This window comes from Mauremys reevesii, linkage group 3, assembly GCF_016161935.1.
Source record: "Mauremys reevesii isolate NIE-2019 linkage group 3, ASM1616193v1, whole genome shotgun sequence".
Lineage (NCBI taxonomy): Eukaryota > Metazoa > Chordata > Testudines > Geoemydidae > Mauremys > Mauremys reevesii.
Window position 1 is genome coordinate 6,840,560 of NC_052625.1, and position 71,015 is coordinate 6,911,574.

General features: G+C 44.8%; 2 protein-coding genes across 6 annotated transcripts; one reads left to right on the forward strand and one right to left on the reverse strand.

Moving 5' to 3' along the window:
• Positions 1–5,893: 5,893 nt before the first annotated feature.
• MGME1 (mitochondrial genome maintenance exonuclease 1) lies at positions 5,894–17,447 on the reverse strand. 4 transcript variants are annotated; one of them, XM_039530925.1, is made up of 5 exons: positions 17,291–17,447; positions 12,548–13,155; positions 9,318–9,540; positions 8,571–8,703; positions 5,894–7,234 (listed from the first exon to the last, which is right to left on the reverse strand). In XM_039530925.1, exons 2-5 carry the CDS (start codon positions 13,086–13,088, stop codon positions 7,073–7,075), a joined length of 1,059 nt encoding a protein of 352 aa, XP_039386859.1. In that variant the 5' UTR covers positions 13,089–13,155; positions 17,291–17,447; the 3' UTR covers positions 5,894–7,072. The 4 variants fall into 4 exon arrangements, with proteins under 4 accessions (XP_039386859.1, XP_039386862.1, XP_039386860.1 ...); XM_039530928.1 differs by lacking the exon at positions 17,291–17,447 and adding an exon at positions 17,244–17,265; XM_039530926.1 differs by lacking the exon at positions 17,291–17,447 and adding an exon at positions 16,535–17,209.
• Positions 17,448–17,519: 72 nt separating this feature from the next.
• Positions 17,520–54,645, forward strand: SNX5 (sorting nexin 5). Of its 2 annotated transcripts, none has more exons than XM_039530924.1 (13): positions 17,520–17,634; positions 37,696–37,800; positions 40,361–40,471; positions 41,116–41,237; positions 41,768–41,891; positions 43,841–43,936; positions 45,907–46,012; positions 46,099–46,174; positions 48,060–48,099; positions 48,182–48,268; positions 50,059–50,218; positions 52,675–52,760; positions 53,869–54,645. In XM_039530924.1, exons 1-13 carry the CDS (start codon positions 17,617–17,619, stop codon positions 53,917–53,919), a joined length of 1,182 nt encoding a protein of 393 aa, XP_039386858.1. In that variant the 5' UTR covers positions 17,520–17,616; the 3' UTR covers positions 53,920–54,645. The 2 variants fall into 2 exon arrangements, with proteins under 2 accessions (XP_039386858.1, XP_039386856.1); XM_039530922.1 differs by lacking the exon at positions 17,520–17,634 and adding an exon at positions 17,717–17,865.
• The last annotated feature ends 16,370 nt before the right edge of the window (positions 54,646–71,015 follow it).

Below are 71,015 nucleotides of genomic sequence, written 5' to 3' on the forward strand. Positions count from 1 at the left end.
ACTTATCTAGTTATTTTTTGAACTCTGTTATAGTCTTGGCCTTCACAACATCCTCTGGCAAGAAATTCCACAGGTTGGCTGTGCATTGTGTGAAAAAAATACTTCCTTTTGTTTTAAATCTGGTGCCTATTAATTTCATTTGGTGGCCCCTGGTTCTTGTTATGAGGAGTAAATAACACTTTATTTATTTTTTATAGACCTCTATCATATTTTTATAGACCTCTATCATATTCCCCTCTTTTCCAATCATATTTTTATAGACCTCTATCATATTCCCCTCTTTTCCAAGCTGAAAAGTCCCAGTCTTATTAATCTCTCCTTGTATGGCAACCATTCCATCCCCCTAATCATTTTTGTTGCCTTTTTCTGAACCTTTTCAATTCCAATATATCTTTTTTGAGATGGGGTGACCACATCTTCACACAGTATTCAAGATGTGGGCATACCCTGGATTTATATAGCGGTAATATGATATTTTCTGTCTTATTCTCTATCCCTTTCTTAATGATTCCCAACATTCTGTTTGTTTTTTTTGACTGTCGCTGTACATTGAGTGGATGTTTTCAGAGAACTGTCCACAAGGACTCCAAGATCTCTGTCTTGGCTGGTAACAGCTACTTTAGACCCCATCATTTTATATGTATCATTGGGATTACGTTTCCAATGTGCATCACTTTGCATTTTTCAACATTGAATTTCATCTGCCATTTTGTTGCCCAGTCACCCAATTTTGTGAGATCCTTTTCTAGCTCTTCGCAGTCTGCCTGGGACTTCACTATCTTGAGTAGTTTTGTATCATCTGCAATTTTTTCCACCTCACGATTTACCCCTTTTTCCAGATCATTTATGAATATGTTGAATAGGACTGGTCCCAGTACAGACCCCTGAGGGACACCACTATTTACCTCGCTCCTTTCTGAAAACTGACCATTTATTCCTACCCTTTGTTTCCTGTCATTTAACCAGTTACCAATCCATGCGAGAACCTTCCCTCTTATCCCATGACAGCTTACTTTGCTTAAGAGCCTTTGGTGAGGGACCTTGTCAAAGGCTTTCTGAAAATCTAAGTACACTATATCCACTGGATCCCCCTTGTCCACATGCTTGTTGACCCCCTCAAAGACTTCTAGTAGATTGGTGAGGCATGATTTCCCTTTGCAAAAACCATGTTGACTATTGCCCAACAAATTATGTTCATCTACGTGTCTGACAATTTTGTTCTTTACTATACTTTCCGTCAGTTTGCTTGGTACTGAAGTCAGGCTTACTGGCCTGTAATTGCCAGGATCAACCTCTGGAGCCCTTTTTAAAAATTGGCATCACATTAGCTGTCCTCTAGTTATTTGGTACAGATGCTGATTTAAATGTTAGGTTACAGACTACAGTTAGTAGTCCTGCAATTTCACATTTGAATTCCTTCAGAACTCTTGGGTGAATCCCATCTGGTCCTGGTGACTTGTTACTGTTGTTTATCAACTAAGAGGCAGAATCACCTCTCCTCTTTAAATAGAAGGTGTTTTAGTAAATAAAATCAACGGCAGCCAGATGCAAACAGCCCCCTGGACCAGCTTTGCCTCCTTTGGGCCACCTCTAGAGTAGAACTCCATACTGCATGCAGACATCTAGCGGCTGTGTCATATCCTATATTAAACAATTTCAGCGTTCTAATATTGTGCATCTGTTTTTGGAACTCTCGGTGCTCTCTTTCCTATTAGCCATTCTCCTGACTTTTACTGCATCTGTAACATAGATGATCCAACCTGACCGCAGCTTAGCGCCTGCGGCTGTCTCTCATTTCCTTGTTTAGCTGTTCTTCTGTTGTGCCATCCCTTTGCTATATACAGGTTCACCCTTCCACAAAATATTGCCTATCAAGTAATGCACTTGAAACCACCCACCTGAACACGGCAATTCTGAGTTGTGGAACATCCCTCCATAACAGGTAGAATTACTGTGGCAGTCCTGACTCGGCATCTGCTCAGCCATCTAAATAGAGCTTTTGGGCCTGGCCTAAATGTTAATGGCACATTCTGCAGTGCAGTCCAGAGGGGTTGTATCATTGCCTGTCCTGTAACCCTACGTGCCTCAAAAGGCTCTGCTGCTGTGGTGCTTGTCTAGACACTCCCAGCCAGCACACAAGTCTGGTCTGAGTGTCTGGGTTAGCTCTAATTCAGCATTTCTGATTCCAGCTTGTTAGCCCTGGCCCCACTCTGGTTACACCTGGTAAGATGACCCCCAACACGCTGCCAGACCTGAATTTCCTGCAGAGTCGCTGCCCTCCCGTAGAACACTCAGAGAACCAGTAACATTGGTCTGCCCTTTTAAAGAGACATTACAGCTTACTAGCAGGGGCAAATGCTCCCTTCCCTTCAAGCACAGCTCGGCGTTGGTGTATTGTAAAAATAAAACAAAAAACAACACAATGACACAGGTTGTGACACCAAGTAGAAGGTTGAAAGTTAGAAAGGGTCGCAAACAAAAGTAAAAATCCACATTCTAATGGCTAAGACCTAACTTAACAAGCTACAGTCTTTGTTCAACGTTCTTCCCCGACTTCCAGTCCCAGAGACTGTGACTCCCTTGGTCGAAGGAACTCCTCTTTCTTCACTTGCCAGAGCTCTGTTCCCTTGTCTGCCCTCTGATGGGTGCCAACATGGCTTCTCCGTACCTCTTCCCAAACGTACTGTTTTGTCCCCTGGCTCAGGCTGACTCAGGGAGTTCTTCCCTTCCTGTGGGCTTCCCATCCCCCTGCTGATTTGTATGTAAAAAGGACCTCTATTGTTTGTGGACAGATCTTGCTTAGCAGATACTTTTATAATATGGTAATATTGTATACAGACAGTTGTCTGAATTACTTATCATTTGAGGTTTAGATCCTGTGTTTATAGTCCAGATAAGGTCTCTTTCTTGCTGGAATGCAGATGTCAAGTTGTCTTCTCCCCCTCTTGACAGCTTTGTTACCTTTTATGTAATTAGACCTTTGTTGTCTCTGCCTGACAAGCAAATACAAAGTCCTTTGTCCAGGCCAGACTGGGCTTATGCACTGCTTGCCCAACACATTTTAAGAAAATAATTCTAGCACATTCATAATTCTTTGTACACACCCCGTACATGCATCATGTAAGAACATTAACTATCGGTGAGTTATTGGTTTACTAATATCTTATGAGACACCATTTAGGTCAAGCTCATGACAAGTGGTAGGTGCAGTGAGTACGTCAGGCCTGAGAAGGGCTGCTGACACAAAGTAGTGAACTACAAATGCGCATCTGGATCACAGTTGTCCTTTTAGTTATGAAGCTAATTCGTGTTTACTACACACACAATTTACAGGCAAGCTGTGAACAAGGAAGTGCCATAATAGCTGATTTGGAGTTTCACTGCATTGTTTTCCACACTGCTGTGTGCTCTGCAGGAACTGCAAATTCAAGTCTGGCTTTCTACAGCTAGAAGCTTATCCAACTTGCTTGAATAAACAATCTCTGTGGATAGAAAGTCCATGCTTCAATAAGAAGAATATAGCACTATGAATATGCTGCTGACCCATTTCAGCAGAATGGCAATAGTGAAATGCTGAAGGCGATTCGAGAAGCTACACAAACAGAAAACCCAGCAATAAAGGGGTATTTCAACTATCCCCCTATTGACGGATACATGTCACCTCAGGAGAGGAAGCAGAGATAAAATTTCTATGCACCATTTAAATGACTGCTTCTTGGAGCAGCTAGTTATGGAACTCATCAAGGGAGAGGCAATTCCTAATCTAGTTCTAAGTGGAGCACAGGATCTGTAGTGCCCCGCAAATACGTGGCTATCCGCACACCATGTTTGCGGACCGCGGATGGATGCGGATCCAAATTTTATATCTAGAGCCCTGCAAATCTGCGGCTATCTGCTTTATATCCATGGGCCACATACACAGATCACATGCAGAGACAAATTTTGTATCCGCACAGGGCTCTAAGGATCGGGTCCAAGAGGTGAATAGAGCTGACCCACTTGGTGATAGCACCCATAATGCAATTAAATTTAATATCCTTGTAAGGCGGGGAGGGAATACCAAAGAAACGCGCCACCGTAGCATTTAACTTCAAAAAGGGGAATTACACAAAAATGAGGAAGCTAATTAAGCAGAATTTAAAAGGAACAGTGACAAGTGTGAAATGCTTGTATGGAAACATCATAATAGAGGCCCAAATATATCCTCCCCCCCCCAAAAAAGAAAACAAAAAACCCCCAAAACCAACCAACCAAACAGTAAGAGGTCCAAAAATATGCCACCATGGCTATACAGGAGAGTAAAAGAGGTGATTAGAGGCAAAAATGCATCCTTTACAAATTGGAAGTGAAGTCCTATTGAGGAAACTAGAAAAACAAAACACTCTGGCAAGTCAATTGTAAAAGTCAGGACAAAAAAGAATCGTGTAACTAGCAAGACATAAAAACAGCAATTTTTTTTAAAAAGTACATCAGAAGCAAGAAGCCTGCCCAACAGTCAGTGGGGCTACTGGACAATCAAAGTGCTAAAGGAGCACTCAAGGCAGACAATGCTGTTGCACAGCACCTAAATGAGTTCTTTGTATCGGTCTTCACCGCAGAGGATGTGAGGGAAATTCCCACACTTGATCCATTCTTTTTAGGTGATAAATCTGAGGAACAGTCCCAGGGCGCTGGAACAATTTTTATAGTGGGGGTGCTGAGAGCCACTGAATCAAACTGTAAACCCTGCATATGATGGAAACCACTTCAAACCAGAGGGGTGCAGCAACACCTGTAGTTCCAGCACCTATGAACTATCCCAGATTGAGGTGTCAGTAGAGGTGGTTTTGGAACAAACTGATAAACCAGGACCAGATGGGATTCACCCAAAAGTTCTGAAATATGAAACTGCAAAACTACTAGCTGTGGTATGTAATCCTTTGTTTAAATCAGCCTCTATACCAGATGCCTGGAGGACAGGTAATGTAAAACTGATTATTAAAAAAAGACGCTAGAGGTGATCTTGGCACTTATTGAAGTTAGTCTTAACAGCCTGTACTAGGCACAGTGGTTGAAACTATAGTAAAGAACAGAATTATCATACACTTATATGAACAGGGCTTTTGTAAAGGAAAATCATGCCTCATCAATCTATTAGAATTCTTTAATGGCATCAACAAGAGTGATCTAGTTGACATTGTATACTAGGACTTTCAGGACAGCTTTGACAAGATCCCACACCAAAATCTCTTAAGCAAAGTAAGCAGTCATGGGATAAGGAAGATCATCTCATGGATCAGTAACGGGTAACAAGATAAGGGGATGGCTCACTTGATAATTGTCCTGTTCATTTGCTCTGAAGTGTCTGGCATTGGTCAGTGTTGGAAGACAGGATATTAGGCTACAATTCAGGGGTTCTCAAACTTCACTGTACTGCAACCCCCTTCTGACAACAAAAATTACTACAAGACCCCAGAAGGGGGGACTGAAGCCTAAGCCCACCTAAGCCCCACTGGCCCGGGTGGGGGGGGGAGAGGGGGAGGAGGAGGGGGAGGCCCACCGCAGAATCCCAAGGGCTTCAGTCTCAAGCAGGGGGCCTATAACCTGAAGCCCTCGGGCTTTGGCCCTGGGCGTTGGGTTTCAGCTTCAGCCTGAACAGGGTCGTGACCCATTTTGGGGTCCTGACCCACAGTTGAGAACCATTGAGCTATGAGTCAGACCCAGCATGGCCCTTCTTCTGTTCAAAAGCAAACCTGTTCAGTCCTTTTCAGGTACTGTCTGGTTGGTAGTCTTTAAATTATAGATCAGCTGTACTTAAATACATAATCCTGAGTGATGACAAGAAAAGCTCAAGTGTATGATTCAAAGGAATGAAACAAATAAGAAAAGTTGACACACACAAAGCCACACCACCTAAGAAACGCTCAGTGTTTATTCAACATTTACAATGCTATCTTGTTACCGTCTCTTCTTACAACCTCGTTTTTATGAAATGAGTCTCAAATGCGACTGCTGTATTTTAGGACTAATTATTAATTGGAAAACTTGTTGTTTAGTCAACTTAACATACTCAACAGAAAGCAAGATACCTTTGTAGTCCGTGAAGGATATGGTTGCCGTTTTTACTTGTTTATTTAAGAACTGGCATCAACGTTCAGTTCTTAAATTTCAAAATCACAACATAAGGCTTCTGAAAAATATACTGTCATCAATATACATCCCAAGGTTCTGATCCTGCAGTTAGTTCTGCATGGGTGGGCCTCCTTAATCTATGCTACACCCCAGTGAAATCAGTGGAGCTGTGTTGGCACAAGAGTCTTTGCATGGGACTTATTGCCCAACTGGGGCCTAAGGTACAAAGCCTCAGTGTCATTCTTACTTTGCTTTATGGGAGAGACCCAGCTTTGTACTAAGGCAGAGAAACCTGCATGAGAGAGAGTCCACTCTTGGCTTAGGGGCTCTTACGGGTAGTCTTCAGCTATGCCAATGACATTTCTGCTCCTCTTCTGGGGGCCACTTCTGCTAAAGCAACCAATTTGTCTTAACATCCTGAGTGATTGCTTAATGCAGGTTTAGTTAGAATTCTTAGCACTTGCAGTTTTTCCGGCTTCAAAGGGACACTGTCAACATAAAAATCACATCTTGTAAACAGATGAGAGATTAACAAGAGCTGAAATGTTTAAAATCCAGTCTACTTGTCCCTACTTATGCTCTCTATTGTTTGCATTTCACTCAGCTCTGACAATGCAAGTTTTGCTTTCATTCAGAGTCAATTTCACTTTCTTGTTGTCAGTTCAGCAAGAGTGCGATACTTTAGTTACATAAACTTTTAACTGGATTTTTTCTTTAATTGTGGGAACACTTCTATTGATTTCAGGTTTTATAAAAGCTTGCTGTAAAATGTAAATATCAGCCCAATGTAAGTTGGCCCATTAAATCCTCTTTGCACCTCTGTAAGGTAGGCAACTATTAGATCCAATTGGGACACTGAGGCAGAGATATTAAGTGATTTGTCCAAGGTCAAAGAGGGTCAGTATCGGAGACTAGATTAAAATTCAGGACTTCCTGCTTCGTTTCTGTGGACCACACCCCTCTAACTTGTCTCAATTGCATTATTGTTTTTTTCCTTCTCTGTGTATTCTTCAAGGCGCAGGAGCCATTTGTTCCAATACTGAGAGCACAGATCCGAGTCCATGAAATGTGGATGTGCAGGGGAGCCATCTTTATAAGAAACCACAATGAGGCCACAATTAACCTGCAACGAAAAGCATCACATCAGTAGTTCAATATCAATATGCAGGTTCAGTTGACTATTCCAAAGATTAAATTGCATTTTCACCATGTAGATCAATGTAAAGATAAAATAAAACCCACTAACTTTACTAAGCAATGTTATTCGCAATAAAGCACTAGGAGCCCTGTTTCCCAAGGTATGGAGTGCCCACTGACTTGGAATTGTAGGTGATCAGTAATCCTGCATATCAGGCCTTAAGGGTCTAATCCTGTGTTCTGGACATTGACAAAATTCCCATTGACTTTGAGTAGATTTTTGCCTGTACCAGTACAGATTCAGGCTCATGCCATTCAGCAAATCAGGCTGTAAGGAAATGGCATGAGCCATGTTCCTTCTGCATGTTCCACTACCTAACAGACTTGTCAAATAAAATAACATAAAAAGTTAACAGTGAAGAATAAAGTGATATCATTGGCCTGTTATCAGAGCCATCTTTTTTTAAAAGGAACAGAACAATGTAGCTACTTCCTATATTTCTCCATGAAATGATCCTGCCATAGCATTATACATGTCCTCAGCTTAACTGATCTGTTTCTTTCCATTCCTAGAAAATCCTCGACAGGGCCTTGGGTATCCTCTCATTTTCTCCTGCTTTAATCTTCCCTCTCCAAATCAGGAACTGCTTCCTTCAGGCCAAGCAGACCCTCTTTAGAGTCTATAAACACACATCCCTTCCTCAGCTGTTGAGTAATGGGCACCACTTCCCTTCACCGCTAAGGAACGGAGTAATGTTCCCGGGTGGTTTAAGGAGAGCATTTAACCACATCCATTCAATTGCCAGTTGACTAAGGCAATCAAGGCTGCTTGTTGCTAGCTCATTTCCTTGTCTGCCTGCTCTTGAGTTTGATTCCTCTCCTCCCCTTTGACATGCCACGCTCACGCAAAGCAGCATGGAGCTGGATGGTTCGTCTCCCCCGCTGTGCACTGCCCAGATGCTATGTTCTCACTGTAAACTGGCTTGCTGCGTTAAGGGTCTGACTTTCCATAGGGCTGTGCACCTGTAGCTCCCACTGAGTTCAGTTGGAGATTTGGAGCTCAGCACTTCTCAATAGCTGTGCCATTAGCTAAGGGCCTGATGAGTGGAAAGTTCCTTGCGTACCCTGACGACATACTGTGGACCAAGGGAGGCTGCAGGAGCAGCAATGATGGAGGAATTAGCTTAGGCTGGGACAGGTACAAGCGTGTAAATGCTAGCTGCAGTTCTATATTTGATGGGGGGGACTAGAGGACGTGAGTGGGAAAAATGAAGTTGATGTGAGCACTCCTGCTTGTCTCAGCAGGCAGTAGGCCTACTGACCTGGAAGTCATAATTAGCATCATGGTTTATGGCTCCGGTATATGCTGCAACCTGTAGTGGGTTGTCAAATGTGTTCCGGAGATACGGCTTTGATTTCTCTGAAGTCTTCCAGTCAATCACACATAACTGGCCTCTGTCAAACCAAGCAAAAGGGGAGTATTTTAGTAAAACTTAGTGCTAATGACAAAACATGACATCGGACACGTAAGTCATTCACTTTACTCTATTTCTCCTGTTTCCTGCTGATGAGGTGTCACTTGTAATTATTAGACTGCTGGTGCCAGCCTGAGTTATGAACTCCTTCTGCACAGGCTCGATCAGATCCAGGGACCAATAAGTACAAATACCAGTGGCAGTTCTAGATGACACCACTTTGGTTCACTTAGCCCTTTCGCGCCAACATGACACTCCAGTGGCGTGCAGAGGTTACTCGCTAAAAGAGCAGCACTGCTGTTAGCAGGGCAATCTGTGATCTCCCCTGTTCTTCTCCTCCCATCCCTATTTCTCATCCTGAACCTGCCTGACCTCCCCTGTTCCATCCCTGCTGCTGTTGCTTTGATTCCTCTTCAGCTCCACAGTCTCTCTGGCTTCCTCTCCCAGTCCACTCAACCTCTCAGCTGCTACTTGATGTGTCCTACCATCTGAGCCACATAACATCAAATAGGCCAGATCTGGCCCACAAGACAGCTGTTTGGTCACCAGTCACATAAAACACAGTGGGATATAATAGGAGAATCAGCATCTCACCGATACTCAGCCACACAATCTACAAGGCCTGAATAGTGAAGAGTCTCATGATGAACTGCACTTTCAAGAGCTTTTACTCCACTGATGTCTCTCAGGACATGCTGCACACTTGCTAAGTAGCCAGAGACAGTGGTATCTTTTTCCTGCTCCTTCAACGGAACCTCTTCAGACAAAAAGACAGATTCCAAAGCTGCATGGAATAGTTTTCCTTGAAGGAAGAGATCTATGAAAAATGACAGAAAAAAAGATCTTTAAAACCCCTTTCTTAATAAGCAATGCTCATATATGGGATAAATACATATTTTAAAGAATACTATAAAATCAGCTTAGCTTATCTAAAAATCAGACTCTAAAATCAGCCCCATTTTGGTGCTGAAACAGCTTCAAGGGTATAGGAAGGGGAAGGGAACAAATAATGGAATTATTTAAGGTATTAATCTAAATTAGCCTCTGTATTCATGAATTGTCCAGGAGCAATTTACGATGTGGTCAATTATTCTTTAGTCAAACATATTTGCCATACAGGGCCGGCTTTAGGAAGTGCAGGGCCCAATTCGAACAGTTTTGACGGGGCCCCAGCAGGGAAGAAAAAAAACAACGAAAAATCAAAAAAACACGTAAAAAAAACCCCACGTGGGGCTTGTACTCACCGGGCGGTGCTCCGAGTCTTAGGTGGCACTTCGACGGCGGGTCCTTCACTCGCTCCAGATCTTCGGCGGCACTGAAGGACCCGCCACTGAAGTGCCACCGAAGACCCAGAACAAGCGAAGGACCCACCGCCGAAGTGCTGCCGAAGACTCAGAACAAGCGAAGGACCCACCGCCGAAGTGATGCTGAAGACACGGAGCGCCGCCAGGTGAGTAAAAATTAAAAAGGTGCCTCTAGCCAGAGAAGAGATTCTCACTGGGCGTGGTGCCCTCTTAGGCGCGGGGCCCGATTCAGGGGAATTGGCCTAAAGCCAGCCCTGCTTAGGAACCCTAACCCTAGGGCGGGGTGCCCTACCCATAGGAACCCTAACCCTAGGGCGGGAAGCCCTACCCATAGGAACCCTAACCCTAGCTCCAATTGCCCTACCCTTAGGAACCCTAACCCTAGAGCGGGAAGCCCTACCCTTAGGAACCCTAACCCTAGCTCCAAGTGCTCTATCCACAGGAACCCTAACTCTAGCTCCAAGTGCCCTACCCACAGGAACCCTAACCCTAGCTCCAAGTGCCCTACCCTTAGGAACCCTAACCCTAGCTCCAAGTGCGCTACCATTAGGAACCCTAACCCTAGCTCCAAGTGCCCTACCATTAGGAACCCTAACCCTAGCTCCAAGTGCCCTACCCTTAGGAACCCTAACCCTAGGGCAGGAAGCCTTACCCATAGGAACCCTAACCCTAGCTCCAAGTGCCCTACCCATAGGAACCCTAACCCTAGGGCAGGGCGCCCTACCCATAGGAACTCTAACCCTAGGGCGGGAAGCCCTACCCATAGGAACCCTAACCCTAGGTCCAAGTGCCCTACCCTTAGGAACCCTAACTCTAGGGCGGGGCGCCCTACCCATAGGAACCCTAACCCTAGCTCCAAGTGCCCTACCATTAGGAACTCTAACCCTAGCTCCAAGTGCCCTACCATTAGGAACTCTAACCCTAGCTCCAAGTGCCCTACCGATAGGAACCCTAACCTAGGGCGGGAAGCCCTACCCATAGGAATCCTAACCCTAGCTCCAAGTGCCCTACCATTAGGAACCCTAACCCTAGCTCCAAGTGCCCTACCCTTAGGAACCCTAACCCTAGGACAAGGAAGCCTTACCCATAGGAACCCTAACCCTAGCTCCAAGTGCCCTATCCTTAGGAACGCTATCCCTAGGGCAGAAAACCCTACCCATAGGAACCCTAACCCTAGCTCCAAGTGCCCTACCCTTAGGAACCCTAACCCTAGGGCAGGGCGCCCTACCCATAGGAACCCTAACCCTAGCTCCAAGTGCCCTACCCATAGGAACCCTAACCCTAGGTCGGGAAGCCCTACCCATAGGAACCCTCACTCTAGCTCCAAGTGCCCTACCCTTATGCCATACAATTTCTATGAATCAGTCTAGGCCTGTAGCATGCTTGTGAGCAGTTCATTGTATTTGATATCAAAGCTGTGATGGTTCATTTTAATTGGATGCACCTGTTACCTGACTGAACATAACTCTTAGGATAAGGTCTGAGTTAGGAATGATAGCTGCTTACAATGTGCTGTTTCTGTAGAACATTCTTGCTAGTATGTTTGTTCATGAAAATATTCAAGAACACAGACGGGGTGTGAATACAGCAAATTCAGCTTTTCAGTTGAGCAAAAATTTATGTAAGAAGTGTCAAAGTATTAACCAAGCTCTAGGTATAACAAGAGCTAGTCAACATCGCCAAGACTGGGCGTTTCAGCAGGACTACGGTGCCTTAGCTCCACTGACCATGGGGAAATCAATTGACAGCCTTTATGAATTAAAGACCTCACATGCACTAGGACTTCGCAGAAAAACTTGGAATTCACATATAAAGTTAAGGACTTCAGAATACCAAGCAAGCCGCGGTGGCTGCCCAAATGCTGGTTGGTTTGGAGCACACAGCAGGACCAAAGACACTTAGCTAAAGAGCCTCAGGCTGTTGAGACAGCCAGTGGTCTATAATCAGATACAGTAACTGGCCAGCAGGCTTTGAAGTTTGCATTCAAGGACCCAGACCTGGAATGCAAATATCAAAGTCTCCAGAACTGTCATCTCCAGTTATCTAAAAATTCTGGGTGTCCCATGACCCTCAGACAATTATTGTTACTGTGGTGTTATGTAGTGCAGTGAACCACTTTATTCCCAAACATGAAAAAAACAAAATCATTCTATCTGTAGAAGTGCTAGTCAAACTCCAGAAATCAGGTGGGAAGTATCGACCTGTTGCAGATTCTAGCAGGTACTACCAACATAATCGGGGTTGGAGCAAGGAACTCCTAAATTCTAATCCCACTTTACCATTAAGTACTATTAGGTTATTGGTTCAACCCCTGTGGTTCTTGTAGTCAATGGGAGTGTTCCTGAATAAGCAATCAGGGAAGGCCTCAAAATGTGGTCCATTAATACCAGGCATTCCTGTTAAGTGCTTTGGGATTCTGAAATGGACGCTGCTATATGGATATGCAAAGTGTGTGTCTTCTAGGGCCAGATCTGACAGCTATCTGCCCATTATTTTTAGGAGCATTTTGGTTAGACTTACTTTTGGTATATTCTGCAAACCCATCTTTTCCAAGTTCCAGAATCATCCGCTGCTTCCACCTCTTCAGGTAGAATGCCTGGTCCAAAGGCATGGTCTGCTGAAGAACACTTGTCACACTGGGCACCTTGTGCCTTTGTAAACCGATTTGCAGCAGGTGCTTTCGGTCACTGTTTGGAGGCAAAGTTCTTTTACTGGAGTTTATCAGAGGGACCCAATTTTTTGGAAATTTTGCTTCAACATCCTTAACTGGAGACTTAAACTTATTCACTGGTCCGTATATCAGATTATCTTCTTCAAACAATGTTTCCGGTGTCTGAGGGCTGGCTTTGGAAGATGTGACAGAACGGACCAAGTTCATGTATCTTTCTTGGTCAACTTGCTCATAACCATTTTCTTTTTTCTTCTTGCTACAAAGGTAGGAGGAGATACACAGGTGCACATATGGGACTTGATTTTTGCAAAAATGTTCTGTCAACAGCATTTTTAGTCTCCCAGATTTTCTGGTTAATAGCTCGATGGATTTCATTCCCAGAAGCAGCATTTATAGATGGTTAAACAGAGTTTTCTTTCTTCCGTTAGGAGCATTCATGACCTTCTATAATTTCCTACTGTAGAAAAAGAATTTCCATGATTTTGAAGAGTTACTGCACTTTAGTATCATCAAGCTATCATCTCACTTTACAAATTAAAGCTGCACAGTATTCATTAGTGCCTTTCATATCAACTGAACTCCAACCACTTTGAGTTAAACAACACAGTAATAGTGAGAAATAATAGCAGATGGAAAGATAAAATAAGAGGTATAGACAAGAGGAAAAAATGTTTTCAGATTTGAAATGTGGTGGAGAGATAAAAGAAGGCTGTTGCAAGTGGGAGAAGCTGTAGTGCAGAAGGCTCTTACAGTAGCAAAACTGTAGGAAGGTACAGAGAAGATGGTACTGCATGCAGGGAGAAAGAGACAAGCTACATGGGCTAGACAAAAGCAAGTCCCTGGATCAGAATGAACTGCCTAGAGAGGGCAGATGAGCTCTTCGGGAATGGCGTGGATGTGTTTGTTCTCTGTACATGTGAGAAGGCAGCCAGCAGTATTATGTACAGCCTAGAATCTGGAGAGCTGAGACTTGGAGATGCCTAAGGGAAGGGAGATAAACTAAAAATATTTGCAATCTTCAAATACCAGTTTAAGCTCTTTTGGAAAATCTATATTTTAAATTAAAATGTTAGATTTTTTTTCCAAACTGAGAATAAAACAAGTTCTCTTTTTAAGCAAAGACATTTTAGGATATTTCTTTAATAGAAGCTGCAGACCAAGACAGTCTAGTTTATAGCCTGGCTCTGAAAAGTATGTTGTAGTTGCAATTTTTGGCTCTGAGCCTGAGTAGTTGCATTCAAACAAGTGTGTTTCCTAGTATGCTTAAAATTAAACATAGTCACAAGTCCTTGCAGTATTAGGGCCTAAGTTTTCTTCTATTGAAAACTATCTACTTAGCAATCAAAGTTACTTCATTCCATGTTTTGCAAATAAAACATGCAGACAATATGTATTCTAAGCTAACAGGATTGCTTTGTTCTTGAAACACTTCAGTATTTTTCATTTCATTCACTGAATTTCTCAAACACTCCACGCACTGTTCAAACAGTAGGAGTACTAGGAAAAAAAATACAAAGGTCTTGATCTTACAAGTTATTCTGGATAGGGACATCCCTGCACTCACACGGAGTCCCGATTAAGTCAATGGGGCTCACAGAACAACTTGCAAGATCTGTGCCCCAAAGCACTTATAGCTTAGTAGATGGAGCAGTCCTAGTGACAAAGGACCTTATGCAGTCCTAGTTAAGGTGCTTCCCTTACTACCAATTCATCAAGGGAATTGCTAGTAATTTCAGAATTACATCGTGGACTACAAAAGAGAAAGAGGGGAATTCCCTCCCAATACAAGCTGTTCCATCCCAGAATTGTTTGCAAGTGTTTGTATAATGTAAGTTATGTAGTGGAAATGAAAAATAAATCATAACTTCCTGGTCAAAATAGTTGTCTTTTTTTTTTTTGGTTTAGAATAAAAACAAGGTACATTAAAAAGGAAACCTTTCCTACTAAGACATTTTGAATACCAAAATATACAGTTTCCCTATTATTACATTTGTATAGCAGAGAAGTCAGTATTCAAGCTTGAAGGGATGTCAAAATCTTGATCTACCTTTTAAAAAAAATAAATTAGGATTGTGTTGTGTCCTGTTACATTTGCCGTGTCCTCTTATATCGGTTTGCTCTTTTCCAGTGTGCAACAATGGGAAATTGACATGAATCTTGCTCTGAGCATCCTGACATTCAGACTCTTGTCAAGTTTAGTTTTCTGTCTGCACACAAGAATAGAGCAGGCAGGTGTATGTAGTAGGGAAGGGCAAATCAATCCATTCCAATCATTTTCTTACTAAGACAAGGTGTGCAACTATTGCCAAAATTAGATCATGAGTAGTAACGATGTAGATTGGTTTTACGCAATGGGCTAAATTCTGCCCAGTTCAATCTCATTGAAATGAATTGCACAGGTTTTGAGTAAAATCTGAACAATATCAATTTTCATATTACTTCTCATTTTTACTTGGTGGCAGGCTGTGTTATTTTTTTTTTTTGCCAGTTTTGCTCTTCCTACAATACGGGCTTTATCTCTTCTTTTTAGCAATACATTTATTCTTTCTGGTAGTGTAAAAAAATACTATACTTTGCATTAAGTAGACATCAGTTTCAGTTCTTCTCAGACACAATTTTTAAGTCAGTCCACCTTTGGCTTCTTGTGAGCCTTACATTTCATGTTTGCTATAAATCACTGAACAGAAGCTTAACAAACAGAGAATTAATTAAAACGATCTGTTCTTGCCAATAGGCACTCTTCTTTAATCCTGTTGCCCACTCTTCATTTTTAATAGAATTATTTCCAGCCTCTGATTTAGGTCAGTTACCTGTCATAATTTGCTACTTGCTAGACAAAGAATAAGGAGTGATGTTTGTAAATTATGACAGAGGTATACATTCTAAAGACTGTCAAAATGTACTACCTTGTGTATGAAATGATGGGAAGTGGTGCGCGTAGCAAATTGATATCTAAAGGTCAGACTTTGTTACCAGGAGCAAGTTGTTTCAGGGAAGCACTGTCTCCCTACCCAGATTTTTATAATGAAACAATGTGTTCTCCCTTGCTCACACTACCAACCTTAGGGATTGGGGGAAATTTGCAACCTACCTGCTAATATGCCCATTGCCCTCTAGTGGCTGACACACAGAAGAAAGTCTTCTTTTTCTAATATAATGACAGGTTTCAGAGTAGCAGCCGTGTTAGTCTGTAGCCGCAAAAAGAACAGGACTAACAAATTTATTTTAGCATGAGCTTTCGTGAGCTACAGCTGGCAATTTTGCAACAAAAAAACTTCAAAAACAGACTCCAAAGAGAAACTGCTGAACTCGAATTAATATGCAAATGAGATACAATTAACATTGGCCTAAACAGAGACTGGGAATGGTTGGGTCATTACACTAATTGAATCTATTTCCCTATGTTAAGTTCTCCTCACACCTTCTATGGGCCATCTTAATTATCACTTCAAAAAGTTTTTTTTCCTCCTGCTGATGACAGTTCATCTCAATTGATTAGACTCTGCCTGTTGGTATGCATACTTCCACCTTTTCATGTTCTCTGTATGTATAAATATCTCCTCTCTGTGTGTTCCATTCTATGCATCCGAAGAAGTGAGCTGTAGCTCACGAAAGCTCATGCTAAAATAAATTTGTTAGTCTTTAAGGTGCCACAAGTACTCCTGTTCTTTCTAATAAAAACTAAAGGACATTCTTGAGTTTTTATGGAGAATACTAAGCTCTGTGCCCTGAATCACGTTTGTGTGTAAAGAACCCATGATCACTTACAAAGGAAAATTAAACTCTGCCTACACTCGCTGTACAGAGAGACAATGAAAAAAAAAATCTAGCCCTACCCCTTCAAATTCGGTGATGAATCCTGGTCACGTGCCTCAGAGCTGACATATGCCAAGAAGACTGCTGCCTACTGGGTAGCAAGTACAAGCCACTAATTTCACCTCAGGGGCAACTGCAATGAGCATTGCTCAACTTATTTATAACAATAGTATCTAGCTCTGATATTGTACTTCTCATCCATAGGGCTCAAAGCCCTTTATAAAGAACGTCAGTAACACGATCCCCTTTTCACAGATGGGGAAACTGAGGCACAAAAAGGCAAAGTTATTTGCCCAAGATCCCTGAGCAGTCCAGTGGTCTTCTGAATCCCAGTCCAGTGCTCTAACCAATAGGCAACACGTGTGGCCAGTTTTCACTACATGGGGCTGAGAGTCCCCCTTCCTGGATGCTGATTTTAAACACAGCAAGTTAACATTTCTCACTGGGGCTGTGTGTTGCAATGAGGCAGCCTGGCCTGGTGCCTACAGCCGCAAACGGGGACTCCGGAGAGCTCTGCCACCGGCCGGCGGGGCGGCCATGGCCAAGTCACTTTCCCCGCTCCGTGCCTCAGTTTCCCCATCCATACAATGGGGACGATGGCGCTGTCCCCTTTGCAGAGCGCCGGGAGGTCCAGGGCCGAAGAGCACCGGAGGCCTCCATCCCTGAGGAGAGCTCGGTCTCCACGCGGCTTGGGGCAGCTCCCCCAGCCGGCGGGCTCGTAGCCCTTACCCCGCTCCCCATCCGAGCGCCCTCCCTTCAACCGTTAGTACCGTTACCTCCGCTCGCTCAGCGCCCGGCCTGCCGCTGCCTTCCCGCCAGAACGGCGCGCCGCCTCTCGGGATTTGTAGTTCTCGCCTCCCTTCCCTCAGCCTATAGGCAGTACAGCTCCTGGATCCCCAGAACTACAACACCCACAATGCATTTCGCCTCCCCCTCGGCGCGGAGCTCGGCGGTTGAGATTTACGTCGGCGGGAGGCTACGGTTGTGATAGGAGGGGCAGTGTGAACACGTGACGGAGAGGGGCGTCTCCCGCTGCCCTCTGAACTAAGGGCAGGGTCACCAAGCGTACGTGCCCCGCCACGCTTTCCCGCCCGGATCCAAAATGGCCTCCCAAAGCCAGGCGAGTGCTCCCCCTTCTGGGAAAGGCTTTTGGATCTCTATGGTGGCCGCCCGCGTGCTGCCGGGAAGGTGGGGGAGGCGCTGAGGGGGCGGTGCCCGGCCCCGCTCGCGTGGGTCAGGTGGCCTGAGCCTATATGAGCCGCCGCGGGCGCTGAGGGAAGGGGGTGGCTGTGGGCAAGGAGCGGCGGGCGGTATGGCTGCGCTGCCCGAGGAGGTGGAGGAGAAGAGGAAGGTACGAGGGGGAGGCTCGTGTTGCTGTGGGGCGCCCTGGGGGCTGAGACCCCCCAGGCTCCCGTTTGGGGCTGCTTCCCCCTTCTGGGGGGGGTTGTGACCCCCCGACTCCCTCTCCCTTGGGGCTGCTTCCCCCTTCCTGGGGGGGGTTGTGACCCCCGACTCCCTCTCCCTTGGGGCTGCTCCCCCCCACCCTTGGACTGGATGGCAGAGCCTCATACTGGGGGGTTGGTTACTCTTCCCAGTGGGGCTGGGACCCCCCCCAACATCTGCCTTCCTTGCCAAGGGGCTGCTGGCTGAGCCACCCCTGCTGGGGGGCGATTCCTCCCACCGGTGGGGCTGGCTGCCTTCCTGCCTGTCCTGGAGCCTCTTCCCCTTGGCTAGGCTCTGCCCAGGGGTAGATCTGTTGTTTGCCTCCTCCTTGTGCTGTGCCCTTTGCCCTGTCCATGCCTTCACTCCCTGCTCCGCAGCTTTCCTCCTGTGCTGCTAACTGGCCATGCTTTAAATTCCCCGTGTGTGTGTGTGTGTGTCTTGGCTGTACTGGTGCTGTAACTAACCCACCATGGCCCGTCCCCAGGGCACAGTGATGGCTGACTTTAGCCACTTGAGACCTGTGGAGGCAGTACAGATCTGTTGCATCCGCAGTCAGCACGTAAAGCGAAAATCACGTGTAGTCAAAATAACATTGAGTATAATGGTGGGTGGAATTGCCTGCACTACAGGTACAGTATTAAAATTGTTTTTTCTCTCGTTTTTGCTCACTGCTTAAAGCTGAAATCGTACATGTTAAATGCATGTAAGATGCGACAGACCTGTACAGAATAACTGCCCTGGAACTGCTGAGTGATTTTGGTTTCTTTGAAAGCTGAAAACCAAAATGCCTTAAACAAAATGCTCCTTGTACTCTAGAATTTCATATTTATACAGTAGGGAGGAACAGGCAACTTCAGCTTAATACCCACAGCTCCAGTGAAGTACCAAGGGAGGGCTTAAGGGCATGAAAACAGCATGACTTAAGCCAAATACCTGACCTGTGGGCAGGGTTCTGGCTGCTACTCTGAAATCTGTCTAAGTATGTGGCTGACTTGGTCTATCTAGCCTTCATGGTTGCAAAGAAAGCTTTGATCACATTTGGAAAGTGTAACTGATGTGCTGTGATCTTCCTGAGTCTGCAGGCAGTTGAAGTAATGATGCAGAGGGGTGAATTTCTACCAGCCCCCATTAAACTCTTTGGGTTTGAACTCTAAAGCTTATGTCAGCACTGTTTAACTGCTGATCATTTTAACAGACTGATTGAGGGATAGGGTGTTAGTGAAGCTTGCAAGGGGGTTGGGGAAAATGTGAGTTGCAGCAGGGAAGAAAACAGGGGAGAAAGGAGGTGATGCACAAACTTAGGGGAAAGAAAGAAAGGAGGCTGGAGAAGGAAGAGAGGGCAGAAACAGCAGTGGTCTTAAAAGGGAGCAAAATGTCATAATAAACTATATTGAATGTTTCATGGAAGTACTGAACATTCAGATAATGCATATAAACTGCTGGTGCTCAAACAAGATTGCTTCAGTCTCTGAACAAGACAGCTGATCTTCTTTCATGATCCAGAGTCATGCTATTACCTGTGAGACAGCCATGATTTCTAGATGAAACACAGGCTGCATGTCCTTAATCAGTCCATGTTGATAGTTTTTCTCTTTTTTAATGGCTGTATCTTGATACCCTGAAGCAGTGAGCCCTAAGGGACTTGTCATGTTAGAGCTCTTGTGGGAGGACAGGACACTCACCATCATCCTGGATATGACTGGCATTAGCTTAGTGTGGTATCTGCTGGGACAGGCAGACTTCTAACAGTGTTGTGCCAATTCAAATTAACTTTAAAACAGAAACGTATAGTGTTATACTTATCTGGCACACCCCACCATGACTCAGAGCCCACTTTACACTTTCTTTAGCTAATATCTTGGAAAAATGGTGTATGAATGGCCATTTGTAGCAGTAAATTGCCCTAGCATTGAACAAGCCCTTTGGCTGGCTGTACAAAATGTCAACTTTTGTGTTTGTGGTGGCTTTTAATATGAGCGTTTCCTGTGAAAATTGCCATGCTTGCTATACTTCTAGTGCACACTGGACAATGTAGCAGTCTTACCCTTAGATCAGACCACCATCACTAGTTTGGCGGGGTGGGGGAGATGAGAGGGGACAGTTTTATAAATGTCTGAAGCAGTGTCTCCTGTTGGAGTCATAGAAATTTTCCTCTGGAAGAGAGTGGCTTTTAAGGGGCACCTTACATTTAAATGCTCCAGTGAAAATGAGGAAAATTAAACCTGCACATTTTTGTAATACACTTCAAAGCAACCACGAAATCTCACGTGGCTTCCCTTGTTACTTTGGTTCTGAAATTCCACATTCTGTTTAGAACATGTAGAGGAAAGCAAAAGTTAAATACCTTCTCAGAAGCTCTTTTTCAATACACTGAGATTATCAGCATGGACAAAAAAGGTGCTTTCTTCATCTATTAGCTCAATGGAATTGTCTTAAAACGACTGGAAAGCCTTGTCTGCATCAGTGTTGACGAAGCCCCTTTCAGCTGTGTTGTGGGGAGGACAGAGTTCTTATTCCTGGCCCACAGGCCATAAACTTAAAATTACGATACCTCCCAGCTGTCAATCTGTGATGGAGTTTCCCCTGGGGTCTTTGAGAGACTTGCATGAAGATCAAGGGTAAACAGAACATAGACTCATTGTAGTAACTACACTTCTTTCGCTGCTGCTTACTTCAATATTTCATCTAGAAGTAGCATCATGTAGTCAGAAAACTGGCTCCCTTTTAGGACTACAGATGTTCCTACTCCCTCTGTCTTCCCTTGGTTTCTTTCTTTGTGGATTTCACTTCTGGTCTCTCCCCTCAATCTGTTGAAACCTGTAATTAAATGGTTATGCTGACATTAAAGTGGCATTAATATCCCAGTGCACTTAGTGGGAAGCAGCATTTCAGTCACTGTTTTAAGCTGTTAGCAGGGTCAGGGAGGCAACTGTGCTGATAATGCTTGTGTAACCTTCCAGTTGTGACTCAGGGATTAGGTAAGTACTTCAAACAAAAGCTTAGATTCTGCTTGTTCTTGAATGTCTTTGGGCCCTAAATATCAAGCAGGATGGGTGTCTGACCTCTGTTTCATAAGTTAAGCTTCTTGGTGGGAATTGAGACTGTTTTTACACTGTGATGGAAAGGGATGGGTGTGTGAGTAGGATAGGTTGGAGGTGGGAAAGGACTGGGAGGAGTGGTGTGCTGGTCTAGCTTGGGGAAAGCATTAGGAGTTAAGTAAACTGATTTAAAAACAAACTCAAGTGGCAAGCTGCTTAAAGTTATTAAAATCCAGAAGGTGTCTAGAGATGGCAAAGTGGTCCAGAGTTGGAGTAGGTGGTGTCCCCAGCAACTTAAGTCTGTCATCCAGAGGGGAAATCAAACCTGCCTCTTCCTTTAGACTCCTGGTTTCAAGGAGGCTGAGGATGGAGTGATCATTTGCCCAGGGTGACTAAGGCCAGGGCTACACTAAAATTTAAGTTGACTCAGTTCAGTTGCTAAAGGGTGTGAAAAATCTACACTCTTTGAGTGACATAGTTAAGCTAACCTAAACCTGTATATAGACAGCATTTGGGTGACAGAAGAATTCTTCCAGCAGCCTACCTCTCTGCTCTCAGGGAGGTGGATTAACTACAGAGATAGGAGATCCACTGCTGTAGTTTGTGTTGATGCTGAAGTGTTACAGCTGCAGTGATTTACGTGTAGATCTAGCTTACGACACGGTTTCTAGAAAGCCTCCCATCAACTTCTGCAGAACCTCGGCTTTCTTTAAGAGTTTAACTCTTACGGTTGCAAAAGAACATCCTAAATAAACCAATGCGGTGCATCTATCAGTTAGCTGCTGCAGACTGTAAACTGGTCAGCTTTGTCTTTGCTGCTACCTAGCTGTGAAAACTGACAGTTGGATCAGTCTTGGTCTGCTGCTTGAAAAAGCTTGGCACAACAGCCTAGACAGGTAGTGGAGTTATTTACTGGGGAAGAAGATCCCAAAACAGATGTGGCTGAGGGGTAAGGTACTGGAGATACTCCCTGCAACAGCTAGAAAGCTGAGGGAGTGGTAGAGTAGTGGACAGCACTGCCAACCTTCATAGCAGTCAGGAAGATCTGGAAGGGGATGGGGATTGGGGAATGGGAGAAAAGTGTGTTCCTTTCCCCAGGAGTTGGGGTGGCAAGAGGCTGATATACCAATCTCCAGGCAGGGTTCAGGTGCAACACGCTGGTAAGAATTCTAACTCTTTTTCCAGTAGCTGAGAGAAAGTTGGCTTTTTTCCAGACAGTGCCTGCTCCCACCCAACTTTGCATTGGCTCTGTGGTATCACGTGGCTAACAATTTCCAAGACCCATGTGAGGCTGGATCTCTGGGATAGGCATACATTTGCCCACTCTCACAGCACACCTTTCAGAGCAGAAAAGTAGAAAACACATGGGAAGGAGGAGGCGTATGTGTGCGAGGAAAGGAGTAGAATAAAGAGAACAGGAAATGGAATGCAAAGGACAGCATGATCTATTAGAGGAAGGAAAAGTGGTGTGAAGCCAGGAAAGGAAAAGATACAGAACTTTAAAAGTAACTATTCAGTCAACTCACTTACTTGACAGACTTCACCGGTACTTACAGACTTATCTGATAAATACTGTCCTGTAGTGCTCAAACGGCCTTATAGCTGGTCAGATGTTAGAACAGGAATATATTGAGCAAGTACCAGTGAAACTGATTGAACAGCAGACTACAATCAGTCCTAATAGTATGTTGGACTTCTAAATAAGCCCTAAATAGAAGGCAAGGCATGCTGCACGACCAGACAGTTACTGTATTGCTTAAATCAGGGATTCTCAGCCACTTTCTTTCTGAGGTCCCCCCAACATGCTATTAATCTCCATGCACCACCTGTGACACAACTTTTTCTGCATATAAAAGCCAGGGTTGGTGTTAGAAGGTAGCAATTGCCTGAGGCCCCATGCCACAGGTGGCTCAGCAAAGCTAAGTTGCTTAGGTTTTAGCTTCCATTAGATCTGGTGGGGCTTGGGGCTTGTGGCTTCAGCTTTCTGCTATGGACCCCAGTGAGTCTGTCAGCCTGCTTGGCAGGCCCCTGAAACCTGCTTGCAGCCTCCCAGGGGGCCCCGGACTCCTAGTTGAGAACTGCTGGCTTAAATTACAGGGGATAGTACTTGAGCAGTAGTGTGGTGGTGTAGGTGTGATGGTAATAGGTATTAGCAGGCTTAGTCCTCGGGCAAGTTGCTTTTTGGGTACGCTTTAATGCCCTAGGTGCTCTTAGGTGAAGAAGTTAACCTTTCGAGGACAAGTGGATTGACTCCAGTTCCCTGATGCCCTGGGTTGATACTGGTGGAGAATGTGAGTGGCAAGTGTCAGAGGGAAAGTGACTGGGTGCTCAGATAGTTCTCCTAGCAGGAGCCATCACTGTATTAACAGTCCAAGAATAGTGCTGCTCCTGGAGACTAAAGAGTTGCTTCTTTCTCCTGGTGACGGCTGCTGCTGCTAAGACTTTTCTGGGGGAAATGAGTTTTCTTAAATTCTGCTCCACTGTAGATGAGGCTACTGGGACCTCCTGCTGAGAGGAAGGGTGGGCAGGTAAGCCCTACTCAGCAGCTTTCTCCATGCTTGGTGCTGGCTGCATCACATTTTCATGTGCAATGGAAGGGAGCTTTGTAGTACGGACCAGTTGTTATAAGGCCCAAACCCTAGGACCTGAGTTTGACTGTAGTAATGCTTGAGTTGGTTCTGCCTGAAGAGGCTGGCTGTCATAGTTGATTGGGCAGTTCCTGACCCATTCTCTGAGCTGGAGAACTGCACCACTGAAACACAAATGGGTCCAAATGATGACCATGCGTCATCTATGCACAGCATCTCTGCAAACATCTGCAGGGTTTAGGGATTATTGCACCTATTGCACAACTCCTAGCATAGCTGGAGCAGATCCGTAACCTCTATGGCAGGGTTCAGCAACCTTTCAGAAGTGCTGTGCCGAGTCTTCGTTTATTCATGCTAATTTAAGGTTTCGCGTGCCAGTAATACATTTTAACGTTTTTAGAAGGTCTCTTTCTATATGTCTTTAATATATAACTAAACTATTGTATGTAAAATAAATAAGGTTTTAAAAATATTTAGAAGCTTCATTTAAAATTAAATTAAAATGCAGAGCCCCCTAGACTCGTGGCCAGGACCCAGGCGGAGTGAGTGCTACTGAAAATCAGCTTGCGTGCTGCCTTTGGCACACGTACCATAGGTTGCCTACCCCTGCTCTATGGTATGTCTGGTTGGACATTTAAAGTAGTCAAGACTCTTATTGCTTAGTGGTTCTGTCCTGCATGCAGATCTGCCCATGCATTGTAAGACAGGGATTACGTTCTGCTATACCCTCAACTGTCAGTGCTGATGACAGGATGGAGAGTCTCAAACCTCCACCCGAGCTGCTGTGAAATGAGACGGGGGCCTGTTCTGTTGCTGTTAAATCAATTCTATACATTGAAGGACTGTGAGTTTTACTTAATCTCAGGTTGGATTCGATTTAAATCAAATTGATTTAAATCACTAGTCAGGAAGACTCAATTTAATCATTTTCTACATAGAAGTGTATTCTGTTGGTTGGTATAACCTCAATACATACTCTTCAGAACTCAGAGGTAGATGTAGGTTTCACTTTTAGAAGGTACACACTATACATTTTTAAACAGTGATTTTATTTTGAGAACTCCAGATTAGTTTTATAGCTATATCAGAAAATGAATAATTGGTTATTTCATTTACCAAAGGAAATTGAAGCAGATATTTATGAAGTCATTGGGAGGTGAACTATCTCCAGTTCAACAGGTTAATCATTAATATTTGGAGGATTTTCTTGCCATGCTGTATTAGGAGGAGAACATCACCAGACAGACATTTAAATTGTTTTATTTGACTAACAACATTATGTACTCTGGGTTTTTTTCTTTAACAGCAAACTTAATATTTTAACAAAACAAGCATATGTCCCTCCCTTCTCACATTTATCTTCAGACTGCTTCTTGTCCAGATCTATTTTGCCCCAACAATCTTTGATTCATTGGGCTTTTTGAAACTTTTCACTTTTAGAGAGAGGAAAGGGATTGACTCTGTGTACACAAATTTGCAGAGGGACAGTAGAGTTGAGGTCTGTTTCTCATCTCTGCATATTTATTGAAAAACATTTTTGCTGTTAACAAGCATGTTACCTCTGGAGAGACAAATCCACAGTCTGAACTGCGAAACTAAGCATCTCTGATGGTATCTTTCAGTCTGAGCACGGAGTCCCATTGGGTAGATAGAAAGATTAACCTAAATAATCTATACAGAAGCCTGTGGAACCCCATAAAATTGGGTCTCTAATCCATGAACTATTGGAACTCATTTACAAAACTTTTATTAAACATTACATGAATATATTGTCTCATACTATAGAATTTATAATACCTCTTCCATGATACATTATAGCTTAAAGATGCATCTTAATTAAAATTATCTTTAGAGGTTTTTTCCTCGAGGTTTTTATCAAAAAATCAAATTTAAATTACCTCCTCCTTTTTTAAAATAAATGATTTTTATTCACTGTGCTTAATCTCACTGGCTGGGAGCATTAGTATAGGTTGGCTGCCAGCATTCTGCCATGTCGTTCAACCTGAACCACTGGTAGCCCATCGCTAAACCTACTTCCTCTAGTGCTAGCACCAGTGGAATTACAATAGTAGGATATTGTCAGAACTACATGGGCACAGCCCTTCTGACTTCTCTTGGAGAACAATCTGGATCAGTAGTAACACTGATGGGAGTTTGTCCTTCAGTCCAGTCACCTCAGTCAGCTGCTTAGTATTACTATTTTAGCCTTATTTGTTAAACAGGGCAATGTCGTCTTGCTCTTGGGGTATGTCTACGCAGGGATAAAAACCCCCATGGCTGGCCCAGGTCAGCTAACTCAGGCTCACAGGGCTCTGGCTCCAGGGCTGAAACATTGCTGTGTGGACATCTGGGCTCAGGCTGGAGCCTGAGCTCTAGGACCCTGCAAGGGTGGAAGGTCCCAAGCTTTTGAGTCCCCAGACTGAGCCTGACAGTCTACACAGCAATTTTTGGCCCCATGAGCCAGAGTTAGCTGATGTGGGCCAGCCATGGCTGTGCTGTGGGTCTTTTATCCCTGTGTAGACCAATGGTTCTCAAACTTTTGTACTGGTGACCCCTTTCACATAGCAAGCCTCTGAGTGTGACCTCCCCCCATATCAATTAAAAACACTTTTTTAATATATTTAACACCATTATAAATGCTGGAGGCAAAGCGGGGTTGGGGAGGAGGCCAACTCCTTGCAACCCCCCGCATGTAATAACTGTGACCCCCCTCCCTCCATGAGGGGTCCCAACCTCCAGTTTGAGGAGAACTGGTGTAGACATACCCTCAGTTTCTTTGCTTAAAGTACAGATTAATGTAATTGCAACTCTAAGCTTCCCCAGATAAAATCTGTAATGGGAAATGCAGTTATTCAGGTATTAATAGCAACACTAACATGCATTGCACATATGTAGTGCATGGTCCTGTTTTTCTGGTTAAATGCCTCACTAAATAGACTGCTTATAAAACATATTAAAATTTCAGGACTGATGTGGCAAAGCTAATGTTGCTTTTGGAACTAACTTTTGCGTGTCCTGACTTTATTCCGGTTGCACAACTATTTACAATATTGCATAACCTTCGGTTTCTTTGTACTGTATAGACTCTAATAAATGAAGGTTTGAGTACATCTTCTAGTAAAACTAAAAGGAAATCAGGAACTGGATGCATAGTGTTTGAAGCATGCAGCATAGCTTTACTTTTGAATTATTTATATTAGTATCTTCAGGTCACTTAATGTTTCAGATTACTGCTAGTGATGTCCATCTAGAATATTTCAAAGTGTGTTTTCCTGACTAGATGCAGGAAAAACCTCATCTAAAGAACACAGGGATCAGAAATTAAATGGAACTGAGATCTTTTTTTTCTCTCTATTTAAGAACTCTAGAACGTAGTGCTATAGTGTGTCCAATAGAAATACAACCCACTGTGAAAGCTTGCTTGTAACATTTCTTCCATATTTGTTTCTTGGCTACAATCTCTAAGATCTAGCAGCTGGCATACATTTCATTGAAATTAGGTGATCTTGCTTTGCATGAAAAGAGGGGTGGCTTTAAAGATAACTAGTTAAAAGCAAAGCCACTTCATAAAATGAGATGCATCCTGTTTACACTTTTAGTAGCAATTGGCTCTTGTTCCAGTGGCCTAGCTAATAACTAAATTTCCTAATCAGGAGCTCTTGCACATGCTTAAAATTGATGAGAAGTATGGGCTGTATATTCTTCCTGCTAGTGTCCACGTGCTGTATCCAAGTTCTGCAAAGCAAGTTTACTGATGTGGTTATTTGAAACTTTAAATAATGGCTTGGAACTCTAAACAATGGGATCATTTATTATTGCAATAACTTAAACTGTAACATCTAATTGTTTGGCATCCTTAATGTTGGGAAAATATACAGTGTTACAAATATGTAGTACTGTATAAAATCAATAACAGAATTCAGGGACTTGCACAATACTTATACTACGTGGGTTGCTGAAAGCACTTGACTTTGTCATGTGGTGCTTAAAGACAGAATTTGCAGCTATGGTAGGCAAATGCATTTGACTTTGGGAGTCTCACTTGCCCTTGATGGTACCAGTTGACTTTTGTCTGGAAACCAAGTTTTAAAAAAAAGAGTAAGCTGGAGTCAGAGTTGAGGGAACGTATTACTACTTCTGGGTAAACTTATGAACACTCTATGTACCGAAACAATCACTAAATCCAGGAAATTCAGTTATTCAAAATACCCAAACACTTGAAAGCTTAGAAATTCTCAAGGCATCTAAATACTCAAGGCATAATCAAGGCATCTAAGCAACCTTAACTCTGCCCCTCTTGCTAGAGTGCACTCTGCAGGGTGACAGGTGGCATCTGCCTCTCCACCTGCCGCTCCCTCTACTGGATTGCAGCATGCTGGAGCTGAGGAAACACAAGCACCACTAGCAAAGGGAGGTGAGCCTGGGCAACTAGTCAGCCACCTCAGGCAACTTTTCCTGCTGAGCTGTCCCCAGCACCTTCCTCCACCCACTCAGCTGCCTAAAGTGCCACTGCATGAGTGAAGAAGTAATATCTTCCAGCTGTCTCTCCCAGCCTCCCTAGAGAGCCTCACTGGATGGAGGAAGCCCTCCCACCATCTGTTTCTGGGTAGTGGGTGTGGGAGAGGTTCCTTTCTCTTCTCCACACCTGCTTCCATAGTTTGTTGCTGGAGGGCAGAAATGATGAGGTCCTGTCTGTGAGAGCCCTCTCATGGAACAGCCCCCCACACAACAGGTTCACGAACCCTGGGGGTCTAGGCGCTCTGGGAAGGTGAGAGAGACTGTTCCCCTTGAATGCCTCTCATCTAAGAGAGCACAGTCCAGTGGTCAGGGTGCTCGTCTGTGACACAGGAGACCTGGGTTCATTTCTTGCTTTGCCACAGACTTTTTTGACTATCAGTAAGTCACTTAGGGCTAGATTCACAGAAGGACTTGTGCACCAAACTGCCAATTCAGGCCTCGAAATCCTAGAATTCAGCCCCACTGGGATTCACAAAACTCCCACTGAGCTGTCACTGAGCCAAGTAGGTGCCTGAACTTCCTCTGCGCTTAAATGTTTACAGTAAAAGTTCCCAGTCTGCCTGTTTCTGCCTCTGTGGATGCACGCTGCGGCCTCGCACCAGGCATCTGGACACCTAAGCCCCACAGTGAGGCACGAATCGGGGAAAGATGGGTGTTCTCTGCCTAACTTGCCTGCAGGGTCTGATCTGGTCCATGGGCTCAGAGGTGGCTTACTGAATTGGGCCCCTATAGGTGAGGTTACACAACGGGTGAGGGGGGAGGAGGAGGTTTAGGGCCTGATAACTTTTAGCCCGGTGGTCAGGGTCTTCACCTGGTATGTGGAGACCACTGATTCAAGTCACCCTTCCACCTGAGGAAGAGGACAAATTTGAACAGGGATCTGCCACCACTCAGATGAGAACCTGAGTTGCTTGGTTTGGTATGTTCTAGTGTGGAGCTTCCTGAGTCACCCATGGTGAAACCGCTTCAAGGGGAGAAAGTGATTAAAAGCAGCCATTGGAGCAGAGGAGCTGGATCCTGGGGCTCCCACCTCCCAGGAATGTGCTCTAACCACTAGGTACAGAGTTATTCTCATGCTTGGGTGTCTCTCTGGTCCAATGATTGTTTCATTATTTATCCACAAGAATAGCTTCAACAGGAGAGACTGAGGGATCTCCACATCAGACTATCTCCTAGCCTACTGCTTGGAGCATTCATCTGAAAGGTGACAAATCCCTCCCCCGCCCCCCATGAGAGGGGGAAGACGGGGGGTGGCTCTGTTTTTTGCCACCCCAAGCACAGCAGGCAGCCTTTGGCGGACCTCCCACAGAAACTCCGCCAGTCCCATGCCTTCAGCGTACCCACTGCCGAATCACTGCGGGACCAGTGAACCTCACGCAGAAACGCTGCAGAAGGCAGCCTGACTGCCACCCTCCCCGCGACTGGCAGCACTTGCTGTGCTGGTGCCTGGAGCCGCCCCTGGGGGGGAGACTTGAACTGGTGGTGTCTCTGCTCCAGGTGAGTACCCCACTCACTGGGCTAGAGGTTGATGAGGGAGGTCTTCTCTGCTCTTCCTTCTCCTCCCACCAAACTTCTTGCAAAAATCGTACAGCTGCATAACACCAGGAAAGGAGTGGCAGCTGAGAAGTCCAAGCAGCAGGAGGGGTCTCTTTGCAACCTCGATTTTTAGATGCTGAACTCTGAGAGGGGAGGCTGGCTGGGGGGCTTGGGATATCCCAGGGAAAGGGGTGAGTCCTATTGGTTAGTTTAGACAGCAAGTCACCGAGCATGCTGGCTTTTGTGAACCCCATTCTGAAGTGCCTGTCTCTCCCCATCCATTGTGAAGGGGTCCTAGGCACCGAACTCGGGCTTCGTGAGTCTCAACAATTTTTCTAAGCACCTAAAAGTGAAGCGTGGCAATTCTCAGCCTCACCAAGCCTGTTTCTCTGTGAATCTAGCCCTTCGTTTGCTTGTGCCTCAGGTCTCCACATGTGACGTGGGGATAACAGCGCTGCTTAGCTCGGCGGTGTGGTGAGGCACAATGCTTTAAAGATTGTGATGTGCTCAGATACTGTGGTAATGGTGGGGCATATAAAATAGACTGCCTAGTTTCAACCCTCGCTCCCTCTTCTCTGATTTCTAGTCTTCTGTTGCCCAGAATTAGAGTGCCAACTAATGGGACCCTTCCCAGGATGATGAAACTGGTTTATCTGGTGGTTCTCCACCAGGGGTAGGGGTGCCCCTGGGGATAGGCAGCGGTCTGCCAGGGGGTACATCAACTCATCTAGATATTTGCCTAGTTTTACAAGAGGCTACAGAGACAGCACTAGCAAAGCCCGTACAAACTAAGATTTCATACAGACAATGACTTGTTGATACTGCTGTATGTACTAAACACTGAAATGTAATTGCAATATTTATATTTTAAATGGTTTATTTTATAATATAGTATAAATGAGGGGGAGAGCAGTTTTTCATAGTGGCTGAGACACTTTTCTATTATGTCTAATTTTTAACAAGTAGTTTTAAGTGTGGTGAAATTTGGGGTACACATGAGACTCCTGAAAGGGGTACAGTAGTTTGGAAAGGTAGATCAGTTGCTCTCAAGTGTGATCCCTTCCTCTTCTCTGTGCTCCAATCCATAAGGATGAAGGTTTCTGGGAAACTGCCTGTGCTGATGGACATTGAGTGTCCTCAAAGCCTCCACCACTGGGAGCTTGTGGGCTGAAAGACAGTGGGATGTCCAAGATGAACATCCCTCGGTTTAGTTCCAAAGTTACCTACATACATGACAAACGTGCTACTTCCTACTCTTTAGCTGACTGTCAGAAATTCAGACTTACAGAATTGAGGTTGAGTCATTGTACTAAAGGAAGGAATCCCACAGCATTTTATTGGTATTGCAGTAGGGGCCAGGAAGAGCACCCTGTGATCAACCAAGGCCCAGCTGTGCTAGGCCCTGAACAAACACAAGATTTAAAATTTCCTGTATTTATTTTTTTCCCTATTCTGGGTTTTTCACACATCATGATTCACATGTGGGCCTTGGCTGCTTGAGAGGTCTGATATTGGGGGAAGGGGATGGGGAGATACTAGTTGCTGCTTGACCAAAACAAATCTTTTATCAGATTTATGGGGATCACAATACCCATTTTTACAAATACATTGATTACTCCAATCACAAGTTGGGCAGGAAGGAAGAGAAGGCAGCTTTGAATGGAAGTTCAGACTTGGGCTCAGCAGTTGCATAGCAACTGACTCCTTGGTTAAGACTAATATAAAGTTAAAGGCTCCCCATTCTGCATTGTTAGCTGGGGCTTTAAGGGCAAAGAGGGCCATCTTAATTAGACTCCAGCTCAAATCAGATGTTTGAATTCTTTTACTTTGGAAGGAAAAATCTGTTCCACCAAGACTGGTGGGGTGGTAGCTTTTCAGGCCTAAGCTGCACAAAAGGGATATGACATGCTAGTTACTCAACGGGTTGCTTCTACAGGAAGGAACTCCACAGGATTTGATTGTGGTACAGAGATTGAGCGTGCAATCCCATGCTGATTAAAAAGTCCCTGGGTGTCTTCACATCCCTCTTTTTTTTTTCTTCCTTCTTTTGAAGGAGAAAATTAACTAGCTGTCTCTAGAACCCAAGAGTAAAACAACCTTCATTCTAATCCCCCTTCCCCTCCCCCCAGCTGAATCAGTCTCCTGTTGCTAGCTGAAATGAAGTTGAATACTGAACAAGGTAGGTCTGCAAATGTTTTCACATGCAGATCTTTGTCCAGCCACTTCCCCTCCATAGCCTTGTCTGTATTAGGAAAATGCATGTAAGCCTTTCAGTGCTCATTCAGCTACAATGGTGTGACCAGCAGTAGAAACTGTAGTGTAGACATTAGTACTTCTGCAGCTGACTGTGCCAGCTCAGGGTGAGAGGAGAACCTACAAAAGTCCAGTGCGGACATATCTTGAAGTTGCCAGTAGCACTGCTAGCATGTCTGGTTCAGAGATCAAGGCATGTGGGTCATCAGCACAGGATTGCATACACCTGGAATGTGTCCCTGCCTAGTGGAATGAGCAGCTGTAGATAACCTCTGTTAGCTTTACAGAAAGGGGGAAAAAAGTCTGTCTTCAGTCTAAATACTATAGAGAAACTTGTTACTTAAGTTAAACTAGCTTTTTTTTCTTTAGAATGAACCATCCACAAAAGTTTGAACCGTAGGCTTTAGTCAAGATCCTACAGTGACAGGTCACTTGAATTCATTACCGTCCTTCCCCAGCCTCGTTTGGACCCCTGCATGTCTCCTCTTGGTTACTGTAGTGAAACAGTGAATCATGTGTTGCAAATGTTCTCTAGTCACCAACTAATGAGAAGGCTCTTTGGGTCCTCCTCCCTTTTCACTGCAACTTTTCCGCTACAAAATAATCTCAAACAACGGCTCACAACTGCAGGACTGGTTGGGTTGTGCAACGTTTTCCTTGAAAACGAGCTGAAAGGAAGTTGCTTCCTCTGGCTTATCACGCTCTTCACAGACTCAGCAGTTTGTATTGTTTTGCCTGTCAATCCTGTTTGGACAGCGAAGCTAAGTAACATAAAGAGTAGGCTTTTAAAAATCCCTGTACACTCCTATAATGCCCTGCCAGTAACTGAAACAACTGTGAATCCTGCTTTTCTCTCATTGTTAGCTAATGCCGAACAGTTTGTGCTTCTCTCCATATGCAGCAGAACTGCACTGAGCACTGGTTCAGTTAACAAGATTGACAGCTGTGCTGTGGTGAGATCTAGTTAAACTAACCATGCCTGACAGGAACTAAGGCAGATACTGATCAAAAACTTTGTCATTGTTAAAGGCTTCAGCTGCTCCTGTTTGAACCAGATTAAGCATGAACATTTTTTCGTGTCCACACTTGCTATGTAGATTTGTGTTCTGAACCATCAGCTTCCCCCTATGTCAACAGTGGTGCTCTCAAACTATTTCAGTTGCAGTTTCCTCTGGTTCAAAGCAGTTCTTAGAAACCGTCAACTTTGGAAGATTTGAAAAGACCACTGGTGCACTCTGGGAGAGTAGGAGGACTACTTGCCTTACATTGACAATACAGCAGTTCAGACTCCTGGTACTCAGAGTTGTCGAAGGCAAGTTTAAGCCAAACAGTATCTAGGCCAGGGGTCGGCAGCCTTTCAGAAGTGCTGTGCCGAGTCTTCATTTATTCACTCTCATTTAAGGTTTCGCGTGCCAGTAATACATTTTATCGTTTTTAGAAGGTCTCTCTCTATAAGTCTATAGAGGGAGGGAGCGAGGGATAGCTCAGTGGTTTGAGCATTGGCCTGCGAAACCCAGGGTTGTGAGTTCAATCCTTGAGGGGGCCACTTAGGGATCTGGGGCAAAGATTGGTCCTGCTAGTGAAGGCAGGGGGCTGGACTCAATGACCTTTCAAGGTCCCTTCCAGTTCTAGGAGATTAGTATATCTCTAGTTATAAGTAATGGTAATAATTGAACTGTTTTATGTAAAGTAAATAAGGTTTTTAAAATGTTTAAGAAGCTTCATTTCAAATTAAATTAAAATGCAGAGCCCCCTGGACCAGTGGCCAGGAACTGGGCAGTGTGAGTGCCACAGGTTGCCTACCCCTGATCTAGACAGTGTGTTGGAGCACTTGACAGTAGCAGGGTGCACCAAACGGTTCTTACAGTAGTACATCATTTGTAGACAGTGCCTATAAGTGGCTTGGAGCCAGGCCCTTTAACAGATTAGCCTGAAAAAATAAGAATGGGGACCTTAAAACAGACATCCTACAACTCATTCATGTACTGCAGGCAGCAGATGCGTTTAGTAAAAAAAACAAATTCATGTCTGGCTTTAAAATAAACGGTCTTGTGACTATTACAGACGTGAAATGGTCAGACTTCCCTATAGGTTGGCTTTATGGGGCAGTGAGCCCTTGGGTGTTTTGCTGCATAATGGCTGATTGTACAAGCTTTCTCTGTTGCCTTTTTTTATCCTTCCATTCCTAAAAGGGCATGGTAGGGCAAGGTGACTTTAATTCCTCTTCCTTGCTTTCTACAGAATGAAAGGCAGGGGAAGCGCTAGGATTGCCAACTTGGTAATATTTAAAAACCAGACATTCCAGCAGGAGTGCTGGAACCTCCCCTGCCCTGTTTCTCTCCCTGAGGCCCCATCCCCATCCACTTCTCTTTGCTGCTGCCCAAGTCAGGAGGGACTTGCTTGTGGAGATGGGGCTGGGAGCTGCAGCTGCCCAACAAAGGTGGGAGGAGGCCCTGGCTGAGTAGGGGCTGGAGTAGGTGATGACCCATGGCCTCCTCTGCTCACAGCATCTGGATTTTGGGTGTTCGGTCAGTAGATCTGACAGGACACTGTCAGGTCCCTTTTTTGACTCAGTGCACTGTGAGTAAAAGTCAAGAACATCTGGAAGAGCATCTGCTACCAAACTGCTACAGTGTTGGAGTGTTGCTTTCTTTCCTGGAGATGTGTTCAGAATCCTTTTTAAAAAAATTATATATATATATATATAATATTATAGCCTCGTGGCTAAGTAGCTGGGGTAAATGACCAGCTCTGCCACAAACTTACCCAAGGTCACACCACAGGAAGTCACTTAACCTCTCAGTCACAGTTTTCTGAGCCCTAAAAGGGGGAATACTTCTGTTCTAATATCTAACTAGACTGTAAACTCTGAGGCCAGGGACGCTCTGTGGTAGTTTGTACCACAGCAGGGGCCCAAATTCGATTAGGCTGAGGCCCTGAGATGTTACTGAACTACAAGTGATAACTACAGCTGGCTAATAACATTTGTCTGACTTGCCTGCAGGAGCTTTCACCTCACAATGTGCAGGCATCTGTAACCTGTAAACCCAGCAAAAAGCTACTGCAGTAATGTGCCATTCCTGTTTGTCCTGGCATAGAGGGTACTCCCATGATCTGCTAGCTGAGCCTAAATTGACCAAAAAAACTAGGCTAGGCAGCAGGAAATTTTGCTTTTGTATGTGTGTCTCTCTCTTTAAAATGAGAGCAACATGCCCCTCATGCCTGGGGAAGCCTTTAAGTAAGTGTGTGGGGCGCAGGCAGGGCCCAATGGAAGGGAGGGTGCACTGAATTTTTACAGTCCTTGCACACTAATCTGGCCTCTTTCTGTCGCTGCTTGGTGTGCAGCGTGGGGAGAAGTTCTGAAGTTTAATCTGTTTTTGAGTGGGGAAAGCTTGGGCTTTGTCCTTTCAAAGAATGTCTGAGATTATGACCATAGGAATCTAGCATGCACAGCCCACTGCTCTACCAGCTGAGTCGGCTATTCTGCTGCTTAGCAAACTGGCACATGCTACAACTAAAATGGTGTCTGGTGCTAAAATGTTACATGGAAATGGAAAAGCCTCCTGGAAAGGAGGAGGAAAAACTAGCTTTATTGTTCCCTTTGCTGCTGTAGGGTGTATGGTACAGGCCTGAGACTTGACTCAACTGCAAAAAACCCACAAATTGTAAAACATCTGGCAGGTGTAGTCTGTCCTCTCCTGTTGATGCCCCGACTCAAAATAGTCTTGGAGCACTCTTAGCCCTTAGATTCAACCGCCCCCAAATCCTTTAATAGAGTGTTCCTCCAAATGGCCAGTGAAATAAATGTAAACAGTTCTGGGACTCTAAAATCACATCTTCACCCCTTGCTTCCACTCCTGATGGTACTTGTGGTGATGGAAACCTGCCAGACCTCCAGTTAGCAATGGGCTTCCAGGGTAGACAGCAAGGTCTGAATTTGTAACAGAGGAGAGGGCAATTCACGAAGGTTTGGAAGGTTTTCCTAAGTTATGAAGGGGCCCAAACAGCCTCTTCCTCTCAGTTACCTTTAGCACCCAAAGCGCCTTTCCTTAGCCTGCGATCTAAAACCTGATGGAACTAGCTGCCTCTGAGAGCTCAGTGTGGGATGTTCTTGTAAGCTTGTGTTCAGATGCTATAATACTCCCTGCATCTCTTGGCTGGCCACCTGTGGACCTTGTTCCTGGCCCTAATGATCCAACTGCTGTATCTTTAAATTGGTGTATGACTCTTCAAACTCCCATCTGCATGGTGTGACCCTAATCTCTGCAGAACTAAGGGAAGTTGTTGCCAAAATAAAACTACCCGAAATCAATTACATCGCTGTCCTCATGTACAATATTTATGGAAGATTCATGGTGTACTTCTCCAATACCTGAGCTGCAGGGGCCAGTCTTTTTGGAAAGACTTGTATCATTGGCTCTCTATATTTCTATACAGCTTGGCCTATAAATTTCAATCTCATCCTAGAGCAGTGTAGACATAACCTCAGAAAGGCAAAAAACTCTGGAAAGGGCAGGTGAAAAGATACAAGCAAAATGGTGGGAAGCCCATATTAGATTAGTTACCAGACTTTAAGATATTAATTTTTTTTTCTTTTTAATAAAAAAAAAGTCAGGGTTGGTGAAGAAGGGCTTGTTTGAGTAAGCAGGGGCGCAGGGAGAATGGCTCAGTGAATGGGAAGTGTGAGGTTGAGTAGCTGAAGGGGGCGCTTCTGTGGTATGAGAAGGGTGGCAAGAAGAAGAAACAGATTTCTGTACTCCATACTTATTGTAGCTTATAGTAAATGGTACAGGTAGTGTGTTTATCCAAACACAGGATGCTCACAAATGAGCTAAAGACTGTAAACTGAAATCTTAAGGAAAAGTGGCCAAAAGGACTGCAGGTTGGAAAAATGGCTCAAGGTGGGGAAGTGCTAGTATGGAGCACAGTTAGTTACTTGACTTCTGTACCCCCAAACATCTGCCTTTTAAATGGAACCCTAACTTTGGATCTGCCGGTCTTCCAAAGACCAATTTAATATTAACTATTCCATTTTAAAAAGTGAGCTCCAAAAGTACAACTGGGTTTGTGCCTTAGTTTGCACTCTGATAACCTGCGAAGACCCTTGGGGTTCAGTTTCTTCAGCTTGGTTTTGATTTTTTTTTAAGTCTTGTTTCTGCAGTGACCAGAAAACTAGTAAATTGACATCCTAAGACTGGAAACCGAGCGGTGGTGGAAGGTGCTTCTAATTACTTGCTCTTTTTGTAAATACATCTTTAAAACTTACTGGTGGTTGACAATTGAAAGAAATGTCTCCAAGCTTCAACACCCCTGACTTTAAGTTAAAAGTGCAAGACCTTAAACATCTGTGGTGCTGCTGTGTGCCTCTGTCCCTGCCCCAAGACCTCCAATAAAATCTTGGAAGAACAGACTTTATTCCTGTTAAACAAGCAGGGAAAACTTGAAAACAGAGCTTTGTGTATATATAAAATAAAAGGCACAAACCAGGCTTCTGAAAACCCTTTATAGGTATTTTTAAGGACTCTTCAAAAGGCTACTGATTATGTCTGTTTAAACTTAGCAAGAAGCTTCTGAACTTGGAGTTGTGTTTAGAGTGAGGAAGACTTGTAGTTCTTTTGCATCCCTTAAGCTGACGCATACAGTTAAGTATGACCATGACACATCTGTCTCAAGATTTGAATCTTTTCAAGGTATTAAGAATTTCTGGTTGTGCACTGTCTTTTTTTATCAATTTTAGATTATTGGCAAGTCAAGATAGACTTGACTTCTGACTTTAGGCTTAAATGCTTTAACTTGTGTTTTCAGGTGAGGGCTGTGTCTGTGGATCTGAATATTGATCCTTCCCTCCAAATTGACATCCCGGATGCCCTGAGTGAAAAAGACAAAGTAAAGTTCACTGTACATACTAAGGTAAGTTCCTGGTGAAAGGAGAAGGTGATTAATATACACACATGCAGGCTTAAAATCCACTTGAATGAGGCAAGTAGGAAACGTATTCTGTTGTCAAATGGGCCTACACCATTAACTCCTAGATTTTAGGTTTTCATTAAAAAAAAAAAAGGCAGGCTTTAAACATGAGGCTGTCCTGGATCAGAACAATGGTCCATCCAGCCCATATCCTGTCTTCCAACAGTGGCCAATGCCAGGTGCTTCAGAGGAAACTAACAACAAGGCAATTGAGGGATGACAGGGCATGGATCAACTCCTAGCTTCTGGCAGTCAGACTTAAGGACACCCAGAGCTGTATCTGTGACCATCTTGGCTAATAGCCATTGATGGACTTATCCTCTTTGAACTTGTCTAATTCTTTTTTGAACCCAGTTGTCCTTTTGGCCATCACAACATCCTCCTGGAGTTCCACAGGTTGACTGTGCATTGTGTGAAGGAGTACTTCCTTTTGTTTGTTTAAATGTGCTGCCTATTTTATTAGGTGACCCTTGGCTCTTATGTGAAGGGGTAAATAATGCTTCCTTATTTACTGTCTCCACACCAGTCATGATTTTGTAGACCTCTATCATATCTCCCCTTAGTTGTTTCTTTTCCAAGCAGAAAAGTCCTGGTCTCATTAATCGCTCCTTAATCACTTTTGCTGCCCTTCTCTGTACTCTCTTCAACTCCTAATCTCTCTCTTCTGAGACAGAGCACGGCACGCAGTTCAAGTATTCAAGTGTGTGGGTATGGGGGAGCCATGGTGGTGGGCTATTTTCTGATATTTATGATATCCCTTCCCTATCTTCCTAGTTCTTTTAGTTCTTCTTTTGACTGCTGCTGCACACTGAGCAGATGTTTGCAGAGAACTAGCCACAAAGGCTCCAAGGTCTTTTTTTATTTTTTTAGTGCTAACAGCTAACTTAGACCCCATCATTGTGTCTGTATAGCTGGGATTATGTTCTCCAATGTGCATTACTTTGCATTTCTCAACACTGAATGTCATCTGCCATTTCGTTGCCTAGTTACAGGTTTGAGACTCTAACTCTTAGCCAAGTCCAAAGCAGACTACGATCTTAAGTAGTTGTGTTGTAGGCAGATTTTGCCATCCCATTGTTTGCTACTGTTTCCAGATAATTTATGAATACTTTAAACAGCACTGGTCCCAGTACAGATCCATTGAAGAGCCAGCTATTTAACCCTCTGTTCTGAAATCTGACCACTTCCTGTCTTTCAACCTGTTACTGATCCATGAGAGGACCTTCTCCTTTTTATCCCATAACTGCTTACTTTGGTTTGGAACCTTGTCAAAAACTTCCTGAAAGTTCAAGTACATGGTATCTACTGGATCCCCCTTAGCCACATATTTGTTACTTTCTCCTCCTCTCCCCCCGCCCCCTGGAATTCTAGTAGATTGGTGGAGCATTTCCCTTTGCAAAAGCCATGTTGACTCTCTCTCAACAGGTTGTGTTCACTTGTGTCTGATAATTCTGTTCTTTACTATAATTTCAACTAACTTGCCTGGTACTGAAATTAGGCTTACTGGATGTAACTGCCAGGATCGCCTCTAGAGCCTTTTTTTAAATGGCGTTCACTATTCTCCAGTCACCTGGTACAGAAGCTTATTTAATTAATAGGTTATGTACCATGGATGTTAGTTCTATAATTTCATATTTGAGTTTCTTCAGAACTGTTGGGTGAATCCCATCTGGTCCTGGTGACTTACTACTGTTTAATTTATCAATCTGTTCCAAAACCACCTCTAGTGACACCTCCATCTTAGATGGTTCCTCACATTTGTCACACAAGAATGGCTCAGGTGTGGGAATCCCCTTCACATCCTCTGCAGAGACAAGTGAGTCAAAGAATTCACTTAGCTTCTCTACAATGGCCGTATTTTCCTTAAGTGCTCCTTTAGCATCTCGATTGTCCAGTGGGACCACGGATTGTTTAGTAGGCTTCCTGCTTCTGATGTACTTAAAAAATGAGCAAAAAATGTTGTTACATCTTTTTTCTAATTGCTTTTCAAATTCTCTTTTTTGGGGTCCTGCCTATTTATACTCTTACACCTTAGGAAGGGGAAGAAAACTGTCCAAATGGAACCCAAGTAACTGATGCAGGGTTGTTGTCTTGAGTTTCCAGACAGATCAGTACTGCCACTCTTAGCTTTGCTAAGCAGTGGTGGATTGAAATTAACCTCCCCATGCCTCTATTTCTTTATCCGTAAAATGGGGATAATACCTGCCTCATTCTTCTAAAGTTTGCAGTCTGCTGCTGAAAGCATTATATAACAGGTAGGTATCATTATTAATTCTGGTCAGCTAAAGTGGTATAACACACTTGTTCCTACAAAATTATCCTTTCACTGCTAAGGGAGCTATGCAAAGAAGGCTCACCTTAACTGAGGGCTAGCAACACCAGAAAAGGCAATTAGGTGTGGCCTTTACTAGTCAAAAGGCCCTGCTGTAGAAACTAACGAACAAAACTTTCTAAAAGCACTAGCTTACAAAACAGTAGGGCTTCTGTATCTCTTCTCTTCCAGACTACACTGCCAGCTTTTCAAAGCCCAGAGTTTTCAGTTACGAGGCAGCATGAAGACTTTGTGTGGCTACATGATACGCTTACTGAAACTGAAGAGTATGCAGGATTTATTGTAAGTGTTTGTTTTGCTTAGGATTGAATTTTATAATGGGACAATGGTGCACCTAAGAGGAAGTTGGTAAGGATGCTAACCCTGCTAAAGTAAATACTGCAGTATTTTCTGTCTTGGATCTTAACTATGCAGATTCAATGTGGTTGTAACATAGCTTTGCTTTTATCTTCCCTGAACTCTCTGCAAACCCTGCCCTCCACTCTTTTAAGCTCACGGTATTGGAATCCTGCAGGTACTGCAGAGTGGATTTGCCCCCATGTTGGTATCATTCCTGACCCCATAGAAGCCCTTATGGAGAGAGCGCCATTGATTACCCTGCTGCCAGGACTTTTGAGAACTTGACACTTCAGTGTTTGAGTCCAGGGGTAGCAGCTGGTGGAGAGCCTCCATTAGTACAGCTTCTCCAGGAGCCAATGCTGATCACAGGATAACAGGCCCATGTCTCCACATCATGTGACACAGGATTTGTGGGCACTCTGGATGAGCCCTATTGCATCCACAAACAAACTGCACTACACAAAACCTGGGTAAAAAGAGCAGCAGTACATTAGTTTAGTTTACAAGGTAGCTATGGAAATTCCAGGAACTTTCACTACAGAGTGATAGGTACTTGCAACTAATACGATCTATTTTATATTGACTAGATACCTCCAGCGCCTTCAAAGCCTGACTTTGATGGTCCCAGAGAGAAGATGCAGAAACTTGGGGAAGGAGAAGTTTCTATGACAAAAGAGGAATTTGCAAAAATGAAGCAAGAACTAGAAGCGTAAGTATGTAGCTGTGTGTATACACCAAAGTCAGTCTGCATCTTGATGGAGGATCTACTTGCATGGTAGCATCAACCCTGTTTAAAATAAGGTTCTGGCTTGAGGTGTAACTTCACCATAACACTTTTTTTAACCAGGTCTCTGTTTCTAGAAAGTCTTGGACTTGGTTAGATAAACCATATAAATGCCTAACAACCTTAGTACCTTTCCCAGCCCTGAAGAGAAGCTCTGTGTAGTTCAAAAGCTTGTGTCTCATCAACAAAAGATGGTAGAATAAGATTACCCTACCCAGCTTGTGTCTCTAACCTTCATAAGATGTCTTTTGGTCATCACTGTGTGAGTTCTAAAATATACTGGAAATGGCCAGGTGGAGACAGGAATGCTTGTTCAGAAGCACTAGGCCAAAACCTGAAGCATTAAATAAAATTATTTTTGTCAGAGCAACACTTTGTGCAGTGAAGTAGGTGGTACAGACTACGCATCTTCATCAGTGCTTAACTTTGAGGGTTTTTCCCCCTTTATCTTCCAGTGAATACCTTGCTGTCTTTAAGAAGACTGTGTCATCACATGAAGTTTTCCTTCAGCGACTTTCTTCTCATCCTGTGCTCAACAAAGATCGCAACTTCCATGTTTTCCTAGAGTATGACCAGGATGTAAGGAATCTTCCTCCATTTCCTCTGCTCTTCTGGGACAGGATGTTAAGAATGCAGTCAGTTTCCATGAACTCGTTTTATCAATTTTGTTACAACTACAGCAAATTCTAATGTAAACACACAATCCTACATAGGGTTTATACCAGGGGTTCTCAAACTGGGGGTTGGGACTCTTCAGGGAGTCATGAGCTGTCAGCCTCCACCCCAAACCACACTTTGCCGCCAGCATTTATAATGGTGTTAAATATATTAAAGTGTTTTTAATTTATAAGGAAGGGGGTTGCACTCAGAGGCTTGCTATGTGTTCTCAAAAATTTGAGAACCACTGGTTTATACTGTAATCTCTGTAGGATTGTGCAATCAATGTCTCAAAGAATATCCTAGGGCCAAAAATGCCATCTCACTCAAAACAAACAAACCAACAAAAAAAACTGTCAGTATTCATGACAGAAATATCATTGTTGCAATTTATATTTTGAGGCATACAAACCAGGCTCGATTGACTTAAAACGCTCACTTTAAATCAGGACTTAAATTGGCAAATGGGAAACATTGATTTAAATCACTGATTCAAATCTTGTTTTTCATGAGTACCTTTCAGTTGTCTTCCAACAGAGGCTGATTCTCATGGGTGGTATAATTTGGTATTACTTTTTGCTAGCTGGAAGGATCCACTAATCATGATTTGTGTCAAACTACATTTAGTTGGAAATCTTGGAATTCAATTTAAAATGCATAAACAGCATTGAAAAATGCTTTAAATTTGCTTTAAATGTTTTTGGACTGGATTTTTTCTTACATATTCAAACGTTTTTAATTTATAACTTATTCAAGTGAGCTTTCACTGTAGGAAGGGAATTGAATTGACTTTTTGGTCCCCATGTCAAGATTTTAGACCTTGTAGATCTCGTTCCCATACCCACTTCTGTAGATTGGAAGGGCGGGAAACAAGCTTTCAACCTCCACTTTGAATAAACTAGTAATTGAATTGAACTAGTTGAATACACAAATGAAGAAAATAACCTCTGCGTCTGTAGAAGAGGCTACTGCTAAGCTTGTTTAGCCCTTCAACAAACAATCCTAGAATATCAGGGTTGGAAGGGACCTCAGGAGGTCATCTAGTCCAACCCCCTGCTCAAAGCAGGAGCCAATCCCCAGACTCCCCCCTCCCCTCAATGGCCCCCTCAAGGATTGAACTCACAGCCCTGGGTTTAGCAGGCCAATGTTCAAACCACTGAGCGAGTGCTCTCTCTTCTCTTCTCCCCCACCCCCATGACTCCAGGTGCTTAGCCAGTGACTTCCTGGAAGACTTCAGCAGCAAACATACTTCTCAAATATTCTTGGTTTTGAAGTGTTAGAGTAATTATAGGCCTTAACATAGGTATCATAATTCAGAACTAATTTTCAATAGGATTATTTTTAAAGAAAAATGTACTTAAATTTTTTTAAAGGATTTTTTTTATCTACCCTAAAAATTCAGCCTCTTCAGAAAAGCCTGTGCACCTCAGACCCTTTGTCTTCTCCAGCTGTAGGGGCTGCTGTGTAACATGCCCATTACACAGCATCTCTGCTTTGTATGTTCCCTCTTTATTCAGAGGGATTAAATACAAGCTGTTGAAATGCACCTTACTTCTAATGCACCTGCAGCTGTGGGAAAGACTGTTATGAACAAGGATGTTATAAATTTGTCTTTGTGCTGAATTGATTAACTTCCGTGTTTCTAACAATAGTCCCTTCCTTCATTACAAGATCTCTCTGGTGCTATACCTTGAAAACAGGAATTCTAGAGGAAACTTGCAATTCAATCACTTTTAAAATATACCTGGAAGTTAGTGCAGTACAAACATCACGTTGTATGGTGCAGTGACAACACCAGTACAACATTAAACTTGAAGCTTGTCTTTGAACTGCTTTTTACTTCCCTAAAACTTTTGTTTGTTGTTTTTTAGCTAAGTGTTCGGAGAAAAAATACTAAAGAAATGTTTGGTGGCTTTTTAAAAAGCATGGTGAAGAGTGCTGATGAAGTCCTCTTCTCTGGAGTGAAGGTAAGAAGAATTGCTCCCCTTCAACAACCATCAGATACCTTTTCACTCTTGCTTTCCACTATGTAGGATTGCTTTATTCCTGGTGCAGGTTTCTCCTAGCTTTGTCAAGAGTATACTCAATAACTTGCCTACCTCATATTTGCAGTCAAATCTGAAGGATCAGTTCAGCCAATCCATTGCAGAGTTGTGAGAACACTTGATTGTGTCTGAATAGGTAAAACCTGCCTGCTAGAGGAAGTACATGACTGGCAAGCTGGGGATGAAATGGACAAATCCTGGGCTCCAAGGATATAAATACTGGAGGTGGGCATCCAAGGAGTCAGTTTTGTCCTTCCCTTAAAACAAACAAACAAAACAACTAAAGTTTCAGTACACCGTGAAGAATCGCACAGTAATATCCTGCTAAAGAAACTGCTTTGAATGTAGTTAACTCTTGGGCAAAAATGTGGTGGTCTACTGAAACTTTGCATATCTAATAGTACTAGAATGCCTCCACTCAGCTCCAGAAACCAATACACGCTACTCCTGCCTGCAAGCACCACCCTTGCAGCTCCCTTCAGCCGGGGAACTGTAGCCAATGGAAGCTTTGGGAGTGGTGCCTGCAGAGGGTCAGCGCGCAGAGCCACCCCTCTCCCCCCTGCCCAGCATGTTGGCCCCTTCTGCGAGTGGTGTGGGGCTGGGGCAGGCAGGGAGCCTGCCTTAGCCTTGCTGAGCTGCCCAAGGTAAGTGCTGACCTGCGGGAGGCTGCCCTCAGCCCTGAATACCCTTCCCAGAGCTGCACCCCAAGCGCCCTGCCGGAGCCAGCACCCTAATTCTCCCCCTCCTGTACCCCAACACTGTGCCCCAGGCTCTGCCCAGAATCCCCTCCCAGCCCAGTGACAGTGAGTGAGGTGGGGGGGGATGGAGGGGGTGGGTGTGGCATGAGCAGGGTGGGGCAGATCTTGGGTTGCCCTTAAATTTCAAAAGTGATCTTGGGCATAAAAAGTTGGGAGACCCCTGCACTAGAACAATAGAACTGTTAACATTGAGTGAAACCTTAGGAGACCGACCACTGAACCTGGAGCTTGCTTCTGAACCTCTGCCCCTTCATACAGCAATGCTAATCTCCCCTGACCTAGGCTTTTTCTAAGGAAATGACACAAAAAATCAGATCTAAAGGTCCAGCTCCTGCTGACTGTAGGTAGAGAACTAGTTATCTTTGAAGTGTTCACAACTTGGGGAGGTGCTGACTAGTGATGTCCAGCACGGAGTAGCACAGTTGTTTCCTTAGACAATGAAAAGTTCAGGTAACTCTCCACTATATTTCCGGTGGTTCTCAACCTTCTGAAGTGCAGAGCAACAGATGCACGTGCATCATGTGTTGCAGTTGCACTAATTAAGAGTTGAATAAGAGCTTTTTCTCTTCATTCTCAGTGTTAATTTTGCCTTTAACTTCCTTTGGTTGTGCTTTTTAAGTGGATTACCATGTTAATGAACTTGGCTGCACTAAATAAGTAGTAAAACACTAAACTTGATAGTACATGCTGTAATGCCAGTTATGACTGTAAGAACCATAACTTCTGAACTTCTTTTGTCATGTTTTAAATTGCTGCCCATCACACACCAGTGGCCTGGAGAATTGGGTCTGCAACATCACTGACTTGCAGCCCAGGATGCCCTGGAGCTCTTTAGTAGCAACCCAAGTTGGGTGGAGGTACGTCAAAAGGAAAATGAAAATTCAGTGCCACCAGACTTTGTAGGGGTCCCTCATCACTTCTGCATAAAGAAGAAACTTGTACTAGAGAAACTTTTTTAAGCAGCATTGGCTTGTTTCATTGTGAAGGGGAGGCTAGAAATGTGTAGCCACACTTAATGGACAGATTCACAACATAGGGGCAAAGGTTTAAAGTCTCTTACTGAACTCATTGGTAAATGAAGGCAGTGCTAATTTAGCTGTGCGATCGGTCTAACAGATCATATTCTCTTTTCAGGAGGTGGATGACTTCTTTGAGCAAGAGAAGACTTTCCTCGTAAACTATTACAACAGAATCAAAGATGCATGCGCAAAGGCAGATAAGATGACAAGATCACATAAAAGTGAACTCTTTTTACAAACCTTTTCTATGTAATGTCAGTATATGTCACTAGAGACAAAACTGACAGCGTTGTCCTTGTTCCCGCAGATGTTGCAGATGACTACATCAGCACTTCAGCTTGCTTGAACAGCTTGGCTTTAGAAGAGCCCACAGTCACTAAAAAGTAAGCAAACCCACTAATTGTTCATACAAAAGTCCAAGAGTAGGTATTCATTGGAGTACTCCAATTTTTAATTTTGTTACACAATGCACTGAATCCTGGCTTTGTCTGAGGTCCCCTCCTTGGTAATTAGTATCTCTAGTGTTGGTGTTCAGAATGTGGGATTTTTTTATTTTTTATTTTTTTAATGGTGCTATCAATATGGCACACTAACATTTCTTCCCCCCCATCCACTTCCGCTTAATGTTTTTTTTAAATAGAATCCAGCAGATTTGGACTCAAGTTTTAGCCTTATAGAATCCTAGAACTGGAAGGGACCTCGAGAGGTCATCTAGTCTAGTCGCCTGCACTTAAGGCAGGACTAAGTATTATCTAGACCATCCCTGACAGGTGTTTGTCCAACCTGCTCTTAAAAATCCCAATGATGGAAATTCCACAACCTCCCTAGGCAATTTATTCCAGTGCTTAACCACTCTAACAAGAAGTTTTTCCTAATGTCCAACCTTAAGCGCCCTTGCTGCAATTTAAGCCCATTGCTGCTTGTCCTATCCTCAGAGGTTAACAACAATTTTTCTCCCTCCTCCTTGTAACAAACTTCTATGTACTTGAAAACTGTTATGTCCCCTCTCAGTCTTCTCTTCTCCAGACTAAACAAACCCAATTTTTTTTCCAGTCTTCCATCATAGGTCACGTTTTCTAGACCTTTAATCATTTTTGTTGCTCTTCTCTGGACTTTCTCCAATTTGTCCACATCCTTCCTGAAATGTGGCACCCAGAACTGGACACAATACTCCAATTGCAGCCTAATCAGCGTGGAGTAGAGCAGAAGAATTACTTCTTGAGTCTGTATTACAATACTCCTAATACATCCCAGAATGATGTTTGCCTGTTTTGCAACAGTGTTGACTCATATTTATCTTGTGATCCAGTATGACCTCCAGATACCTTTCCACAGTACTCCTTCCTAGGCAGTCATTTCCCATTTTGTATATTATACAAAATGTGTTAGAAGCCCCGTCTAACATATAACTAAGTTTGTGCCCTGTGTATGACAAGCTTGTCTGTAGACTTGCCATGTGTCCATACATAGCCAATACTCATGGTGGCAACGAACTGTGTGTGTCCTTTGCCTGGAGCCGTAGTAGTCTGACATATGGCTGCCTTCTGGGGATGTCAGAATTTTTAGCGTAGAAGGGACCCCTAACTACCTGTAAACAGCTTGGCGAGTCTTCCATCTTCTGAGCTCCTGTAACCAGGTTGTATTGCCCTTAGGACGTATAGAGGCGCACCCACAACATGATACTTCCTAGATGCTGTTAAGGTGCATGGGATAGCTGTCGGTGTCTTCCCAGAATGCACTGATACCATTCATTGGTTGTTTGTGGGTTTGGACAAACACTAATTTATAATTGTCTGCACTGAGGCTCCTTTCTCAATGCAAGTCAGCAATGTGTTAATTTATCAGGCCAGTTTTTCCTGGGAGAGAACCATTATGTATCTGAGGCCTGAATGCCTTGCATAAATAAGTGTGGTGCAATGCAAAATGTCCACTCAAAGTGGTGTCCTGTAAGCATTATTAGCCACTTCTTTGTGGCTCTAGAGCATAAAGACAAGCCCATTGGAACAAAGAGCTTGCATGTTGGGTAGACTCTCATAAGCAGGCTAAAGCTAAAAGCGCCTTGTCTTCTCTCACTGGTTTCAGTCCAGACACATTTTCTTACCTGTACTTGAATTTCCTCATTTAAATAAGGACTCGCCTAAACCAGCACCTACACCAGTATGCAAACTTGTGTAGGTTTCTGCTCTCATGCTAAGAATCTTGTGTTCTTTAAGTGCTACGTTACAGATCTCAATGAAATGTAAGGAAATTTCTTTTTCTTTCTTTTAGGTACTTGTTGAAAGTTGCTGAGCTCTTTGAAAAACTCAGGGTAAGAGCTTCTTTGAAGATCTGTAAACCTAGGCTTCATTGTCTCTTGTTCCGTCATTCCTATTTGCTCCTTTCTTCTGTAGAAGGTAGAGAGTCGTGTGTCATCAGATGAAGACTTAAAGCTGTCTGAACTGTTACGATACTACATGCTCAACATAGAAGCAGCAAAGGTGAGCCACTTCTGCTAAGGCTCATCCTGTATTATTCCCTGAAGTTACTTAGTTACGAACTTGCTAATTAGCACGCAAGCTTGTGCATGTGTGTTCCAACCCCCACCCCACAACAAGGAATACAGCCTGAGTCTCTTCCCCCGCCTTGTTCCTGGAAAAATAGATGTGCTGTGCATGTTTTCTGGGCTTTAATCCAGCGGAACAGAGTAGAGAATTTCAGAGCAAAGTGTTGAGGGGACCCTTGACAAGCCTCTCCTCCCTCCAAAACCAGGGATCTGACAGCTGTAATAGCTCAGCAATTGTCATCAGCTGAGGGAGACTCAAGTGGTCTCAACTTCCTTTTTACCACTTAATGTAAGAAAGCAGAGCTTCAAGACAGGAGGTCAAGTCTACCAGCCGTTTTAGTTCGAGTCTCTCAAAAGCCCTTCAGGTTTCCTATTGGATTGGGTGGTTTTTTTTTAATCTTAGTTTGTAAGATAATCAGATCATAAGCAGATGTACCAACTTGAGTCTTGTTTTTGCCTTTAATTGCAACAATCTCAGGTTAGCTATTCAGTGTGTAACAGCCTTTCATCCCCAATCCTGACAGACATGTGCTGGGACTGGATGACGGGATGGATCACTTGATTGCCCTTCATTCCCTTGGAAGCATCTGGCATTAGCCACTGCCGAAGACAGGATACTGGGCTAGCTGGACCATTGGTCTGACTCAGTATGACAGTTCTTATGTTCCAAGTCCCCTGAGGGTATGTCTGCACAGCAAAGAAACTTGTGGTGGGCCTGTGCTAGCCGACTTGGGCATGCAGGGCTCAGGTTGCAGGGCTTTCATTGCTGTATAGACTTCTGGGCTCGGGCTGGAGCCTGAGCTTTGGGACCCTGCACAGTTGGAGGGTCCTAGAACTTGGTTTCCGGCCTGAACCTGGAAATCTACACCACAATAAAAGCCCTGTGAGCCTGAGTCAGCTGGCCCTTGCCAGCCACAGGTTTCTCTTTGCTGTGTAGATATACCCTGAGCTGTCACCATTCCCATAAAGCTCTAGGGTGGGACTTTCAGAAATGCTTGGTGTAGTCCTAATGCTGCTCCCATTCAAGTAATGGTAAACCCACTGGCCTCAACAGGGAGAGACTTAACTTAGCATGGAGTTCTTTCAAAAATACCCTTCATGTTTAAGATTAAAAATGGCACCTGCCTCCTGCCACTTCTCATTGCTTTGTTATGGGTTTGGTGTGAACTTGATTAATGGAATCTGAACTCAAGTTTATGGCGGGACCTTCCATGTACTTTTGCAGGTCAGTGTTCCATTCTGATCATACTAGTGCTGGTGGGCTGGAGAAGATGTTGCAGATAGTGAAGATGGAAGCCCTAGTATTGCTGGTGGTTTGTGTCAGGCGTGTGTGTGTTAATGAATGACATTACTGCATTGGATCATTCAGAGAAATGCAATACAAACACTCTAGCCACTCAGACAGTGGCCTCAGTATCCTTTGTAGTTTTACAGGGCATTGTTGATGCCTGAACTCTTCTTTTTACAGAACACTGTCTTGTACAAGTATTTCTAGATTAGTGTAAATACAGTGGCAATGTAACTCTCTCTGCAGCCATTAATGTCACTCCTTAAGCACCTAAAGTCCTTCTAAGCCAGCAGAGCACTTGATCCTACCTCTTAGAAATACAGTTTGTTAGGCTTATTGCTTCCTTTAGTCTGCAATCAAAGCCCAGAATCCAGAACCAATTTCTCTAGATGCTGTTGATGCAAGTAAGAGTAACATCCAGTATTTTTTTATTAAAGGCTCTCCTATACAGACGTACCCGGAGTCTTGCGGACTATGAAAATTCAAACAAAGCCCTGGACAAAGCTAGATTGAAAAGCAAAGATGTCAGACTGGCAGAAGCACACCAGCAAGACTGCTGTCAGAAGTTTGAAAAGCTTTCCGAGTCTGCAAAGGAAGGTAAAACATCATCATGGCACACTAAGTTTCATTGATCCTCTGCATCCTTTCCAGGCCTCTGAGGGAATTTCTCCATAGTAACTCCATGGAGTACTGTGCCCCACAGCTCACTCAGAAGTCTTATTTCTCCTTACTCTTCTCTAGGCTAGCAGGCTTTGAGTAAGGTAGTCAAGCAAACCGTTTTACATTACATGGACAAGTCTCAGCATCCCTAAATATTCCTTTCTAATAATCAGTGATCTCAATTAAACATTTAGTCGTCTGGTGTTCTTCAAACTAAGCAGATCATTGTAATACTGAAAAAAGAACAGGGGCCTGTCCTTATGGTGCTTTAATGGTCCTGTGTTTTCCTTTTGGGTTGAAACTTCATTCTTGCTATCTCCCTCCCCCAAGGGTAACTTTGGAACTAAATCCCTTCAGCTACACAAAGTCAAGATGCCCAAATGGGTGAAGGTCAGTGGTCCGTTTAGAGCAGTATTTGAGTCACGCAGGTCTAGTGTGAGAGGTATCTAATGGAAAACAAGGCAAAACTCTTCTGATCAGAGCCCAAGCACGTTAGTAAAACATGCAAGAGGAAAGTGGTCTTCCCTCATTCTTGTTTCCCAACACTCCTCACTCCAAAGTCTGCTCTACCTCCTAGGAGGGGCATTCTAGGGCAGAGCTTACAGGTCTGCCATACCCTCACCTGAACATCTGTGCACCTTTTACACAAGGGCAGGAGTGATCTGGGAATGCACGTGCTGCTGGCCAGAACGTAAATGTACATGACTGCAGCTTCTCTTGTGGCCAAATAAACTAGAGAACTGCACGCACTACTTCAGGAGTATAGGGCTGAAACTTCAGAACATCACATATGGAGTGACTCCTCTGACTAGTCTGTCTGAAGGAAAAACTTGATTTATGAAACTGACTTAAGGGTTTCAGTATGTGCATCACAAACTCAGCACACGTTAAGATGCATGACGGTGCAACTCCAGATCTGTGATCTAACCGCTAGAGCAGAGAACTGAGAATTCAGTTCTACTTGGAGAGCTGCCTCTAACTTGCTGTCACTTAGGGTACGTCACTTAACCTCTTGGTGCTGCTGTTTTATTGCATATAAAATCATAACCTCCCACCCAGTTAAGTAAACATTGGATTTAAGGGTTTCTAAGCACTCTGCAAAGTATTTGCTTTTCAGAAAAGTTCATGTAGTATTGCAGCATGAATGACTAAAGCTACTCTGTAATCTACTGCACATTGCATTCAACCACTGCTACTTAGGAGTATGTTCATAAGTCTAGAGTAGGTTTGTGTGTTAAGGAGAGGGGAGAAAAAAAACAGCTGACTCCCATTTCTGCTGGACGGTCTAGAGTACCTAGTCAGTGTCTGCCTCTAACTTATCAGAGGGGTAGCCATGTTAGTCTGGATCTGTAAAAAGCGACAGAGTCCTGTGGCACCTTAGACTAGCAGATGGATTGGAGCATAAGCTTCCGTGGGTGAATACCCACTTCGTCAGACACATGTTTGAAGTGGGTATTTACCTGCGAAGGCTTATGCTCCAATATGTCTGTTAGCCTATAAGGTGCCACAGGACTCTGTCGCTGTCTCTAACTTAGTCGTCCTTTCTTTTTTTAATATAGCAGGATTTTTGTGTATGCTAGGGATTCTGCAAAGATGTTAGGTTCCTACTACAAACAGCTTAATCTAGGACTAAGCACACAAGGGATGAGGGAAGGGATTCAAATACATAAGCAGATGAGGTGAGTGAAGCGCTGTCTAGTGGGTGCTGTGTTGGGGGCCCCATGCTTCATGGTGGCTCTCGGGTGCTTCTAGAACGTCGGGCAGTCCAGCAAGGGGTAGTCCCTCTTGTGCCTCCTCTCTGCATGGAGGCAGGTCAGACAACACATTGTCCGACTGCCAGCCATTCCAAGTGCTTTCCTAGGTGAGGGAAGCCACACTTTGTTTCCCTCTGCTGATTCCTTACACATGGAGTCTAGCCCATGTTAAGCAGGGTTTAAATGGAGTTAGCTCCCTTTCTCCTGTGGTACCACCCTATCGTCAGTCTCCCTGTGCTGCAAAGGAGTTCAAAGTCCAGATTCCTGGGTTGTTGTACTGGTGCCACACTATTGCTTTTATACTCTCCTTCTAGGAGGAAATAGGAGGCCGGAAGGGCTATTCCTTGGGTCTGCTCTCTTCAGAATTTCAACTTCTTGGGGACACTACTCTTCAGAGGAGGAGCTAGGCAGGGGTGTCAGACTTTTTCTGAGTGCTGAATGCTGCCTGTAGTCTGAGAGTCACATTAGGATGGCTTGACTTGCAACCATAAGCATGTAAACTTTGCCAGTTAAAACCGTAAGTTTGGCAGACTGATACCATGTGCATGGGGGTGGAAGAAAAGGCCAGGTCCTTTTAGGTTCCCTGCTTCCCCAGAATTTAATGTTCATATATTCCCTCCCTCTTTTTTGTGTTTGTAGAACTGATCAGCTTCAAGCGGAAGAGAATAGCAGCCTTTCGTAAAAATCTAATTGAAATGGCTGAGCTGGAAATCAAGCACGCAAAGGTAAGAACTCTCTCCCTAATGTAAAAAAGTGCACAGCTGTAACACCACATCTGGGACCACATATACTCCCAAACCTTTCTCCTGGAGAAATTGCTTTTTACTCTGGTTGCACATAGAGGATTGTTCTTTCCTTGTAAAGCTAAGAAATTACATGCAAAATAACCTTTTTAAAAGGTTAAGTTTGAGTCAAGTACTAAAACTAGGAAAAGACAGGTTGGGTTGGCCCCTGTGTGCATGATGATATAGTCTTTAATTACGTGATTGCATACTAATTTTTTCAACAGGCCTCTGTGGTATTCTGTGTGCAGGATGGAGGTTGCTCAGGGATTGAATATCCAGTGTGGATAATGAGGCTGCTTGTAGGACCCCTGCCTCATTCGCTGGACTAGTTGAAAGGTGTAGAGAATGCTGCAGGAAGAAGATAGGACCCAGTTCTCCCGGGTCTCTTCCACAAACTCTGTGCCACTGCACAGTCACTTAAATTCAGAGGTGGCCACTGTGTTCCTCATCTTCTGAGAGCCCGACCTGAGACACCTAAGGCCTCATTCATGAGTGCTGAGTACTCAGACCTCCAAATAGTCCATGGGAGCTGCAAATGCTCAGCACCTCTGAATAATCAGGCTGCATTAATCATTCTGGCACCCAGTTAGTGAACACTTGCAAATCCTGGCCTTGAGTCTCCCTGTGCCTCAATTCCCCAGCTGTAAAATGGGGAGGGTACTTCCTATCTCAAGTTGCACAGATGATCTTGCAAATGCTTGTTCTGTAGTGATCACTGAATGAGATGGGCCCTGTGGGTGGAGGATAGTATGTGACCTCATAATTAAGGACTATATATGCACATTTCAAAAGGGGCAGAACTAAGGTTGCTTGTGCAACCTTAATTTTGGAACTTCCTAACTTGTTTGCTTGTCTGTGCAACTTTAGCATCCTTCTAGTGGTCTTTGTACTGATATTACATGTAGCTTTCAGACAGAGTCCAGAAAATTCAGCCTTTCCATTTTTGAGAGCATCAAAACTGCTAAGCTCACTTGTTTCCAGAGTGTGAATTAATTTGGTGTCTGTTTTTGATCCCACGCTTCTCACTGAGAATTGTCTTCCCTTCCAGAACAGTGTCTCTCTCCTGCAAAGCTGCATTGACTTGTTCAAGAACAACTAAGGCGCCTTAATCGGAAAGAATGTGAAAAAACAGCATGGGTTGCACTTCACAGCCATGGGAAAATTTATATTTAGCTCGACTTCATTAGGTTAAAATATATAAAGACATTGGCTCAAACATTTTGTTTGACTAATACTTAACCATGTTGATGCCGATCGTATTGGTTTCCATGGTATAAATGAAAGCTGAATTGCATATGAATTACTTGGATGTAGCCAATTTCCTGTTGAGAGTTAGTTAATATCCCAAGATAGGCAAAAAGTACAAGTACTAAATTCCAGAATGTTGACCAGTTTTCTAATGATAAAAAGAGGCAATTCTCTCCAAGTGTGAATGAAATTTAGGTGGTATTGCAATCTTTCTGTCTAGCCTAAATTATATGTTAAAGAAGTTCATATTTGGGAGGGTCTTGTGTACATTCTTAAGCAATTTTATAAGGTAAAATACATTCCACTTCATACACAGATTTCTACTACAGTGTATTTTGGATTTCTATGATTACATTCAGTATTTGTAAACTCAGCAATACAGCAAAAATAAAGATGTCTAATACTATGAAGTGTTTCTATAAACTAAATGGCCTTGTATAATCTGTATATGGGATTTAAAGCCCCAAGCAGTTTAGAGGAAGATGGTTTTCGTATCATGAAAACCTGTTACACACTGAATATCTAACTTGAATGGTTGTTGCAATTAAAGGCAAAAACAAGACTGAAGTTGATACAGCTGCTTATGGTCTGATTATCTTCTTACAAACTAACATTTTAAAAAACCTGTTGCACAACGCAATCCAATAGGAAACCTGAAGGGTTTCTTGAGACTCTTGAACTAAAATGGCTGATCTCCTTGAAGATCTGCTTTCTTGCTGTACTTTGCATCCTGGCACTTTCCTTTTCTCTAACAACTGCTAGCTGAGCTCAGATTGGTTGTCCTAAAGAAATACATAAAGAAACAGCGGAATTTCATTATTCCACCATATACTTTGCCTGTATAGTGTTTTTATCAGATCTCAAAGTGCTTTATGAAAGTAATCTCACTGAGGAAGAGGGTTAGCTCAGTGGTTTGAGCATTGGCCTGCTAAACCTAGGGTTGTGAGTTCAATCCTTGAGGGGGCCATTTAGGGATCTGGGGCAAAAATCCATCTGGGGATTGGTCCTGCTTTGAGCAGAGGGTTGGACTAGATGACCTCCTGAGGTCCCTTCTAGCCCTCATGTTCTATGATAGTTTCCCCCATCTGTAAAATGGGTAACAGAGGCATGGGGCTATGACATGCCTTGCCCACTGGCCTCCAACAGGCAAGTGGCAGAGGTGGGAAGAGAACCCAGGTCTCCAGAGTTCCAATCCAGTAGCTTTAATTAGTCACCACATGACCTAGGCAGGATCAGTTTAGACAGTGTGACCCTGTCTAAAATGCAGTTGGCTAGTCCTATAACTAGCCACCCTCCTTTCCCTGCCCCGTTGCTACATCCTGTTCTTGTGTCCCTGCCTCCATCCAGCATTAGTCTTTTCACCTTTCCAAGATGGGTAGAAACTACCCAACAGGCAGTCCAACAGCTCATCTCAGAGGCCCTAGAGCAGGACTGGGGCCTGTTCCAGGTGCTGCCTTAAGCCAGGGTTGCTGCCTTGAAGAGTTTGCAGTCTGACCAGATGGAGTAAGTAGGTGTAGCGCTGCTGGGGAAGGGGGTGTGGGAAAGGATAAGACCAGTCCTAAAATGGGCAAAGTATCTGTACACAACTTCTTTTAAAGAAGGAAAATAGACTTGCATGGTCTGTGCTGGCTTATGGATAGAGAGGCTGAGTGGTCTCTCAAAACTTACTTTACCCTGACTATAAACTCAGGGTTTCATTATGCACCAGTCATCAGTAAAGCACAAGGCGTATCCACTACACCTCCTGTAGCCACAGCTCCTCTAGCTGCAACTGTTTTGCTTCCTGTTTAATTGGCCACTAAGTGTCTGACTCTGGCAAGAGCTGAAGTTGCTTCTGACACTGTCCAAGAGGTTTCCAGGGAAGTGGGACAATAGTACTAACCCCAGCGTGTATCCGCTTTTCTGTAAGGTTCTGGCTAAACCTTTTCTCCAGCCCTCTCCTGCATGGGTTCCTGCCGTGGATTTAAAGAAACACTACACTGCCCTCTTTAACCCACTTCTTTCCTGCATAAACGATCTGTAGCAAGAACTAGTATTTAAAACTGTAGCTCGAAGTGAGTCAGTGTCAATTTTCTAGATTTGGTGGCCAGTTGGTTCATGTCAAAATAGTAGGGTCGTGTGCAGTAGCATTGATGCTCTATCACAGGGGTTCTCACTCTTGTACTGGTGACCCCTTTCACACAGCAAGCCTCTGAGTGCGACCCCCCCCCTTAGACATTAACACTTTTTTATGTATTTAACACCATTATAAATGCTGGAGGCAAAGTGGGGTTTGGGATGGCGGTTGACAGCTCACAACCCCCCATGTAATAACCTTGTGACCCTCGAGGGGTCCCACACCCAGTTTGAGAACCCCTGCTCTATCACCATGGTTATCCCCTTTCTCTCAGGCACTCGCATGAGTTCCATTTGGTTACAGGGTTCGGTCCATTTCTTCTGCCCTGTTCACTTTGATCAGCCTAAACCATGTAGGGTCTCTGGCTGCAGCTCCTTCCTATGGTAAAAGCTACAGCTGGCCAATGCTTGTTCCCCATCAGTTTGATTTGGGAGGGGGTTTCCTATCTCAAGTTTGGGTATATTTCAGGCTCCATTGCAACTCTTAAGCCATATCTACAGGAGCACTTACATAGGCAAAACTCTTGTCGCCCAGGGGTGTGAAAGAACCCCCCCCCCAGAATATAAGTTTTGCCAGCATAAGCGCTTGTGTGCACAGCGCTACGTTGGCAGGAGACACTGTCCCACTGACAACTGCTGCTGTTCGTTGAGCTGGTTTTATTGTCTCTACGGGAGAGCTCTCCAGTCGGTATAACATGGCTACACGAGCAATCTTACAGCAGCGCAGCTGTAAGCTTGGATGTGTAGACAGGGCCTTACGACATGACCTTTCGGCTTTGTCTGTCTTGGCTTCGCATCCTCTAAAGCAGAGACCCCTTGCTGGGAAGACTTGTATGATTTGTACCAGCTTTCCAAGCTGCCAGCCCACAAGTAGTTTATCTGGGCCACCTTTTGCAACCAGGGGAGTGACCCTGTCAGAACTGGCAATGGGGCTTTGTGTTGGAGAATTCATAGCAGTCAGTACTGCTTTCTCCCTCATGCTTGGGGTGGTAGGGGCTAGCAGTGATGGGCTTGAAAACCCGTGGGTATCACCAGCTGACAGCCTAGAGCTGGTGAAATAGTAGCCCAACAAAGGTGCCTTGAAACACTTCTGTCACCAGCTGAATTGTGGGGCAGCAGAAAAACAGAATTATCAGGAAAAGTAGCTATTGGCTGGCATGTAACCACCTTATTCTCTGAAATCTCCCTCCTTCTTCAAAAGCAACCTGCAGGCAATAGTTCCTGGACTCTATTGGGGTGTGGGAGGTGAAGGAGTGGGGCCCTCACTGGTCTGAATGGATGCTAGACTGCCAGATGATTCACCCACAGCCCTCAAGGGGAATGGTCAGTTGCAGATCAGGCTGTGGGCCTACCCTGAGCTGCCTCTGTCCACCTTTAGAGGGCTTTGCTCGGTGGCCAGCAGTATATGTAGTGACTCTGCAGAGCAATAGCAGCCAGCAGAGGGTGCTATTGTGGTTTTTTTGTTTGGTTTATTTTCTGAGAGCAGCTGCATCTGGAGATGTGCATGTGCAGTTGCAGGCAGATGCTCTGTGCCCCCAGCACCTCACTCCCTATACTGAATGTACCTATAGGGAGGGAGCTGATTGGCTTTCAGGCCAGTGAAGGGCACTAGTTTTCCAGCAACTACCTGGATGCTCCTGGCTGAGCCTGGTGGCTACTGACCTGACAGCAGTAGTGACACTACAGAGGGGCGGCTGCTCCACCACAGTTAAAATTGTAACTGAGTGTTCACTGTAAACCTGACTTCTGTCTACTCCTAAAATTTAAAAAAATATTACCCTGAATCTCAGTGGGTTAGTTCTGTAACCCTGGGAGACTGTCACCCTGACAACTACTGTGATTCACATTAGGGGTTTATTATCTGGGCCACCTTGAAATATATGGTGGGTGAATGCAGTTCCTTAATTCTGTTCTTTTCCTGGTCACTTTCCAACATACAATTGATTCCCCTAGCAGAGAACTAGTGCCTTCTAACACTTTGGGCAAGGACCTTGCCTAAGCAGCATTGCTGTCTCTTGCAATATTTGGTGTGTTTCTTAAAGCCCCAGCTTCTGGAATCAGGTAAGTGGGGAGAACTTATCTCCTCCCTCCCCCCTCCCACATTTTTTATTTTTAAATCAAAGTTTCTAGTCCTCCTGGTTGGGTCACATCTTCAAACTTTCCTCCACCGGTGCATTGAAAAGGCTAAAAGCACAGAAAGCAAATAAACAGAACCTAAAATGTATGGTTTAGAAGTCTCCTGGGGAGGTTTTAAGCCAGTCTTGTCATTTTTGAACACTGGCGGTTGGCGATACCGCGTAACGCATCTCGTTTTCTTTTGGAAGCACACACCGAGAGGATGTCCCCCAGTATTTGCTTATCTCTTTTCAGGGAGTGCTGTCGTGTTGTACCATACTGGAGCAGAGTTAAAGTTTGTTAACGGCGTGTAAGTGCCTCGTGTGAGGAATGTGACCATAACTCTGCAGTTCCTGGGGTTTGAATTTTCTCTTTTAAGCTAGCATTGGAAAGGTTACACATGCTTCAAACCCAGCTATGTGCATGCAACTTTAATGATGGATTCCCACTTAAAACGACATTGATCAGTCATTGAAATGCTGTAATTTAAATGGCTGATTTGCACTTACGTTGTACTGATGTAGCTGTTTCAGTTAGAGGTGTGTGTGTGTGTGTGTGTGTTTACTAGAAATAAATACTGGTAAAAACCCTCTGGTAGGTGCGGTTTTATCAGTATAAAAAGTACATTATGCTGGTATAGTTACTCCCCTGGCTGCAGAGTAATAGCTACGTCCCTATAAAACACACATCAATAGCACTGGGGAGGTGGTCCTGCTTTACGTTGATCACAATCAGGCCTTGACATCTGAAAGGGCCTGAGCTATAAGGGATTTCCTGATGGGTTGTGGGAATACAACTGGTTGTGGGTTCCCCTCTCTCCCCCTTTTCCCCCCCCAGTCCTGTGGGTGGCAGGCTTGGACAGCCTTCTACAGCTGGTAACTAACACTATGTGGCATGGATTTACAGTATGACTATAAGTAGCTGGACAATCCAGCTGTTTAAATGGCACATCTGTTAAGCTGCCAGTGCTGCGTTCATGCAGTAGGTTAGAGAAACATGATGGCACCAAACAACGAGCTGCCGCCCACACAACCCATCCATCCATAAATCTTGTGGGCAGCCGTGCTAAGATGACAGAAGACGTTGCCTCAGACTTTCTTTTGTAATTGGCTAAAGTTTGCTTTAGTTTCATTTTCCTTGGAGCTGGGCCTTGCCTAAGCCTTTGGCAGAACAAATGGACCAAAATGGAGGTGATTCATCTTAAAATAAAGAGGTTTTAAAAACAGCTCCATGATTCATGGGGTTACATGGAGGAGCAACCAGCTTTCATGTATGATCCTGCTCAGGAATGAGTCTGTTCTGGTTGTGCTTCTCCACCAGCTTGCCTTTACGCATGTGCCTAGAGCTAAGCCTTTGCATTGGTGGTAGCAGCGCGGGGCCTTAAATCGCATGCGGTAGACGAACACTTTTGCTGCAGTGCGTGGATTGCAGCTCAACAGTCACTTCTCTCGCCTCCTTTTAAGCTCGATGTAGGAACATGGGCAGTCGTCCTGGAGGAGGAAAACTCTTCCTCTCGCTGGTTTTCAACCTCTCCTCCATCTTGCTGGCAGAGACACTGAACAGATCAGCCGAGCTCTCTGGTCCATTTTTTTGAGACGAGGTGGATGATTCTTTTGTATTCGGGGAACGACAACCACCACTGGGGTGGACAGGTGTGCGGCAGTGAAAATGATCCCATTAAGGACGGGATAATGCTGTAGGCATTCACTGACCAGCTGCATGCCCCAGCTTGGCAGTTCTGGGTCTGTGACCCCCTCACATCCCGATGCTCATTTCAAAGTGTGGAAGGCTCAGCTGCAGAACTTTTGGATGGGGAAGGCCAGGTTCCCGGATCTGTGGGTCGAGCTTGTCCCCGCGACCCAACACAGAGATACTAGAATGGGAGCTGCTTTGGCAGTGAAGAAATGGGTGGCCATCACGCTGTGGACAGCGAGTTTGGAGCTGGGAAATCTCTGGTGGGGTGATTGTCCTCCAGGTGCACCAGGGCCATTCAGCGGGTCCTGCTGTGCAGGACTGGGACTCTGGGCAATATGCAGGAAATAATAGATGGATGTGATGCTTCGGGGTCCCATCTCCTGCCTTACCTCTGAATACAGAAATGGGGGACTTCTCCATGGTTACACAGGCGCTGGTGGAGCACCCGGCATGTTTCACTGATTTTAGTGTTGGCTGGTCAGGGAAGATTTATGGCGCTCATCTCTTTAGGAATACTGGACTTTTCCAAAAGCAGCAAGCAGGGAGATTTTCCCTGGGCTGCCATGTTCACGTAGGAGAGGTTGCAATACCAATTGTGAGTCTCAGGGGCCCATCCTGCCCTTTGGTTCTCTGGCTCCAGAAGACAAACGCAGGGCGCATGGACAGCAGCAAGGGAAGATTTCGCTATTGGCTGAGAAGTGCTGGCTGACCATGGAGTGTGCCTTGGGCTGATTAAAGGGACGACAACGATGGCTTTATGGTCAACAGCTGGCTCTCTCAGATCCAGCCTCCCACAGCTGTTGCTGCATGTTGTGTTTTCCAGAATATTTGTGAGGCCAAGGGGGGAAATGTAACCAGCACGGTGGAGGGAGGAAGTGGACAGATGGTCTGCACTTGCAAGCAGCTGGGCACAAGGGCATTTACCAGATCCCACTGGGTGCTGTGCAGATACAGGAGGGAGCCTGAAGCATCCTGTGCCTAGAGAGTGTGCTGCTTTGCGTTGTTTTGTGTTACTTTGTGACCACACAGCCCATGGCCAGGTTATGAATTGTTCTCAGTCTGATGAGGGGTTGCAGCTCTGTATTGTGTGACACAGAAAACCAGTTATGGGGATCACAGAATAGAGCCTGATGACGAGGTAATACGCCCCATGCACAATGCTCGAAAGAGTGCATGGTGCTGGCTGCATCACAGGTCACGAGTATGCATGTACTCATAGCAGTTCTCCTTTGTGTCCTCTGGTGGGTGAGTGGAAGGTATACAATTGCAGAGCATATAGGGGTAGGGGGATTATATGTCCCTGGCCCTTGACGTCTATGCAGTGTAACAGGTGCTGGGATGTAGGCCACTGGATGCTTTCTCATCTTGGCCTTCCTGCCTTTCCTCCAGCAAGCGTTCCCTCCATTCCCTCGTCCCACAGACTCTGGAGTTGAGACTCGTGAGCAGCTCCCGGAACAAAGCAACCCCATGCTCTGGGTGTCCCTAAACGCTGACTGTCACAAGCTGGGACTGGACGACGGGATGGATCACTCACTGATTGCCCTGCCGTTCATTCCCTCGGAAGCATCTGGCCTAAGTGGACCATTGTCTGACCCAGTTTGGCCGTTCGTATGTTCTCATTTTTTTTCTTTTCCTTATCTTGGTCAGTCTTTCAGCAGATTTGGAAGAGGTTGCTCTCCAAGATACCACGATCAAGGTCAATTATAAACAACCAGACAGAGCTATTGTTAGATTTTTTTGGGGCTAGCAGACATCAACAGGCCATGACTCCCTAACATTTCCCCCGTATAGATCTGCATAAAAATATGACCGGAACAGCGTCTCAGTCACTACCGCTTGCTTCAGGGCCGTGCACTAGCACACGGCATGGTGAGTATATGGCGGTGCTTTTCAAATCCCATAGTCGTGTCCTGGCTAAGTGCAGGGACGGTGTGGTGAATGCTGCTGAACTTATTCAGGCAGTGGTGACCCTTGTGGGTGTATCGCTGCAAAGGTGCTAAAGGCCTAGAGAAGGCGGCTGCTCAAGATGGCTCAAGGTTGCTGGGCCCATACACTGCTGAGTCCCTCACAGCAATAGTGACCCCAGAGCTCACTGCAGCGTTGCGTGGGACGTGTCCTACTGCAGTGGAGAAACAAGGCAGCTCTTCCTAGATACATGCAGGCAAAGGTCAAGCAATACACGCTCGGAAACTTTAGAGAAATTGTGCCAGAGGACAAAAGGGACATCCAGACCGATGTAAACCAGACGACCTGCAAGCAGAGAAGAATTGTGGTCACCAGCTATTTCTGTGAGCCAGTCCCCGGAGCCAGCAACTGTCTCCACCTCCTTCCTGAATCCCAGCACAGCATGCGAGGAATGTGTTTGGGGCTTTCAGGCTGTGTCTGTGCTAGAAAGCTACCGGCACAGCTGCCGTAGCATCGACGTTTACTACAGCGACAGAGGAAGTTCTGCTGCAGTAAATCCACCTGTCTGCGAGGGGGTAGCTAGGTCAGTGTCTACACTGGGCTTAGGGCAATTACTGACACTGCGCAAGATGTGACTATTTTTCACAGCTCTGGGCGATGTAGTTAAGCCAACCTAACTCTGTAGGATAGATCAGACCAGACTTGAAAACCAGAATAGTGTTTTGAACTAGCAGCCCTGCATCCAGTAAGTTGCTGCAACCCTGTTGTGAAAACACGGTGCCTGATTGCCCAGTCACTGGAGGGGTGAATCCAAGCATTCTTTTGTATTCCCAGTGTATTTAGTCTGGATGCTGAAGCACTGGCTGGCATGTATTTCTTTTTTGGGGTTGAGTGCGGTGAATCGTAGTCAGATTGCTTTTATTTTACGAGAAGATTTTTTTTTCTGCCCACACTGGTGGAAGTGGCCTGGTAGACGGCGTATATCACTTGGAGGTGGTTTAACTTGAACTTTTAAGTACAGCCATACTGGATCGGACCAATGGTCCAACTATGGATCTATATAGTGGCCTTATGATATTTTCTGTCTTATCTATCCCTTTCCTATTGGTTTCTAAAACTACGCTCTTAGTTGTTTTTGGCTGCCGCTGCACATTGAGCAGATGTTTGCAAAGAACTATCCACAATGACTCCAAGATCTCGTTAAGTGGTAACAGCTAATATAGACCCCATCATTTAAGAACGTAAAAACAGCCATACAGGGTCAGACCAATGGCCCATCTAGCCCAGAATCCTGTCTTCCGTCAGTGGCCAGTGCCAGGTGCCCCAGAGGGAATGAACAGAACAGGGAATCAAGTGATCCATCCCGTCACCCATTCCCAGTTTCTCACATTTTGTACGTCTAGTTGGGATTACGGTTTCCAATGTGTTACTTTGCACTTTTCAACATTGACTGGGCAGGCGGGAGTTTGTCGGTGGGACTCAAGGTGGAGTGTGGACGCATGTGAGGCTGTGCTGACGCAAGGCTCATGTTACTGGCAAAGCTCCGTAGTGAAGACCAGGCCTGAGTTTAATTTAAAAAAACCCTTGTTTCCTGCCTTTCTGGCTGTGGAGAAAGCCTTCCATGTGGGTATGAGCTGGTCAATGCTGGTAATTCACTGTACAGCCATAGGGCGGGACCATGGGCCCCTCTCTCCAAATTCCAGGGGTGAGGAGAACAAGAAACAAGGGGCAGGTGGGGCTGGTTCACAGAAGCTGGGGATGTTAGTGGAAAAGCCACTAAAGAACTTCACTGAAGTGTTGGGTGCGCTCTCCGCTGGCGGGAGGCAGGATAGTCTTGTGGTTAGAGGCTGGGCTAGGACTTGAAGAGCTCTCGGTTCAACCCTTGGTGGTTCTTCGAGTGCTGTGCCTGTGGGTGCTCCACTGCAGGCGACGGTGTGTCCCGGTTCTGTCCCAGACTGTGTGTGACCTTGAGGAGATCAGTTCAGCAGAGGTGCTGGAAGTAGGGGTGCCGCACTCCCTGGCTGGCTTGAAGTGGTTTCCATCGTGGACAGGGTTTGCAGCTTGATTCAATGATTCTCAGCACCCCTACACTTAGGCCCAGATCTTCCAAGGTATTTAGGAGCCTAACTCCCTTTGGTTTCATCAATCTCTCTGTGCCTGAGGTCCCCATCTGTAAAATGTGGGTAACAATGTTTTTTTTTTCTCCCACTCATAAATTTAATTGTCGACTGTAAACTCCTTGGGGGTTGGGACAGTCTCTCACTGGAGCAGTGGGGCACTGATCTCAGTCAGGGATCCTACTGTAATATAAATAATTATTTCCAATAACCGCAAACTAGAATTTCCCAGAAAGAACATTCTGGTGGACTTCAATAGAGGATCTGACACGTGCAGTCATCTTAGTGAAATCGATCCTAGCAAGAGGAACAGAGCTTCTGCAGGAATCACCTGAGCAATGAACTCTGCAGACCGCCCTTCTGTGGTCAGAGGGATCAGGGCGTGACCCAACATTCTGTGACGACAGCTAGCTGTAGTGGAGAAGCTTTGCTGCTCCATGTGGGATAGTGGTACTGAAAAAAGTCCTTTTTTCAACTTGTGCTTCTCTGAAGAAATGGTTGAGACGTGACCATGGCCAAGGAGCACTGATCTGCAGTTCATTCATTCAGAGCGATCCCAGACACCAGGAAACTGGTAGAAAATAAAGCTGACTGCACTGCAACCAGGATCTTGAAGGTAATTGCTTGTGTGTAGAGCTTTAGATCTCATGCAGTTCACTGCCTTTCCTGAAGATGGAGCTAGTTTTCACCCTGATTCTATCCGCCACTGTAACCTTTTGTAACCTTTATGTTGAAATGTCCCCAATTAATATTGAGTTGTTCAAGACAAGGGTGCCATAAAATCCAACATAGATTTCAAGTTCGAGCCTCTAGGTTGGTTACAGAAAATTTGCTTAGTAGAGGACCACTAGGTGATGCTTTAATGCTAAAACTAAACTTTTTTAAAAATGGAAAATGATCAGCTAAGCAGACAGGCATGCAAATGCCGCTTACACAAGACTACAATTAATTATACTTACACTCCAGGATAGAATAGTGTATCAGTGGGGGACAGGTTTATAATCCTGGAAGCTAAGGGTAACCGTCAGATGTTAAGTGGAGCTCTCCCCCAATTTAACAAGGCTACTCCTTTTATAATCCATTGTAACACTAATTAACATTAAACTGCCCCTTACCACAATTATATTTTCACCACCTCCTTATTGGCTATTTACAATACACATTTATTTCAATGAATAGCTGCCCCAATGTCCTTCCCGTTTGATCAATATAGGTTGTCTTAGTAAAATGCTTTCACAGTTCTCCAAAACACTCATTTAAAAACCTTGCTCAAACCAGTTCTTAGCAAATCATAAGTCACCCAAGCTTGGCTCATATCCTTGCTAACTCTTACTTGCCCATAACACTGGGTTTCCAACTTATCTCTAACTTTCTTCCACTAGCAACTTCAATTTCCCATCCTCCTCTACACTCAAGCTGATTTGTCCAAGGTCCCACAGGCCATCTGTGGCAGAGCTGAGAATGGAACCTAGGTCTCCTGCAGTGCAGTGCTTTAACCAGCCTCCTCTCATCTCTTCTTGCTTCAGCCACTGAAATGCAGGCCTGGCCCCACTTCCTCTGGGGAACCGCTGACTTCTCACAGTACAGAAGCTGGGCCCTTGCTTGGTGCTATTAGCACAGTCTCAGCATTGTGTTTTGTTTCCTCAGACAGTCTGTAAAGTCTGTCTCGCTGCTGTTTGCAAACCTTCCCGGCCCATTCTGTTGTGAGTTGGGGTCAGCATGCGCGAAAGGAGGGGCAGAAAAGCATTTCACATACATTTAAAACTAGCCTGCAGCGTGGGTCTGAACTGTTGCCCTATTGCAGGGATCCTGCTGCTAGAGGATTAACACAACTCCACTTTCCTTTGAATTTGTGAAGGAGTCTGTTTAAAGCAGGCTCAAGACTGCTTCCCACTCCATCTGCTGTCTTTGAAACACTTAGCCGTTGCTTCTCTCTCCCCCTCCCTCCTCCCATACACTCATGGCTCAGCTCAGATTGTAACTTGCTAGGGAGCTGATTTTCAGTGGCACTCACACTGCCTGGGTCCTGGCCACCGGTCCAGGGGGCTCTGCATTTTAATTTAATTTTAAATGAAGCTTCTTAAACACTTTAAAAACCTTATTTACTTTACATACAATAGTTTAGTTATATACTATAGACATAGAAAGAGACCTTCTAAAAGCGTTAAAATGTATGACTGGCACGCGAAACCTTAGAGTGACTATATGAAGACTCGGCACAGCACTTCTGAAAGGCTGCCGACCCCTGGTATAGAGAGTGTTTGACTTGCAGTGTCGGCTGGCAAACAATCAAGTTCCAAATCTGCATCAACTCTGAAAGCCAAACTCGCTTCTGGTTACACTGAAAATAAAATATGGTGAGCAAAGAAACCGCTACTGCCAAAGAGGCCTCTCCTCTTGCTGATAGGCTACTTCCTCTTAAGGGGCCGGATCCTCAGCTGCTATACATCTGGCTAGCTCCCTGGTAGTCAGCGCAACTCCACAGGGACACTGAATGATGATCTTGGTTCCCCAGCCGGTTTTCCTTGCACACGGCAAAGGGGTGTGTATTAAAAGCTAGAATGACATTTGGGGTAAAAGAGCTAGAAGTGTCTAAAGCGTGTGAGTTACGAAGCGGCGCCACTTTAAAACTTTTCATATTGCTGCAAGGATTATTGGCACAGGCGTGTGAGTCAGTCAGTGCAAGATTGTTGCCATGGAGGACAGGAAATCCTTCGTCTGCACTGAGTAGGAAAACGCTGGAAACCATCCTCTGGTAAATCACAACCGCCTTCGGAGTGAGAGGCGCATTTGCCTGGCATGTTTTCCTAAAGTCTCATTTTTTTTTCCCCTGCCAGTTTTGCACATATTTGCTCTCTCTGAATTCCTTTGTTGCACGTTGAAGAGCAGGAACTCACAGCAAGGGCCGTGCTAGTATTATCTGCAGCAAGGATCCCCAGATGGGAATTAGTATATTAGCACGTGGCATATATTAATACCATACATCTGTGACCATATCCGTTCCTTTCCAGCTAGTTTACTGCTCCCTGCGCACACAGTCACTCTGGGCGAGGAAAAAGGCAGTGTTCTCCTTGGTCTTTGATCTTCACAGCACTCCTTCTGCTGTCCTCCTGGAGAGTAACTTATTCCCTCGCTGGGTGTGCTGCGGGACATCTGCCCCAACCAGCAGATGTCAAACCCAATTCAGTTTGCTTAAAGCAGGGGAAGGCAACCTATGGCACACATGCCGAAGGCGGCACGTGAGCTGATTTTCAGTGGCACTCACACTGCCCAGGTCCTGGCCACTGGTCTGGGGGGGCTCCTCATTTTAATTTAATTTTAAATGAGGCTTCTTAAAAATTTTAAAAACATTATTTATTTTACATACAACAATAGTTTAATTATATATTATAGACTTATAGAAAGAGACCTTCTAAAAACATTAAAATGTATTACCGGCACGCGAAAGCTTAAATTAGAGTGAATAAATGAAGACTCGGCACAGCACTTCTGAAAGGTTGTCGACCCCTGGCTTAAAGGAAAGAGTGTTCTATGGGCAACTGGAGCGTAGGATAGAAAGTCTTCCATCGACATCCCTGCATGCGGCACGAGGCTGACCCGGTGGTTAGCTGCCCAGGGTGTGATGCCTTCACACACAAGAGTGAACGGTGAGTCGGGATATGTAGTTATCCTATGGTTCTGCCCCCCGCTGTTATAACGGGGTGTTGTTTGTATTGAGGCAGCCCCTAGTTGCGCCAGCCATGGACCAGGCCCGTGCTGTACAGACACAGAACAAAAAGTCAGTCCCTGCCCCAAAGAGCTTCCACTTGGGTTAGTTTTCGTTGCCTGGGTAAGTGTCTTCAATGCAGTGCCATGGCTCCCTTAACGGAGTGTGGTCCCATCCACACAAGCAAAGCCAGGGCGTGGTTCAACATAACTGGGGCACAATCTCAATCCTAGCTACCCACACAATCACTGTGCTTTCTGCCAGCCCCCTATGCCTGGCCCCACTTCCCTGACCCCATCCCCACTGCCCCATCCTGCCCACATTTAAATCCCTCTTAACGGCCCATTTCTGCTGTGCTGCTTACCATGACTCAGGTTGATTTATAGAACAAACCCCTATTGGTTGTCCCTCTAATCTCTGTGCGTCCATCGGCTGTTTGTGCCCTAAGAGAGGGTCTGCCTACTCCTTCTGTGTCTGGAAAATGCCCAGCCCTGGGAGAACCGGATGCCCCAACATGGATGGAATTATAACCAAGATATAGGTCCTCTAGCTTTGTACTGAGTTTCTCTTTTTCTCTTTCCTCCAGTATAAGCACATCAGTTCAACCAAATAACCTAGAAGCTGTGTCTACACTACGGTGTTTTCCTCTAAACTTTCCCATTGTTGGTAGCCCTGCCTCAGCTCCACCAGCTGTGTCAGTGGTGGGAATGGTAGTAGAGCGAGGCTGGCGCTCTAACCTGTGTGTGTGTGTGAACTAACCCTGCTCAGAGCGGGTCTACAGGATGTAGCCTGCTGGTCAATGTGTGTTATGTGCTGCCCTCTGTGCTCCAGCTACAGTGTAGTGCAAACCTACTTTAAATGATGCCTCATAGTCCTGTTTCTTTTTATGATTCTGATCTCCTGGTGTCAGGCCTGGCTCCTGCTCTGACCACTAGGTCAGACTGCCCACATCCCAGTTGTGACAGGGCCACCCCCCACACCCATATAGTTCCCAGGTTAGATACTCTGTGTCTGCCATGTTGAATTGCACTAGTTTTGTTGTGACCATATGGCTTTCTTTGCCATTAATGAGCTGGACTGGCCTCCCACGATGAGTGCAGGCCATATCTCTACTGATGTCCTGGGGTTGATAAGGACTAGGGTTGTCAAGCCTCCAGGATTGTCCTGGAGTCTCCAGGAATTAAAGATTAATCTTGAATTGAAGATCACATCACGTGATGAAACCTCCAGGAATACGTCTGGAAAGGCTCACTGGGCTTGATGACAAACCCCATGAAATGTGATGAGGACTGTTTGAATATCCATCACAGGCTGAGAAATGATCTCCGAAGGAGCTGGGACCAAACCTGTGGAGGGTTTGAATATCTGTCCAGACACTATGAGCTGCACTCTGCAGTGATGGGGAGCCAGTGCGGAGACCAGAGTGATGTGTTCAGGGCAGCCTGCATTGCTCAGCTGATGGCTATTGCACTTGGTATCAGCTGGAGCATTTTCAGCGAGGGTGGTTTAATTCCTAGAGATGGTGAGTCGCAATAAAGAAGCCTGGAGGTCACAAGTGCAAGGACACCCCCCTGGCCAGGTCTGTGTCTGGGGTACAGTCTTCAAGCCAATCATAGGCAGAAGTGGGTGTTTTTTGCCACCACGGCTATGTGGGCATCTAGTAACTCTGAGGATTCAGTCCCAAAGCACCCAAGGTGGCAGGTCAGTGCAACGATTGGACTGTGCGTTAGGCCCCAAGGGGAGAGGTCGCCACACTGCTCAAAGGGTACGGCATGTGCAGACGGGGACTTGAGTGGGGCTTGTCACGCAGAGCCGGGACGTGAGGCAACCATTGCGGTGGGGTGGCAGGAGAGTGTGTGGGGCCCAACAAGACCACCAGAGGCATGAATCAACCCTGGCCAGTGGCACCTACAGGCTTAGTTGCTCTCCAGGAAAAGGATGGACTAGACGGGGCACCTCGGTTACTGGGCACGAGGCTATCAATGCACCTCTGTTAGGCTGCCCCCTACAGGCCATGTTACAAGCTGCTCTGTGCAACCAATTGGACCTGGTGGCTTTGTGTGATGGCTGTCCTCTTGGGGGTGAACGGAGGACTCCCAGCGCTATGGGCATGAGCTCTAGCTGGAGGCTGTAACAGAGACTGGCGCAGAGAGGAACCCGTAGCCCACGCTCCCCAATGGTTTGCACTTGCACCCTTTCCTTGCAGGCGGCTCTGGTGAATAATCCTGCCCTTTAGGGGCGTGGGTGGGTGGGTGTTAGAAGGGAGCTACCTGGTGGTGCAGCTGAAATGGCTAAGCAGCTGAACACTTCCCTCTGAGTCCATGGCACAACTGGCATGTTACCACAGGTCTGGTGCGCTCCAGTGACCTCCCGGCGTGGTGGGTCTGCTGCGCTGTTAAAGGGATGGTGAAAAGACTCCAGCTGTTTTATGACCATGCCGTCCTGCTTTGCCTTTAATTTCAGGGACGGTTGGGATCCGGGTGAAAGTAAAGTAAGTGGCAGTGCTGGCGGGTTTGTTTGTGCAGCCAGTGTGAATGCTGGTGACTAACAGTGTTGGCAATGCCTCTGTCCCTCACCTTGTCTGTAAATATTTGTGTCCTCCCTGCGCTATTGGCAGGCTGGTATTTACACACAGGGAAGGTAACAGATGTCACAGCAATTTAATTTTCCAAGCTGCCCACTCACGTCTGCTGTGTACACAAGGTTTCCAAATGCCTTTACTCTCCTCCCCTAGGCCGCAGGAATGGATGGCAAAGTGAACAACGGTGGCGTTTCTGCGTTGTGTACTGCGCTGCAGGAGGGCATCTTCCTAGCACCATTATGATGACGACTTATAGAGCACAATGCTTATATATTGATTAGCACCCCCTACATAAAACCATCCTCTGCTCCATGTGTAACATGGAGTAAATGCTCAGGAGTCACCATGCTCAGGAGACAAGGACAGCAATTTTTATTCTCTGTGCGTGCATGTTGGATATCTTTTTTTTTTTTTAATCCTTACCTCAGTATCATGTGTCAATGAGTTCCACAGGCTGTATGTGCATTGGCTTTTTAAAAAGTATTTCCCTAAGTTGATTTTAAATGTATTGCCCAAAGTGGGGAGGAAGGGGGTGAGAAGTAGATGGAGGCATGTCTCTGCCCTTGCCTGCCATGCCAACCAGCAGAATTCCCTTTATAGCAGCTGAAGCTTTGGTTCCAAGACAATGAAGGAATACGGAAAAGTCAGGGCTAATATTCTACTCCTGTTCATATTCCACTGATCTTTCACTCTACGATGCACAATAATATTAG

Coding starts and splice junctions, on each gene's coding strand:
- SNX5 (XM_039530922.1), top strand. CDS start 17,827: ATGGCTGCGCTGCCCGAGGAGGTGGAGGAGAAGAGGAAG. Junction 17,866..37,695: donor AGGTGGAGGAGAAGAGGAAG/GTACGAGGGGGA, acceptor TTGTGTTTTCAG/GTGAGGGCTGTGTCTGTGGA. Junction 37,801..40,360: donor AGTTCACTGTACATACTAAG/GTAAGTTCCTGG, acceptor CTTCTCTTCCAG/ACTACACTGCCAGCTTTTCA.
- MGME1 (XM_039530925.1), bottom strand. CDS start 13,088: ATGCTGCTTCTGGGAATGAAATCCATCGAGCTATTAACCAGAAAATCT. Junction 8,704..9,317: donor GATTGTGTGGCTGAGTATCG/GTGAGATGCTGA, acceptor TTGGTTTGACAG/AGGCCAGTTATGTGTGATTG. Junction 7,235..8,570: donor ATGCTAATTATGACTTCCAG/GTCAGTAGGCCT, acceptor TTTTCGTTGCAG/GTTAATTGTGGCCTCATTGT.